The sequence below is a fragment of the Homo sapiens genome, chromosome 15 (assembly GCF_000001405.40).
Source record: "Homo sapiens chromosome 15, GRCh38.p14 Primary Assembly".
NCBI classification, from domain to species: domain Eukaryota; kingdom Metazoa; phylum Chordata; class Mammalia; order Primates; family Hominidae; genus Homo; species Homo sapiens.
Window position 1 is genome coordinate 91,600,840 of NC_000015.10, and position 72,089 is coordinate 91,672,928.

Below are 72,089 nucleotides of genomic sequence, written 5' to 3' on the forward strand. Positions count from 1 at the left end.
AAGACAAACACAAACTTCTCTTGACTCCTCTAACCCCCACCTCACTTTGTAGCTTTGTAGCAAAATTCCTCAGAAACACTCTCTCTTGGATCAACTCCATTAATGGTTTTGCCCTCGTCATTGCAGAGAAACAGCTTTCACAGTAGTCATCAATGAAATCCACGTTGCTGAATCCCATAGTCAATCTTCAGTCCTCCTGTTACCTGACTAACTAGCAACATATCTCAATATCTCCTTCCTCAAACACTTTCTTTCCTTGGCCTCTGAGACATCAATCCCCTGATTTTTCTTCCACCTCACTTTGTTTCCCTTTCAGGCTACTTTGTTGACTCGTTTTCTTATTTTCAGCCTTCAAATGTAGGATCTGACTTATTCCTCTCACGGCTACTCTGATGACTTGTAAATTTCTATCTCTAGCCAACACCTCTCCCCTGAACTCTAGACTTGTGTATCCAACCTTCTATGTAGCATTTCCACTTGGATGTCTAATAGACATCTCCAAATAGAGCCCTTACTTTCTCCCCTGTCCACACTAACCCTCCCCTCTCCCAGTATTTCCCATGCAGTAAATGGTGCTACCATGCACCCAGTTGCTCAAGTCAAAGTGTTTGCAATCAGTTTTGAATACTGTCATCTTGCATTTTAAATGCAAGCTCTTATCAAATTACGTTGGTTCTACCTTCAAAATATATCCATAGTCCAACCACTCCTCAACTCCTACACTGCTCTCAGGCTCCTTCAAACAACCACCATCATGTCTTGCCTTTATTAATAATCTCTCATCTGATCTCCATACTACTACTCCTCTTACAAGGGCATGGTCTCTTGACCCAGTAGTCAGAGGACTTCTTTAAAAATAAAGCCAGGTCATTTTCGTGATCAAAATCTTCTGGTGGCATCTGATCTTACCAGCAACAGAATCTAAATTGCAGTTGTCCCTTATAAGATTCTACATGATCTGGCTCCTGTCTACCTACCACTGATTTCCTCACTCACTGTTCTTCATGCATACTGGCCTACTGTAGTTCTTTGACAAGACCAACAATGCTCACAATTCTAGGCTGTTGCATTGGCCAGGGCTCTTTTCCCCTAGATACTTACAGGGTTTATGCTCTCTTTCATTGAGGGCTTTATTCAAATGTTTCTTTCTAACAGAGACTTTATCTGACCACCATATGTAAATTATTCCAATCCATTCTTTATCCTGCCTTACGTTTTTTCACTGTGCTAACTTATGTTGTGCCCTGTATTTATTTGTTTCTCCCTTTCTCATCTGTCACTAGGCTGTAAGATCCACAAGAGTCTGCTTCTTTTTTCAATTGCTCTATGTTTTTCACATAGCAGACCTTTCATAAATATTTGTCAAATTGGCTAATGAAGGAGTGAATCAGATATTATGTTAGGATCTTCCATTCTCTGGGTATCTCACTTATTGTTGTGATTCCAATCCCATTATGGGGTTACAAGATTCTCAGCCTTATGTTGTGCCAGAAAATGAAGGATCAGGTTGTTGGTGGTCAACATACTGATATGTGATGCCATTGCTGGCATTGCTTCTAACTCCCATCTATCTGCTTCCTGAGCCTCAGAAATATTCTGCACAGAAGGCATGAACCCAAGACTCAACACTTACAAGGACCATCCTTTTTTGATATTGCATTGTAGTTAGGCACTAATCTCTACCACCATGGCCTACCTCCTTCCCATTCCTATAGGCAGATCAAACCTTCTTAGGAGAGGCCATATGCAGCTCACCACTCAAAGAACTTCCATCCCACTTCTCTATGGAATTGTCAAGAAAACCTTCTCACTGAAGCTGGGGAAGTAAGGTTGTCCTTTCCTCCTAGCTGTGGGCATGTCTCACTGATGTCAGAGTTTGAGGGAGGGAGAGAGGACCAGGAGAAGAAATCAGAGATATAGGAGAATGTAGCCAGAGCTTTAGCAGAGAGCTTCCTTGCTTTCCTATAAGAAACGAATATTTTCAGAAATGTATAATGGAGACACTGAGGTTGTTCTGAAGCTCTCAGGAAAACACAAAAATAATAGTACTGTAAAGGAGCTAATTCTAATGAAGGAATTGTTATTTGCCTGAAAAAAGAACATCTTACTGGGTTGTTCTCACTACCCTCAAAGCAGGGGATATTTTATATGGTCATAATCTCTGAGGCTCCAGAGAGTTTATAGATGACACTGAACATCAAAGCAGTGTTATCACTTATTTTTTCATGGCCAAGACATGCATCTCCTAAGCTTGACGGCATTTTGCTGTGGAAGTCATCTGAAAAATTACTGATCTGCCTCCCTAGGACAACTCTTTATCAATTGCTCTTAGAATGCACTTCTAAGAGCTGACTCAGCCCAGTTCTTGGCAAAAGTTGGAATGCAACCCTTAACAATTCATTTGTGATAACAATTGGGAATAGAAGAAAGGAGCTGAGTGGCAGTTGTTTGTTTTCAGGACCATAACATAAACTCTTCCGTGAGTACCAAAAATAGCTTTAATTTCTCCTGTTTCAGGAGAAAAGACATAGTTAGAACATCAAAGATGTTGGAATTAGGAAGACATTGATCCAATTAATTTTGCAGCCACTTGCTATCATGTCTTCTTGGGTAAGTTTCCTGACCCTTCTTAACATCCATGTTCTCATCTATAATATGGAATTAATAATGTAGTCTACATAATGGTGTTAGCAGATTGCAGTGAGATCATTAAAATGCTGATGACAGAGCCTGTCACGTAGCTCATATTCAAAGGCTAGTTATATGCACTATAAGCTATTGCCACAATGATGCTGCATCACAAACCACCCCCAAACTCAGAGGCTTACGATGACTCTCACATATTCTTTTGTTTAAAAGTCTGCAGGTTGATTTTATTATTACACTATGGGCTTAAATGAACAGCTCTGCTCCAACCTGTAGGTCAGCTGGACTTGGCTCCAGCTGCTGGTTGGGTTCAGTTTTGTTCCATGAGTGTTTACTCCAGGGCCAACGTTAAGAAACAATAGCTATCTGAGTCATACTCTTCTCATGGTGGGTCACCAGAGAACAAAGCAAGCCAAAAGACACCGGCACATTTGAGGCTTTAGCTTGCATCATCTCTGCTAATATGTATTGGTCAAAGCAAGTTACATGGCAACCCCAACATCAATGGATGGGTTAAGTCCACCCACAGCAGGATGGGGAAGGAAGTGCACATTTGCTGAACAGTAATGTCAACTACCCCACTATAATAATAATGATGATAATGATTGGCAAGGAGAAAAATAATCATTGATTCTTTCTGCTGATTTTGTTTGGCTGCCAATTAATTCTGTGCCAGTGATTGCCTTAGCTATTTTCCCAAGCAATGTTAAGTTTTCCCCAACCATATGTGACTTTGATGTGTGGTTTTAAAGAATGACTTTAAAGACAATGATCCGAGTCGTGCAAATCCTTTCCGTCAGCTTGGGAATAGACAAATCGAAAACTGAACAAGTCAGCAAATATAACTCATTCCTTAATGTACACTGACTAACTCATTTATGGTGTTGGCACCTCCTTGGACATCTCTGAGCCTTGGTTTACCTTATTTGAAGATGAAAAGATGTTCTCTTAAGTTCCTCCTAATTTATTAAGTATTTTCCACAAATGAGAGAACTTTTTCTTTATACTCGTGAGTATACTTTTGTTTTATACCTGTCTTATGCATTTTAAGTAAAACAGACAAGTATTTAATGCAGTCAATTGACATTCATTTGAGGGGAAGCTAGGATTAAATGCCAAGTTCAGTTCAGCCACAAAATAGCTCATGGACCATGGAAGGGATCCGCAGAATGTATTTCCTTGGCCCTTGCTGTGATGAATAGATGACTTGAAGTGGACAGTTCAACCTAAAACCAGGAAAAACATCTTAGGTATTCCTTTCTAGAATTATAAAAGTAAAGCACATAAGGTGGAGGTAGGGAAGATGGATATAAAATATAAAGGAAAAAAGAAGGCATTTGTCAGATGCTATTTGGCAATATTATCTTCTTGCTGTCTCTCATTTATTTAAGGCTTTTGTGAAGGAAGAGAAGGCCCCTGAACCATCCATGGACGGCAGTTATCAAGTCTACAGAAACATCAAATGAAAGTTATCTTACCAAGTGTTATCATCTCTACTCAAAAACTCTACTGGCAAGTAAATCAGAAGAAATGGGCTAAAATTACAACATGAAAAATATAAGTTAGGCATGCAGGGAAGTTTCCTACCTTAGAGGGTTGGTACATATTGTTAAATATCTTGAGGTTAGTTGACAGCTTTTCCTTCCAAATCTGTCTGTGGGGAGTGATGAGGGAAGGAGAGAAATGACTGACATTTATTGTTAAGAAGGAGCTGGAAGTCTCATGCATGGTATCATATTAACATCACATAAGCCCAGCCAGGGATGTATTAAGAACCTTATATATTCAGAAAAGAATTCAGGATTGTTTGAGTTGGATACATTATCCCCCAAGGTAATACTGTTAGGAAATGGTGGGATTGGCCTTAAACCTAGCCTCTGATGTTCCACATTATCACATTTTGATTTTTAAGATATGCACCTGGATTTGGAAAGTTTTATTGGCTATAGGACAAGCAGGGAGATAGACAAAGTTAATGCTCACAAAGTCCTTTTCAATCCCAGACATCTGTGAGTCTATGATATGTAACAAATTATTTCCTCTGCAGACCCAAACCGTAGGCTACATTGTACATATTTTTTCCTTGTTTTCAGCTGTCAGCTACTTGACTGCCCCTCATGGCCACTTTTCAAGTCTTGATTGCCAAGCATTTATTTTCTTTTTCCAGTTTGTCTGGAAGACAGAATGCCTCAGGAAGGGATTGTTGGGTTTTTCATATAAAGCACGTGAAATATCTGTAATTATGGATTACATTTTTGTACCCAATATATGGCTGAAAGGAGTCCTGTGATAGAAACTTTTAGAAGATAATTGAATGTGTCAGCTGCATCAAGAAATTATGTACTTGCTTCACTTCAACAAACTGTGATAAATAGTCTATTGTCTGGAGAGTTTGCTTGGCATTTTCTTTTGCGTTACAAAATTGTGCTAGTCCTTGTCACTGAATTTTTGGTTAACAACTCATAGAAACCCTTTGAACTAGAATTCATCTGTAGATACCAGTTACTGTGCATAGCTACCTGGAAAACAACTGATTTTAATAATTCAACACTTCATTTCTACCATTACCCCAGACAAAGAATATGTGTCTTTTTTACCAAATTTACTTGGTTAAAAGTAGGAAATGTCTTATGCTGAGTGGCAATTAGCATTTCTCCATCTGAATAATGAAGTGAGAGAAAAAGCATTTATTCTTTATTCTTTATGTTTCCAATTGTGTCTTTGCGTAATTGGCTTGGAACAGAAGTATCTTATTAAAATGTACAATCAATAGCAGAAATAGGATTCCAAGAAGAAGAACAAAACAAAATATAGTTGATAACTTCCTATTAAACCTCAGCCTTATATAGTACGCCCTCACTAAGAAGAATTAAGCTTGTTTAAAAATAAATAAATCATAAAATATTACTAGTAGAAAATGGAAATAAATAGTGGCCAAATCTATACATAAACTGGAGTGATCATTTTTTAAGCTCAAAAGGAGTAGAAGAAATAACAGAGAGGGAGATCAGTAGATTTTTCACATAGGATTTCCCTCAAAATTGCTTAACAGGCAAATAAACCAGAGGGAATACTTGCTTCAAATAGGACAAAGAGTGGTATCCTTAATAGAAAAAGAACTCATGCCAAAAGGTAATAAAAGCATTAAGTTCCCAATAAACAAAGGGGAAAGGAATGAAGACAATGAAATAGAGGCATATTAATGGCTAATAAACATTTGAAAATTTTTCAACCTCACTCATTATCAACAAAATGGAAATTAGAATAACAACGAGATACTATTTTTAACCTAACAGATTAATAGAACTGTAAAAAATGTGAATATTCAATATCGGAGATTGAGTGCAGTGACACAGACACACTCAACACAGCTGGAAGAAATATAAAGTGGCTCCAGCCTTTAGGAAAGGAACGTGGCATACAATTCAAGAGTCTTGAAAATATTCTTACCCTTACCTGGGAAATTCTCTTTCTGGGATTCTATTAATGGAAATGATCTGAAATGAAGAAGGACTTTTTTGCCTAAAGACATTCATTGCAATGCTGTTTATAATATTAATATTTGGAAATAAATGAAGTTTCTAAAAATAAGAGTGATATTAAACAAGTGAGAATAAAAATAATGTAGTCATTCAAAGATCTGTAAAACATTTTGAATAATATCATAAAATGCCTAGATTTCAGTGTTAAATATAAAAAAGTATAAAATTTTATATGTAGAATAAGATCAAAGACGTAAAATACCTATAAAAACGACTGGAGTGGATTATAATAAAATGTTAAGAGTGGTTTTATCTGGTTGGTAGGGTTATGTGGAAGATGGCCATGGAATTTATTTTCCAAGTGGGGACAGTTGGGAGATTAAAAGGGGGCTGGATCAATGGTTATGAACTAAAATGCTCCAGCATATGTGGTCACATTTCTCTCAAACTGACTTCAAATGAATTTTGTCTAAAATTCTACTGATGTAAATGATGAGTAAGTGGAGGAGCTCAGCCATTCATTTGAAGGTGGTCTGGGAGAAGTGCAGTCAGGAAACAGCTATGAGAAATAGATGAGGGAAGTGGAAAGATGGATTGTTGGAGAAACATTCTAGTCCAGAAGTAGGGACTAAGAAACATGATGTTTAAACATTAGCTGAAGTCCTAACCATCAGTAAGGAATTGATAAAGGTTCCAGCTGTGTGTTGGAATACTATGTGGTCATTAAGAAGAATTAGGGAATATACATGTGCTGATCTGGAAAGATAACTACACTACAGTTTACAGGAAGATAAGCAAGTGGCTGATTGATATTTTTAATGGAGATTCCAATCTGGCAGACTGCTGGCTGGACAAGGCCTGAAGAAGTATTTATTGTGGCTGGCACCTTTCTTAACAAATCTGACTTAGTTGCCAACATTTAAAAACCAGGAATTGTCATATAACAATCTTGATTTTCAACTTGTCTTGGAAAATCTGAAGCTTTTGTAAGCCAGCCTGTATTCCCATGGGCAACAATTCCATGAGGTGGGGAAATCTACCCCTTTTGGATATATACCCAAAGAAATATAAATCAGTCTACCATAAAGACACATACATGTATATGTTCATTGCAGCACTATTCACAATAGCAAAGACATGGAGTCAACCTAAGTGCCCATCAATGAATGATAGACTGGATAAAGAAAAAGTGGTACATGTATACCATGGAATAACTATGCAGCCATAAAAAGAATAAGATCATGTTCGTTGCAGGAACATGGATGGAGCTGGAGGCCATTATCCTTAACAAACTAACGCAGGAACAGAAAACCAAATACCGCATGTTCTCCCTTACAAGTGGGCGCTAACTGATGAGAACATGTGGACATATAGAGGGGAACAGCACACACCGGGGTGTTTTGGAGGGTGGAGGGTAGGAGGAGGGAGAGGATCAGGAAAAACAGCTAGTGAGTACTAGGCATAATACCTGGGTAATGAAATAATCTGTGTAACAAGCCCCCATGAACAAGTTGACCAATGTAACAAACTTGCATTTAAACAAGTTAACAAATTTATACATAGAAGAAGGTACAGGCTCCTTCAACATTGCTCCTGTCCCCAGGGTGGGAGCCACAGGGCAGGTTGTGACTGATGGAACCCCTAAGGCCCCCCACCATGGTCAGTTTTACAAAGTTGTGAGTTCTCATCACTGGCATCACTTGAGCAGACGCTGGGTGACCCCAGCAGGGGTGTTCTTAAAGAGAATGGAAGCCTGCCTGAGAGACACCAACTCTGAGATCCGGGGTTCTCTGGAAGCTCAGTTCACACACAAACCTCAGCCCTTGCTTTTTTCTAGAACTGGAGCCCTGCCCTGGGGTCTAACCAGAGAGGACAATAAAGCCCAGGGTAGCGGGGCCCTGTTAGCTTCAGCCACACCTGAGCAGGGCACAGGCAGGCAGGGAGGAGGACGTTGAAACCATATTCAAAACATTTCCTGATATTTGAGTATACTATTTTCAAAGTCATTTCATATACCTATATAATTTTTTACATTTATGATTCTTATTAAAAGCACACTTCCAGAACTCCAAAAGCCCCCCTTGTTCACACTGCTCATCAGAACCTCTTTCTTCTCCCAAAGGAAACCAGTATTCTGACTTGTTATTCATTTGGCCTGCTTTTAAGTTCTTATAAATGGGATCATACAGTCTGTACTCTTTCACATCCCCCTTCCTTCACTCAATATTATGCTTGTGAGATTCACCCATATTGTTACTTTTCAGCATTGAATTCTCACAGAAACAACAAAAGGTAGGTTAAAAAGGGTTCAGCAATTTGCCATGAAGATAAAGAAAGAAACCCAAAAGGATGAAGTGACTTGCCCAAGGTCACACGACCACTAACTGGCCAAGCTGAGTACCTGGATCTCCAGACGTCACGTCTAGCGTTTGTTCCTTGGATGTGTTAGTTCACCCCCACAGAGGTGTGGCCTGCTGGGAACTGTGTGGAAACCGGGGCCATTCATTTCTTGACTCTCCTACTTACCCCTTAAGTGACTTGGCACAAGCCACTTACCTTCTCTGAAACTTGAGTGGTTCATCGGCAAAATGGGCCCCTGTCATCTGTGTTTCATAGGCGGTCAGTGAATATTTGTTATGTGAATGAACACGTTTGTTAGGAGAAAATGAGATCATGTGTGTAGAGTCTGGTATGCTGCTTGCCACCTTTGCAGCAGTTGATAAACAGCCATGATAGCTGGCACTGAAAAGAAAGTCTCATTTCAGGGGAAGGTTTCATGAAAGACTAGATTTTAATGTATCAGTTGGAATGCGTTAGATTAGGGTTCATTAAGCTATCCGATGCTAGACGATGGAAAAGGAAATGAAAAATCTATCATCGGAACTTTTCCAATGTCTGAATACTTGCTGTTGTGTGGATGCCCTGGGTGACCCACTGCTCTCCCTGTGTCACCTGGAAGCATACACCTGGTGACAGCTCCTCTCATTGACCCTCTGAAGGCGCTCAACGTGTTTCTCAGACCCCCGTTTGTCCCTGGCTTTGGCGATATGTTGAAAAATGTCAGCGTTTCAAAGCGAATTTCTGCCTGAGTTTTTGACATGCATACAGCACGAGTGAATTTGCAACAACCTCTGGGACAGCATAGCTTAGCTCAAACAGAATGTAAAAGCCATCCAGCTGGCAGGCTGAGCTGAGAAATCCACGTTCGTCTAAGTCGGTTTGTGCCTAAATGCTCTCTGGGGTTTTACTTATTTTTCAACTGGCTCTGACTGTGCGAGTTCCGTCTTCTCAATGTTAAGTCACTTAGCCATTAAAAGGATGTGATGTGACTGCAGCTAGCAGGCAGCATCAGTTGTTCTGTAATGGTCTGTAGGCATGGCACTACAGACCATGTTGAGAATTTGTGGATGAATTTATAAATATTGTGACATTCTTATCCTTTAATATATAATAGTTATCACTATGATTTGTTGAGCACGTAGTATGTGTCAGACTCTGTGGTAGCTGATCCCTTGGTGTTTCATTTAATTTTTACAATGAAACCCAGGAGGTAGGGTTATTTTCATTCATCATCATTTTATGGAGAAAGAAATTGAGACCCAGAAAGGTTGAATCACTTTCTCAAGGTCAATCAATTCATAAGTGGCTGAGCTGGGATTGGAGCCTAGCACCATCTGATTTCCAAGCTAGTGCCCTTTCCTCTATTCTCTGAGTTGCAGGAGGAATGAGGAAACTTTGATATAAGAGGTCTGGAACATGGGAACCAGGGAAGAGGATGGAATCTGACCTTCCTAATATGTACGAGCTTATAAGAGTGAGCACCATGGCTTCCCAGAACATCCTGATGACTTATTATTAAAGAATACAGCCTGCCATGGCTAGTAAATGTTGCCACACCTGCCTAAAAGAAGGTCAAGTGTACTTGTATTGGCGTCAGCCTATGTCTGTACAACATAGGCTTACTATGGGCACCCTGGAGAAATAGAGGCAGTTTTTTTAGATTTCTTTCAATCAGCAAAATGAGGTGTTACCTGCTGGCATATCACAGTTCTTTATTTAGCATTGCTGTTCTGTTCTGCCAAAATATCCATTCAAATATAATTATTAAAATAATGATAATATCCAGCACTTTGGGAGGCTGAGGCAGGTGGATCTCTTAAGTACAGGAATTCGAGACCAGCCTAGGCAACATGGAGAAACCCTGTCTCTACGAAAAATACAAAAATCAGCCAGGCATGATGGCACTCACCTGTAGTCCCACCTACTTGGGAGGCTGAGGTGGGAGGATCGCTTGAGGCCAGGTGTTCAAGGTTATAGTGAACTATGATTGTGCTACTGCATTCTAGCCTGGGCACCAGAGTGAGACCCTGTCTCAAAAATAAATCAATCAATAAAATAGTGATGATTATATCAGCAAATCAACAAATCCACCCATAAGTAACCTCCAACAGTGAGTCCCAGACGTGGGAGGAGGGGGTGAAATGTAAACAGTGTGCTCCCCTTGGAGGAACAAGGCCAGGCCCACGGCACTTCTGAAGGTAAGAGGTACATCTCTGGGCACTCTCCACCTTGCTCATTCCCTTTTTTGTTTGGAGCCATTTGGGTATTTAAAGTAACCTGTGTGCAAACCAGCCACTTAATCCCTGAATTCAATCCTGTTTTTTATACCCACTCCTCCCATCGTAAGTCTAAGTCACTTTCACCTCTGCCCAGTACTGCTTAAGCCATCACATCGGGCTCCATTTCCATCCTTACCCTTCAATAATTTATTCTCAAAGCAGATAGAGTTTCCTTTCAAACACGTAAATCACATCCTGTCTGGGCAGGTTTTATTTTCTAAAGATGGCCACTTTTCCCACATGCTCTCAGAGGGTGATATGGAGAGGCCGCCATCAATAGCAGGGTCTGTGTTCCCTCCCCTTGACACTGGCACCCTTTTGCAGTGGCCTGCATGAGAAGAACACAGCAGACTTCCAGGGCTGGTTAGAAAAGGCAATACAAGCTACCACGGGCCTCTCTGTCTCCTAGGATGCCTGTTTTGGAAACCCAGCCACCACGTTGTGAGAAAGTCAAGCAGCCCCACAGACGGGCTACGTGCAGTCCTGCTGAGGTCCCAGTTAAAAGCCAGCATCACCCGCTGGACACGTGAGTGAGTGAGGCTTCAGATGACTCCTGACCCCAACCTTTGAGCTGCCTAAGCTGCACCAGTGGAGCAGAGACAAGCTGACTATCAAGCCAAGCCCACATTGCAGATCTGTGAACAAAACAGATGTCACTGAGTTAAGCCACTAACTGTAGGGGGGTTGGGTTATGTGAAGCAGTAGGAACCTGAGACATCATCACTTCCTTGCTTAAAACCCTCCGATGGCTTTCCAATGCCATGTGAGGAATCCAATGTCCTTACCTTGGTTTAAAAAATCGAAAATCGTGCCTAGATCCTTCTAGCCCCTGACTATCCCTCCTATCTCATCTTGCTCCACTCAGCCTTCTTCATTGTACCACAGCCTCATGCTCCTTTCTCTCTGTTGAATCCACTGAGCTTGCTCCAACCTTGGGGCTTCTGTACTTGCTGTTCCTTCTGCCTGAATGCTCTTCCCTGGATCTTGGAGTAACTGGATTCTTCTCATCAGTCTCAGGTTTCAGTTCAAACATCACCTGCTTTACCGGTTGCCAGGACTAGCCTCTGAGTTTATTTCAGTTTAGTGGTTGTACATATAATCTTAGATAAGTTGGGGTAACACCTTTTTTGTGAGCCATGTTCAGGTTCAGAGATGCAGGCATGGAATGATGTTGGATTTAAACAGATTTGGAAACTTATCAGGTGAATATGGTGAAAAGAAAGAGGTGCAGTGGCAGTTTTTCACTTTGCTCATATTCCAGATGTTTCTAATATCATTTTTGCCAGATATATTAGTCAGTATTTGTTGGTTATGCTGCAGTAACAAACCACCCAGAAGCTCAGTGTCTTTTTTTTTTATATGTCAAAAATGTTATTTAACTTTTTTTTTTATTATTATACTTTAAGTTTTAGGGTACATGTGCACAATGTGCAGGTTAGTTACATATGTATACATGTGCCATGCTGGTGTGCTGCACCCATTAACTCGTCATTTAGCATTAGGTATATCTCCTAACGCTATCCCTCCCCCTTCCCCCTACCCCACAACAGTCCCCAGAGTGTGATGTTCCCCTTCCCGTGTCCATGTGTTCTCATTGTTCAATTCCCACCTATGAGTGAGAACATGTGGTGTTTGGTTTTTTGTCCTTGTGATAGTTTACTGAGAATGATGATTTCCATTTTCATCCATGTCCCTACAAAGGACATGAACTCATCATTTTTTATGGCTGCATAGTATTCCATGGTGTATATGTGCCACATTTTCTTAATCTAGTCTATCATTGTTGGACATTTGGGTTGGTTCCAAGTCTTTGCTATTGTGAATAGTGCTGCAATAAACATACATGTGCATGTGTCTTTATAGCAGCATGATTTATAGTCCTTTGGGTATATACCCAGTAATGGGATTGCTGGGTCAAATGGTATTTCTAGTTCTAGATCCCTGAGGAATCGCCACACTGACTTCCACAAGGGTTGAACTAGTTTACAGTCCCACCAACAGTGTAAAAGTGTTCCTATTACTCCACATCCTCTCCAGCACCTCTGATCTTTGACAAACCTGAGAAAAACAAGCAATGGGGAAAGGATTCCCTATTTAATAAATGGTGCTGGGAAAACTGGCTAGCCATATGTAGAAAGCTGAAACTGGATCCCTTCCTTACACCTTATACAAAAATTAATTCAAGATGGATTAAAGACTTAAACGTTAGACCTGAAACCATAAAAACCCTAGAAGAAAACCTAGGCATTACCATTCAGGACATAGGCATGGGCAAGGACTTCATGTCTAAAATACCAAAAGCAATGGCAACAAAAGCCAAAATTGACAAATGGGATCCAATTAAACTAAAGAGCTTCTGCACAGCTAAAGAAACTACCATCAGAGTGAACAGGCAACCTACAAAATGGGAGAAAATTTTCGCAACCTAGTCATCTGACAAAGGGCTAATATCCAGAATCTACAATGAACTCAAACAAATTTACAAGAAAAAAACAAACAACCCCATCAAAAAGTGGGCGAAGGACATAAACAGACACTTCTCAAAAGAAGACATTTATGCAGCCAAAAGACACATGAAAAAATGCTCACCATCACTGGCCATCAGAGAAAGGCAAATCAAAACCACAATGAGATACCATCTCACACCAGTTAGAATAGCTCAGTGTCTTATTACAACCCAGGCTTATTTCTCACTCCTACCACATCTACCCCCAGTTGTCTGTAGGTCTTCTTGAAGTCTTCATTTTGGGATCAGGCTAATGAAGTTGGCCTAAGACACGCTTCTCATGGAAAAGGGGAAAAAGGCAATGAGAACATCATCCAATGGCTTCTCGTGGATGTGGCATCCGTTATTCATCGGCCAGAGCAGGCCACAGGGTCAGGTTGGGAGTCATCGGAGTGGCAATGTACTGCTCCCACAGCGAGGGGCTGCAGAAGGGCAACTTTGTAGGGAAAGGTCTGGAGTTAGGCAGGGAATAATATGAACAAATAATAAATTCTAGCACACCAACTTAGCATGTTCTGCTTCAGTGCACATTCCTCTCGACCCCTTTTAAAGCAACTCTGTGTCAGTAATCACGACTCCCCACTGAGTCTCCATGAGTGCTTTTCACTAAGACAAGATGCTAATATTGAAAGACCCAGTCTCAAAGGTGTGTTTATCAGGGGTTTATTGTTTGTTTGTGTGTTTGACTATTCTTTGGCTCATTTGCAGTCAAAGAAGGAGAGAGAATCTTGGTATGCAAATTCCAGTGCTCTCTCCAATCCATCCTTTTCAATTCTTTATTCCTCCAAATGCATTTATTGAGGGTCCACTGTCATCATGGCAGCTACATTCTATGGGAGGGGCAGATGCTAAACAAACAAAAAATAAATAAAATACGGTGCATCAGAGTGTGATAATATAGAAAGGAAGAGAAGAGGCCTGGATGAAACGTGTCAGTTAGCCCCAAAGGTATCCATAAAAGAGTGTTCCAGGAAAGAACAGCAAGCACAAAGTCCCCGGCTTGTGAGCATGCTTGGCATGTTCGAGAATTAGCAAAAATGTCACTGTGATTGGAGTGTGGTGAGCAAGAGAAAAGGAGAAGGAGGTGAGGTCTCAGAGACACCATGATGAGATCCTGTATAAACTTATGGGCCATGCCAAATATTTTTGCTTGTGCTCTGAGTGAGATGAGAAGCACTGCTTGGTTTCAAACAGAGAACACGGTGTAGCTTACGTTCTGGCTGCTGTGCTAAGGAAAGGCAATGGAAGAACAAAGAAGCATCAGGAAGACAGATTAGGAGACGCATTTCCAATGAGGCAGAATTGAGGCAACAGAAACCTGTATGGAGGAGTTAGAGATTGGGGTAGCTATAAGTGGCCAGATTGTAGGTATATTTTGACATAAAGCCAAGATTTGCTGGTTAATTGGATGTCTGGGGTGAGAAAAATGGTGTCAATGATGACTTTAAGTTTTTATCCTGAACAATTACAAGGATGGAGTCAGCATATATAGCAATGAAAGAGACGGTGGGAGAAGCTGATTTGGGAAGGATAATCAGGACTGTCAAGAATTTTATTTCATACAAGCTATGTTGAAATGCTTCAATGTATATCAGACATCCAAGTCAATATACAACATAGGCAGCTAGGTATATAAGTAGTATATACATTTGGAGGAGAAAACCTGGGCTGGAGATAGAAATCTGGTAGTCCTCACAGTATAAATGGCATTTAAAATCATGAGAATGAAAGCTCTCACTAATAAATAGATATAGACAGAGGAAAGAAATCCAAGAAGTGAGACCTGGAGATTTCCAACATTTAGAGATAGGGGAGAAACAGCAAGGTAACTAGGGAGAATTGGCTGAGGAAGTGGGAAAACAGAGAGTGGCACCTGGAAAACTAAGTAATAAGAATGCGCTTAGAGCAGGAGAGAGCAATCCACTGCCCCAAATGATCATGAATGGTGTAAGATGCATGTTGAAAATTGCTTGTTGGATTTGGAGAGAGGAGATAATTGGTATCCTTGAGAAGAACTATTTCAATGGTGAGGAGAGGATGAAAACCCAAATGACAATGGATTCAGGAGAGGATAAGATAAAAGGAGGCAGTGTCTTTCCTTTAAAAAGAGCATAAGAATGTGTGCAATAGCTGAAGAGGAATGTGGAGCAATAGCTGCAGAGGAATGTGGAGCAAGTGAGGACATTTTTTTTTTTGAGATGGAGTCTTGCTCTGTTGCCCAGGCTGAAGTGCAGTGGTGTGATCTCGGCTCACTGCAAGCTCTGCCTCCCGGGTTCATGCCATTCTCCTGCCTCAGCCTCCTGAGTAACTGGGACTACAGGTACCTGCCACCACGTCTGGCTAATTTTTTGTATTTTTAGTAGAGATGGGGTTTCACCGTGTTAGCCAGGATGGTCTCGATCCCCTGACCTCGCGATCTGCCTGCCTTGGCCTCCCAAAGTGCTAGGATAACAGGATCTTTTTTTTGAATATGAAAAAAGATGACATGTGTGTATGCTAATGAAAAGCAGTGAGGAAAGTTGATGACGCAAGGTAGAGAAGAAACAATAGGTAGATCGCCAAGGGTATACTTGGTCAGAGAAAGGAGAACAGGAAGTTGATCTATGGAAACAGGGAATGGGGTGTCTTTGCATGTGGGCAGAGAGATGTGGTGATGGGAATGTATAGGAGGTGCCTTCTTCATATACACCATGGAATACTATGCAGCCATAAAAAATGATGAGTTCATGTCCTCTGTAGGGACATGGATGAAATTGGAAATCATCATTCTCAGTAAACTATCGCAAGAACAAAAAACCAAACACTGCATATTCTCACACATAGGTGGGAATTGAACAATGAGAACACATGGATACAGGAAGGGGAACATCACACTCTGGGGACTGTTGTGGGGTAGGGGGAGGGGGGAGGGATAGCATTAGGAGATATACCTAATGCTAAATGACGAGTTAATGGGTGCAGCACACCAGCATGGCACATGTATACGTATGTAACTAACCTGAACATTGTGTACATGTACCCTAAAACTTAAAGTATAATAATAATAAAATTAAAAAACAAAAACAATTTAAAAAAAAGAAGGTGTCTTCTTGTATTAGTTCATTCTCACACTGCTATAAAAACTGCTTGAGTTCGTTCTCACACAACCCTGAGACTGGGCTGGGTAATTTATAAAGAAAAGAGGTTAAATCGGCTCACAGTTCTGTGGGCTGTACAGTTTTATGCTTCTGGGGAAGCCTCAGGAAACTTGCAGTCATGGCAGAAGGTAAAGGGGAAGCAGGCAAAGCCTTCACTTGGCTAGCAGGAGAGAGAGAGAGGGAAGGGGGAAGTGCTGCACACTTCCAAAACAACCAGATCTCATGAGAACTCACTCACTATCAAGAGACCAGCAAAGGGAAAATCCACCCCCATGATTCAATCACCTCCCACCGCCTCCCTCCCCCAAAACTAGGGATTACAATTCAACAATGAGATTTGGGTAGGGATGCAGAGCCAAACCATATCATTTCTGATGGTTTCTACTATGTGTAGTGAAATAGGAAGCAATGTGATTGTTTGAGAGTGAAAATGGGAGAAAAGATACTGAGTGGTTGAGAAGAAAGACATAGAAATAGCCAACCAGGCGAGGAGAAAAATAGACTGATTCGTGAAATGCTATGTAATTTGTGACTTCACTAAAAGTGCTTCAGGTTAGTGGTCAAGTATTCAAAGTTTGAGCAGTCGCATAACATACGCTGTGTTCAGCTGCAAACATGAAATAGGCATAATATTGAATTTAAACAAGGTTGAAGTTTTGTCAGGTGCTATGAGCCAAATATTGTCCTCCCCCAAATTCATATGTTTAAATCCTAAGCCCCAATGTGACTGTACTTAGAGATAGGGGTTTTAGGAGATAATTAAGGTTTAATGAGGTAATAAGGTGGGGTTCTAATCTTATAAAATTGGTGGTTTTATAAAAAAAAGAGAAGAAGAGAGAGATGTCTCTTTTTCTTTTCTTGTGCATGCAAGAGGAAAGGCCATGTAAAGATATAGAGATAAAGAGACCATCTGCAAGCCAGGAAGTGATCTCTCATCAGAAACCTACTTGCCCTACACCTGATGTTGGAATTCCCAACCTCCAGAATTATGAGAACCACATTTCTGTTGTTTAAGCCACAACACAACAAATTTCTGTTATTAAGGCAGCCTGGGCTGATGAAGAAAGGCATTGGGTGAGTAGAGTAAAGGAAAAGAGGGCCAAAGAAGTTGAGGGTATGCAAGAGAATAGTTATGACCATGAACCATGATTGGGTGAGAAGGGAAGTGATGACATGATATGGAGTGGAGGGTTGTCTAACTGTTGACTATGGTAAAAATCAGTGAACTATGGATCTAACTTGATTTGAGAGTCCAACACTCAAAGGGATAAAGTGGCAAGACAGGAGGTGATAGTCAGAAAGTGGGATGCTTTCTATTAAGATCATAGAAGTGGTATAGTCATTGATAGCAGCAAAGTCTAGGTTATGACCAAAGAAGTGGAAAGATGCATTATTCAAGAAGCAAAAATTCCAGGGTGTTAGAAAGATTGTCTTCATGAGTGTTGAAATAATCAAAGATTACAGTAACTACTGAATTTACAGCAAGTGTTGAAGTGAGTGGCCATAAGCCCATTGTAAATATCTTCAAAGAATAAGAAGACAAGTACCTGAGTAGAGAGACTTAATTGACTCCAAAAAGGTTAGGTAGTGAGTAGATGAGTCTGAACCCATGAGCTTCAAAGCTGAGGGTAATTAGAGAGAAGGGAGTAACAATGAAATGGCAATGAAGACAAAGGAGAATATATATTCATATACATGTAGGTATTCTTGGTCCACAGAGAATCAAATTTCAGTTGGAGCAAAATAGGAAGGGCACACTGAGAAGAGAGGCCAAAGATAAAGAGACATTGCTAATGGCTGCCCTGAGTTTCAGAAGCACAGATGAAGGGGGCCAGGTGCTAGGGGCAGGCAGTGGGGTCAGATTAGGGCATGTGAAAAGATTCATGGCGTTTGAGTCCAGATAATAGGAAACTACCTGAGAGTTTGGACGTATGAAGGCTGATGTATAATGGGAAAGGACATTATGGAATTCATTGTGATCCACTGGTTCTGTGTTTGACTCTGCTCTGAAGCCTGTTTTCTGCCCTTCTCTGGGTCTTGAGAGACTAGCCTCTTTTCAGGATGCACCATCTAGGCTGCTTTGTTCTCTAGCTTCCAGTTGTTTTTGACCAATGGGAGGCTCTAGCAGGTGATCAGAAGGCAGAAGTAAATGGTGATTTCCTCCCACTTCCTCTCTGCCTCTTGGAAATTCTGGCAATAGCTGAATTCTTCAAAGTTCAGCAATGTGGGCAGCCCCCCTTCACCTGCTCCAGCTCATGCCAGTCAAGGGCGGGAGATTCTTTCTCCCTGTGCTTGTCCCTTGGTAATTACTATCCCTTGTTGGTTCTTGTATCCCTGCTAATACCCAGCCCCTTCATTAACTTTCTCCAGCTGAGTGGCTCTTTTGATTCATGCCTGGACTCCAGTGGTCTTACCTTCTGCTAATAGGGCTACCACATGTGTGGGTGTGCCATGGACAGTTCTGCTTAACATAATTTCTACCAATGTAATTATTAACTGTACCCCCTTTCACTCTCAAAAGTCTTTGTTTTGATGAATTATAACATCCCCTGGTTCCATTTGTTTCTGTCTTAAATGCTTGAATTTGAATCTCTGGTTTACCTTCCCTCTGGCCAGGGTCTTCTTGGTCTCTTACAGTCTTTCCTGTGAAGAGAGAGGCTGGGTGTCTGGAGAGGGGTTGATGCGTTAGCTTGTGAAAGGGCGGAGGGAGTGGAAGAGCTCAACCTGGTCTTCATCTTTATTCTACCAACACAGTAAGCTAAAAGCAAATGAGAAAACAAAATTCTTCATGTTTATGTTTCATGTTTTTCCATGCTTAATCATTTATAATAAAGAGACACTTCCCTAGGGTCACTGGCTCATTAGCTTCTTATCTTCTCTTATTTTAAATACAAGTGAAATCACCCCTAATAGCAGCACAGGCAAAATGAGAAATGTCAAGTGGCTTTTCAAGCACAGGCAAAATGAGAAATGTCAAATGACCTTGGGCAAGTTAAACTAAGCTCTCATGGCCTCAATTTCCTCTTTTGTAAATGGGAGTACTAATTGTACTTGCCTAATAGGAGGGTTAGGATTAAATGAGTTAATATATAAAGATGTGAAATACTGCCTGACACCCATATTAAGCATTATGCAACGTGCTGTGCCACACACACACACACATACAGACACAGACACACATAGAGTGATGAGGAAAGGCAGCAGGCAAAGGCATGGGGGAATAGCTTTTTGTGTAGCAACGAGGAGAAAGTGACTCTGCTCTGAACACAGAACTGTGGCTCTGAGGTAATGTTATGCTATAGATCACTGTAGTTTGTCGAAACAAAGGGCTGTTTCCCGTCTAGAGAGGGTGAGCATTTCCTAGGAGAAGGGAGAAAAGGAAAGCTGTGCTTGCTTTAATTTGAATCTCTGCAGAGCAATCCACTTTTGATCTTCCAGAGACCAGCCACTGGCAAACACAGAACAGCTTCCAGCAGCCTGTATACATTTTTGGTTTTTGTCCATGCCAACAAAATAAATCATATCCGAGTTCATTTTTGTGATCTAACATAAATTATGGGGTGGTAGGGAGTGCAGAGAAGGGTACATCACTCTGTGTCCAACTAGAAGATATCATTACGTAATTTAAACAGAGGAATTGTAATGTAAGTAATCACTGGAGAGTGATGATAAAGATGGAAAGGAAACTGCTCAGTGCAGTGGCTCATGCCTGTAATCGCAGCACTTTGGGATGCCAGGGCTGGAGGACTGCTTGAGCCCAGGTGTTTGTGTCCAGCCTGGGCAACATAGTGAGACCTCGTCTCTACTAAAGTGGTGGCACATGCCTGTAGTTCCAGCTACTGGGGAGGCTGAGGAGGGAGGATCGCTTGAGCCCAGGAGTTCAAGCTTGCAGTGAGCTTACGATTGTGCTACTGCACTCCAGCTTGGGCAACAGTGAGATCCTGCCTCAAAAAAAAAGAGGAGGGCAGGGAGAGGAGAGAAAGAGAAAGAAAAGAAGGAAGGAAGGAAGGAAGACAAAAAGAGAGAGAGAGAGAAAGAAAGAAAGAAAGAACAGAAAGAACTGACTTTAGAGGCACCTGGAGCTGAGAGAGAATACCCCAAGAAGGACAAATCTGGAAGAAGTTCCCATCTTACTGGAGAAGGTGTGGCTGAAGCCAGTGCATAGCGAGGAAACTCAGTGGCTCACTGGAGCCAGAGCTGGTCTACAGTTGCCGGGCATGCAGGAACAGCCTGCCCCTGAGCCTGGTGGGCAGGCAGGCAGAGGGAGTGGGAGCCCTGTATGAGGTGCAGGTCCTAGAGTGCCTAGTGTCCCAAACAAGAGAGAAGGAAAAATACTCCAGAGCACAGGAGGGCTGCTGTTGGCAGTGGGCATGCAGGGGGAATTAAAGGACCCTCTGGTGGTGCATGCAAGACTGGAACACACAGTGCCCGAGTGGATAGCTCTGTGAGAAAAAATTCCCTGGGGCTAGTGGGCAGGCATGTATGCAGAGGGAATCAGTCAATCAGGGCACCACTGCAGACGGGAGCTGGAGAGGCCTCTCTCTCCAAGAATGCAGTGCAATTCCAGGTGGGACTATGGGATCACTTGCAGGTCAACCCTGCAGGTACTAGGAGACAGTTTTTATTCTCCTGTAATATTGTCTATCAGATGAGCTCTCCCGATTTTTTACAGCTGTTCCTTCTATAGCATTGTAATCCTGGTCACTGAAAATTCTCCTTGCCCATTGTCTGGTGCAATATTCCAGATGTAATAACACTAGTTAAAAAAATACCAAAAAAATTAGTTCCTATTCCTGGCACACTCTGGGAGAGTTTCATGAGCTTTTGCTAGCTTTTGTTGCAACTATACAAAGGTTATTTTAAAATTAATGAATTGTGTTCCAAATAATAACGATGGCTATGCAGTATATAATTGGGCTTGCTGATAGTTACTATTGTGGATATGTTCTTTCAATCTACCAGAAAGTATACTTTGCATTTTTATAATCACAATATTAAGGACTTGGCAATGTATTCCAAGGTAGCATTTCTATGAATGACATCCATTTTCTGTCTCATTACCAGGAAGGGTCATTAGGTAATCTTCTGATGGCACTGGGTAAATCTATTTCTTGAAATTATTCTCCTAGGATAAACAGATAAAGTCGTCATTTTGTTCGCTGTGGTGTCTCTAACTCTCAAAATGACTGATGGGCCATAATGATATTCCATGGGGATGGAGAAAACCAGCAGTGGGGTTGGTTTTTGGTTTCCTTAGCAACTCTCTCCTAGGGACACCATGGCAGCCACATTTATTCGAAGTTAGAGTTCTTGAAAAAAAAAAAAAAGACGGTATTACAATTGAGACTGCATATACCTAAATTAACTTTGCTCTAGAGAGATGCATTTTGCATTGCTATCATTTTTTAGTTGGTGTGCTGATTTCTCACTAGAAAAGCAAATTCTGCCCTCAAAAAAGTATTAGCAGGGAGGGGCGACTGCTAGAGTAGAAAAGATTAGCAGGGCTTCATAACTCGAATTCCAAAGAGAAAGTGGTTTTCTCTTAGCATTGTTTTCCAATATAGCCCTGAGGGGAACTAATTTAGAATCTAAGCAAGCCCCTTTGAATACATGGTCTCCTTAGTACCCTGCTATTCGGTCCAAGTAGAAATCACTTAGTCTTTCTCATTGTTTCTACAGAAAAGCTGGTCTCTGTGTGAGACTTATTATCATTTCCTGAACAAGGGTTTCTCAAGCTTGGCACCATTGATATTTTGGACTGGGTAATTCTTGTGGAGGACTGCCTTGTGTATTATAGGATGTTTAGCAGCATCTTTGTCTTCTACCTGCTAGATGCCAATCACGTCCCTTCCTCTACTGGGACGACCGTAAGTCTCCAGGCACTGGGAGACAAAACGGTCCCAGTTGAGATCTGTTGTCTCAAAGAAAGGTGTCATGTGATCCCATGAGTAACTCGCTGCCATTTTTCCTTTATCAGTCCTCATTTGCAGCTTCCTAAAGCAAATAACCCATGCTTCAAACACTTCAGAGTCCATGCCGAGAATGCCTGTTAAAGAGAGCTATATTATATTTACAAATAATATTATAAGTACTCTTATACATAAGGACATAACACTGATGTTCTGGGTAGCAGTGAGAAGAAATGATTTGATCCATCTTTTGGCCTCAATCACTTCTCATCTCTGCCATCACCATTCTCATGTCATCTCTGTCACACCCATATTTCTTTGTTTGTTTTTTGAGACAGAGTCTTGCTCTGTCACCCAGGCTGGAGTGCAGTGGCGTGATCTTTGCTCACCGCAACCTCTGCTTCCCCAGTTCAGGCAATTCTCAGCCTCCCGAGTAGCTGGGACTACAGGCATGCACCACCACACCAGGCTTATTTTTAGTAGACACGGGATTTCTCCGTGTTGGCCAGGCTGGTCTCGAACACCTGGCCTCAAGCAATCTACCCACCTCGGCCTCCCAAAGAGCTGAGATTACAGGCGTGAGCCACTGTGCCCAATCCCCACATTTTTCATAAGAGAACACACATCAGATAGAAGGCACTAGTTACCTTCCAGTCCCAAGACATGAAAACTAAAAAATAATAATAATAATAATGAAATAAAATAAGAGAAGGAGCCATGGGAGAATCTACTATGAATTTCACAGCATATAGTTTTGTAGAATATCTATTGATTCTACTTGTCCCTATAATTAACCACAAAATTAGATACATCTTGGGGGAGATTTATGTAACATTTTTAAGCCTAGAAGATAATTAGTTTTTTTTTCCAAAATCAACGATAGCAAAAATTCTAAATTCACAAAAGAAAATGTGCAGCTCTTTGTACTTCTGTCTGACCAAACTACATTTCTGGGAAGGTGTTAGTCTGTAAATCCTGTATATGGAGACTTTTTTCTGACTTCAAAAAATGATAGTGTTTTCTAGAACCTTTATAGTAAAGTTAAAATTGACTAGTACTGGAATTGAACCAATGCTTGAAAAATATGATGTGAACTAACACCACTGTCAGCCATGAGATACCCGGTTGTTTGCCAGTTGTGTTGGAAATGGTTTTAATTTTGGGATGGAGCTTATATCACAAGGGAGATGGCAAGACCATGGATTTGTATATCAGGCTGACTTGAATTTTGAATCCAACACCAGTACTCATTGTCTGTGTGATTTCAGGCACCTTATCTAACCCTTCTGAGCTTCAGCATCCTCATCTGTAAAGTAAGAGTAAGATACAATCATCCCAAGGTCGCTATAGAGATTACAGCTTGGAGACATTATAATGCACATAATGTCCCGAGCAGACTATCTGGCCTGAGGATGAGCCACTTCACTCTGGGATGGGGAGTCCAGGCTGGCAAGACTTCTGACACCCTCGGCCTTAGGCTAACACATCTAATGCAGTGTTCCAGGTCCTTATGCATGTGGCTGATCAGAATTTACATGTATACCTGAAAACCTAAAAATTACTGTCTACCTCAGAGGTTTCCAAATGATAATGTCAGCCTGTCTGAGTCATATATGCTGATGAGGATTCCTGGTTTATACCCTAGAGGCTGTGATACAGTGGATCTACAGTAGGACTTGGGAATCTGGCTTTAGAAAGCTCCCTGGAGGTGGTAATGGGTTCATTTCACAATCTAATGGGTTCCATGGGTGCATTCACTTTGTGAAAACTCACCAACTGATGCATTTTTCTGTATGCATGTGATATTATACATCAATCTAAGTTTAATTGAAAACAAAATATCTCCCCAAGTGATTCCAAGACACAGCCAGATTTGAGAGCCGCTGGTTTTCTATCTTTCCCAAACCACATTTAAAAGTCAAAAAATGGCCAGGCACACTGGGTCTTACCTATAATGCCAGCACTTTGAGAGACTGAGGCAGGCAAATCCCCATCTCTACAAATAATACAAATATTAGCCAGACGTGGTGGTGCACCTGTAGTCCCAGCTACTTGGGAGGCTGAGGTGGGAGGACAGCTTGAGCCCAGGAGGCAAAGGTTGCAGTGAACCAAGATGGTGCCGCTGCACTCCAGCCTGGGCAATAGAGCCAGACCTTGTCTCAATTTTTTTAGAAAAGTCAAAAATTATAAATATGCTGTTTTTCATCATCAATGAAAGAATTATTGGACCAACATGCTTGGCCAGCTGGAGTAGTCACTTCCCAAAGTTGCAGAAGAATATTTCTTGAAAACATATAGAAGTTATCTAGCCCGAGACTTTCATTTTATAGTTGAAGAAACTAGGATGTGGGAAAGGAAGATGATTCCCTTATGTGACCCAGCAAGGAAATGGCAAAGCAGACAGGTGTCCTGATGGCCCTTCCTGTCCTGCCGGTATAAAATGCGAGTCACTTGTAAAAATGTACCCACATTTCAAACACAGGACTAGATGCACAAGAATGTTGGCCTTGGTGACCTGGAGTCTCCCTGCTGATGGACAGCTTGGCCACAGCTGAATGCCTGAAGGTAAATGAATGATTCATGCCTTTCAGCATCTTACGCTCTGACCCACACCTTTTACTTCTATTAAACTTCAAGGCATAAAAAAGGCTCAAGAATAAAGCACTTTCAAGCCTCTGCTCAAGCGCTGTCCTTCACGGCAATTGTGTTTCTGAAATCAGAATAGCACTCCTCAATTGCTGGGCCTTCCGCTGAACTTTAAAGACAAAGACAATGAAAAGTGGATTGCTAATTGCTCTTGTCTTCATTGCTGCTCAACTAGAAATTAAAAGCCTTAACACTGTGGAGCCAAAGATTATAGATTGTGTACAAAGTGGCACACTTGGAGTTTTCTTCTTTTCAAGAGCAGTTAATTTTCTCCTAGGAACTCTCACGGCTCACTGTTCTCTCCAGCATGGAGTAACTGAAAGCAATTGCACATTTTAAGCTTTGTAAGTGGTATTTATTTGTAATTTTGCTTAAGAGATGAATCAGTTAAGACTTATACAAAACATCAATATGTCTAAACACAGGGTGTCCAGGGCAATTGCTGTGAATTGGACTAGTGGTTTAGTTCCAAATTTGCTAGTTTATTTACTTATTTCAGTTCTGAATAAATAGGGTAAGCTAAGTTCATAACGCTGCTGAGACATTTTTCCCCAGGATGATGGATAAGAAAGCAGATAGAGATACACTATCAATGTCTTAATCAGACATTAAACAGATGAAATATGTTAACCCTCTGGCTTCCTAACCAAAAATACTGGGATTTTTTTCCCCCAACCAATTGAAATGATGGGACAACTAATTCTGTCACTTGGGAAGGACATATTAAGAAAAAGGCTCACAATGGAGATAGATGGATGAACAGCAGTAAAGCTGAGGCTGCCACACTTGAGTCTGAAGTCAGTGGTGTAGAAGTTAAATAACTTCAGTTTGATCCTCATAGTTACCTTCGAGGTTGGAATAATATGCCCACTTTTCAGGTGAGAAAATTAAGGCACAGAAAGGCTGCCTCCATGACTCCCTCAGCTAAGGGGATGAAGAGAGGAGGGGGCCAGGGAAATCTCCAAAGAGCAGTGAGGCTTTTCACTGTTACCATGACTTGGTAAAACATCTGTCACCCTTCACAGAAAATCAGTTGTTTGAAGGCAGGTGTTGTCCATGATTCCTGTTTAAACATTTGGGGCCAGCCAGGTGCCGGAAGCACAGCAGGTTTGGGTCCACAGTCAGGGATGGCACTGGAGCTGCCTGCCTTTCCCCACCCCTGCCCTTGTCTCGGGCCTGTATCTGGCAGGAAGTGTTGACGGCTCTGCAGGTCCATGTGTCCAGTACGTTATACTCCGAGGCCCTGGGGGGTGCTGCTCTCCTCCATGTTGCACTCATTCAGTTAGTCCAGTTGGCCAGAGCAGGCCCCGTGGCCTTAACACTCCTCACCAGCCCTCTCCCTCTCCCTCCTCCTGGGCACACAGGCTAACGCACGCTTCCGTGTGCTGTACATTGAGGCCTATAGCAAGATGATCATCAAATCCCAAATACTTGATTTGGGCTTAGAAAGAGAGAAGGGCCCTTTCACATTGCCCTTGCCCACCTGGTCTTCCCTAGATTCCCAGAGAACTCATCAGCGGTGTTTGGGCCACAATCCCAGCTAACAATCATAACTAAAGGGTACTTTGGTTCTCCGTTTACTACTGTCCCTCGTGTGTTTCAACCCCTCAGAAGCAGAGTTTTGTCCATGAGGCAATCTGGTAACATCATAGCTCTACTGCAAACCACTGCCACTGGCTTCTACGCGATGATTTGTTAAAGAAAACAGAAGTGGCATCTCTGGCATTCATGTGCACAGCTTTAAAAAGCTCCAGTGGCCACACTGCCAAAGCTGAAGGCTCCAGGTGGGGCAGGCCTTTCGCAAGAGCTGATTGTGCTGTTTGCTGGGTGAGAGAAAACAGAGTGGGGTGTCACAGGCCCCGGGCCTGGCAGTGGGGCTCTGCAGGGAAGAACCAGTGAAGAGAAGGGTTGCAGAGATTGGCTATCTTCCCAATCTCTCATTCCTACAGCACCACAGTGATTTTAATTAAATACCCACCCTGACTCAGCAGCAGCTGACAAGGCTATTCGCAGAGCCAGGAGCCTGATAAATAGAGTGTTACTGGAGGTAGTCAAACTTCAAGGCCGCTGCTGGAGCCCGCCAGCCCTACTCTTCTTGCCTGCCAGCACGCAGTGCCAATGACAGCCCCGTCTTCCTCTCCTTCAGTGGGACTCCCCAGGGGCTGCTTGGAGGCAGGCAAGCTGCGCCTTCTCAAAACCTTGTGGAAGAGACATTTTCTAGACTCCATTGGTCTTGGCTGCAAGACCAAGTTTCCTTTAGTGAACCCTTAATGGGAAAGCTGCTTAATTACCCTGTAAAGGTTGCTTCTGGTTTTTGCATAGCTGTGGCTGGAAGCTGAATTCTGAGAGCTCTCTGCAGCCTCTGGAGGAAGACAGAAGAGAACAACTCTCAAAGAGAGGAATCCTGGGTTCACACACCGCAGTGCAGAGCCGTGGAAAGCCTTAGGCTTTGTGCCAGACCCACGTGGGTTCTGACAGGGACTTTTCTGTCCCTTACCAGGGTTCCTAGGCTACTTACTCAACTTCTCCACCCTCAGTCTTCTAATACGCAAAATAGGATTAATAATAATATCTGTTTTATAGGATGTTAGGAGTACTCACTGAGACATAAATGGCACAATCTAACCCTTCAATAAGTGGTGACTATCATTTCAATGCATATTATCCAGGTAGATGATGAATAAAACCAGAGCCTATGGCAGAGCTGCCAAGACAAAGCAGATATTTATAAGCACTTGCAATATTTCAGACATCGAGCTACATGGTTTGCACATCATTCTAGGCAACAGGGGAAAATAGTTTTTCTGTTCCCTCTCTCCAAGGAGAGGATTCAAGGTCTCAGTGAGGCTGCCTCAGGCTCTTCTGCTTCAACATGTAATGCAACTGTCTCGTAGTGTTTGCCGGATTCAACTATTATTCAACACATTTCTACCCCTTTCCTTCTCTACCTTTAGATGAGGAAATTATCTCCTTGCCCCTTAATGTTGAGCTTGGCCCTGTTGTTTTTTTGCCAATAGCATGTGAGCAGAAGTGACAGTGTCTGAGTCCTGAGTTTAGGCCTGAAGGCGCATGGTGAGTTTCTGATCACCATTCTGGAAGTTTCCGACATCTGCCGGAGTCACTGCCTCTCTAACCTGGGCCCCTAAATGGGACACATGGGGAAGATTCGCAGCCTGAAATAGATCTGCTATAACCAGCCTGCAAACCTGTGAGCAAAAATAAATGCCTAGTGCTATATGCCAAATGATTTTTGTAGCTATTTGTTATGCAGCAATAGCTGACTAATTCAGTCTCCTGGGGAACTGAGCAGAAAACAAGACAAAGATATGTCTATTCTGGGGTCTCTAATATATCTGGGGATTCTGCTGTTCCCCTGAACCCAAAATTCTACCAAGAAGAAAAATAACCACTATCTTTTTAGGAATAACTGACTCCCTTCTCTTTTTGCCCACATTAGGCTTAACAAAAGAGAAAATGGTTTAGCAACTATTCTTCTCCAGCTTTCCCATCTTACACCTGAACTTCTACATTTTATGATCTTTGACTCAACTTGGACAATTTCCCAATGAGGCAAAGGTGGCCATTACTAGCAGCCACAGAGAGAAGGGATTAGTACTTCAAACTATTACATAGCTGTGGAAAGGTTCAATGAATTGGGAAGGATAGAATAAGCGCTAAATAAATCCATGATTTCTTTTATTTATTTATTTATGAATGCAACAAATACTTATTGAGAACCTACTCTCAGGGTTACTGATAAAATACAGGATACCAAATTAAGTTTGAATTTCAGATGAACAGCAAATTTTTTAGTATAAATATGTCCCAAAATATTGCATGGGATATACCTTTACTAAAAATTATTTATTGTTTGTCTGAAATTCAAATATAACTGGGTGTCCTGTATTTTTTTTTTTTTTTTTTTTTTTGAGATGGAGTCTCGCCCTTTCGCCCAGGCTGGACTGCAGTGGTGCTATCTTGGCTCACTGCAAGCTCCGCCTCCTGGGTTCACGCCATTCTCCTGCCTCAGCCTCCCAAGTAGCTGGGACTACAGGTACCCGCCACCACTCCCGGCTAATTTTTTTTGTATTTTTAGTAGAGACGGGGTTTCACCATGTTAGCCAAGATGGTCTCGATCTCCTGACCTCGTGATCCGCCCACCTCGGCCTCCCAAAGTGCTGGAGGGTGTCCTGTATTTTTATTTGTGAAGTGTAACATCTCTACTACTACAATCCAGGTACTGTATTAGATACCGAAGACAGAGTAGTTAAGAATGGTGGGAAAGGTCTCAGCCCTCAAAATGCTTGAAATATCTTAGATAAGATATGCAATGCATACAAGATTTATGTATGTATAGGCAATATATAAAACATGAACGTAGACATGGATACAAATTACATTAAATCCTTTAATATGGGAAGCTGGGTGCTATGGGCTGCATAGGAGGAGAAGGTATTAGCACATGGACTGCCCCGCCTCAGCCCACACCTGTGTCTTCACAGATTGCTCCATATTCCGAGTGACGAAGGAGGAAAAAAATTCAAACCTGTTTTTTGGATGGCTCTACATGACGTTTTGGCAATTGCCAAAATTAGCTGATGCAATGTTAGCGCTTACTCAGGGTGGCCTTGAAAGAAAATATATGTATTAGTCTGTTTTCATACTCCTATAAAGACCTGCTCAACACTGGGTGATTTCTAAAGGAAAGAGGTTTAATTGACTCACAGTTCAGCATGGCTGGGGAGGCCTCGGGAAACTTAAAATCATGGCTGAGGGTGAAGACGAAGCAAGTACCTCCTTCACAAGGTGGTAGGAAGGAGAACAGCCAGCAAGGGAAATGCCAGATGCTTATAAAACCATCGGATCTCTTAAAAACTCACTATCATGAGAACAGCATGGGGGACACCACCCCCATGATATAATTACCTTCACCTGGTCTCTCCCTTGACACCTGGGGATTGTGAGGATTATAGGGATTACAACTCAAGATGAGATTTGGGTGGAAACACAAAGCCTAACCGTATCAACATAGAAGGCAAATTGGCTCAGCAAATAAATATAGCCACCCATCTACTTGGCCATTTTATTTAGGAGAGAGACTGTGATTAACGGACAATGGCTATAGTTTGGTCAGATTGTCAGAGACTCAGAAGAGGCAGTGCTGCAGCATTGCTGACAAGGACTTTTGGAGAAGTGTGTGTGGCTTTTGAAATGACCCTAGGATATAAAAATATCTGTATCTTATATGTGGGCCCAACAAAGCACTTCCACCACAGAGTGATTTCTTAATAATCAGGAGGGAAAACTGACCCAGTCTGGGAATATCTGTCAGTTTCCTTCCCTGGGCCTCCCAGGGCCAGCCCAGAGGGTGGGTGGATGGTGGCCGGAATGAAAACCATACAAATGCCCAACAACCTGGATTTAGGTTTGCCAAATCTTTTTGTTTGTTTGTTTGTTTGTCTGTGAGACAAGGTCTTGCTCTGTCTCCCAGGCTGGAGTGCAGTGGCATGATCTCGGATCACTGTAGCCTTGACCTCCCAGGCTCAGGTGATCCTCCCACCTCAGCTACCCTTCCAAAGTAGCTGAACTATAGGAACATGCCACCATGCCTGGCTAATTTTTCCATTTTTTGTAGAGATGGGGTTTCACCATGTTGCCCAGGCTGATCTCAAACTCCTGGACTCAGGTGATCTGCCTGCCTTGGCCTCCGAAAATGTGGAGATTACAGGCATGAGCCTCCATACCCAGCCTCTCTGTTTGCCAAATCTTATCTGTCTACTCTATTGCTGAGTAGCCGACTCTCTGACAGCAGCAACTAACTACAAGTCATTAGCATAGTATCTTGGAGAGCTACCTAGGTACTTAGTAGCTGGTTGATTTCCTCTGCCCTCTTCCATTGTAGAGAGATATCAGTGAAAGAGATACATTCTGAATTTGAATCTGCTCTCCTTGCCAGTCACATTTCTGCTAGTTACCTGTATATGTCATATTATATATTATAGAGTCTGTGTGTGTGTGTGTGTGTGTGTGTGTGTGTGTGTGTGTGTGTGTGTGTATTGAAAAACTCGACCTTTAGCCCAAGTGAACAATACCTTTTTTGGAAAGGAGGCAGACTTGCAGAATAAAGGATATGCTCAGAACCAGTTTCCAGTATATCATTTAGCAAATCTCATAGTCACATTACAATGATCCGTGACAAGGGCTGGAATTGGGATGCATATCACATAATTAGATCTAATGACTCCCTAGCAAAATTATTTTCTCCTGGATTTATAGACTCTGTTAGGCTAAAAGTTTTAGTACTCAGTTACAGAAGGCTTCCACCCATGAATAAAATGATTTCATGGAATTGGATGCTAAGAATGCCATGTGGCCATTTTGAACTCCTCATGCTATTCAATCAACCAGCAAAGAAAGGGTACTACATGGTTGGCTGGGGCATTTAATCCTGCCAAGGAGACACGGTGTTGTATTAAGCGGTGGGTGTGAAGAATTATGAATGAAGCACAGGTGTTCCCCTGGACACTTCTTAGCTCAACCATGCTAAACATGAGATGCTAATGGGCAGGGCCATCAAGGGCTCATCTCTTCAGGAAGGAAGGCTTGAATGACCTCACTAGGCAAGCATCCCAGATCACCCTGTGTGCTGCTGAAGGCCTAGGGAACAGAGACAGTATAGGGGACTGGATCTATATGATTCATTATAGCCTTTAGACCAGTTGCAGTACAAGGGTTATGGCCTCCCTGATATTTATTTTTATATAGGTTGTATTGTTTCAAAAGTTTCAAAATATTGAGACAGAATCAAGAGAAAACCAAGGCAGAAATAGATGTTATCCATAAAACCTGGACCCAGAACTAGGTGCATTTGCTGAGGTTTGGTTGGGGTTCAGGTGGAGTGGGGTATACATGAGTTTTCAGCATACAAGGTTGTGCTGCAGTAGCTAGGTGAGAACTTTATTTTGAAAGATGATTATAAGAAGAGGTGAGGATGAGGATGCGGGCTTGCCAAGCAGGTGTAGTATATGGACCTCGGTCAATTTTGGCTTCCCAGAATCCAATACCTTCCTCATATAGAGTCATCCCAGAAGTGAGGGACACATTCCCACTCACAATGGAGAAGCTGAAATGGGGGAGATATTTCTCTTCCCAGATCGCTAGAGGTAGAAGGAGTGCACACGTGAACTGTGTTCAGCCAGTCATCAACTATCACCCAAGGTTCTCAATCTTGAGAGGGCGTGACCAAGAAGGAACAGTTAGTGACCATTGGCAGTAGGTGTAATGGTACAGCTGAATGCACACTGGTGTGGTCACGGGCACTGAGGCCCGGCAGCACTAGCTGCAGGCAGTGTTCTGTGGTTTGGGTTCCAGAATGCGTGATCAGGCCACGTTCTCTTTCAGCAGTTCAGACCGTCTTGGCCCCTGGCTGTGTTCTGACTCAGCGTTCTGGATTTCCCTGTCATTCTGCACACTAGTGAGGACCCTTGCAGTGAATCCTACATCTAATTTAGTAGGCCACACTTGATGTCTGTTGTTCACGATTAATGTTCCTACCTTCAACAAGTGGTTTTACACAATAAGAAGGTCGGGCACAGCCCTGGAGTGGGTGGGGAAGTGTGGGGAAGATATATTATCATTGGAGAGCAGATGATCAAGGACAGGTCCAGAGTGTTGGATGTGTTATGTGCAAAAAGCTGATGTCATACGTGATGATGGCAGAATATGGCAGAAGAGAAATATGGTAAACCAGATGCCAAATTCTTCAGAAAAGGAGGGGAAGCAATCCACTGGCCACACTGAAATGAATGAAGAGGGACTGTAGAGTAGTTTAGCCAAATCGATCATGTTATCAGAGAAGCAGAGATGTTTTACATGAGGTAGACAAAACAGGATATACAGCAGGCGCCTGAGAGCAAAGAAAAATCAGACCTGGCCAGGCACAGTGGCTCAAGCCTGTAATCCCAGCACTTTGGGAGGCCAAGGAGGGTGGATCACAAGGTCAAGAGTTCAAGACCAGCCTGGCCAATATGGTGAAACCCCATCTCTACTAAAAATACACACACACACACACACATACACACACACACATAAAAATAGCCGCGCATGGTGTCACACACCTATAGCCCCAGCTACTTGGGAGGCTGAGGCAGGAGAATCTCTTGAACCCCATAGGCAGAGGTTGCAGTGAGCTGAGATTGCACCACTGCACTCCAGCCTGGACAACAGAGTAAGACTCCATCAAAAAAAGAAAGAGAGAGAGAGAGAGAGAGAGAGAGAGAGAAGCAAGAAAGCAAGAAAGAAAATTCAGAGCCAAGTCCTGCCCCTGAGTCTGGGGTGTGGGAGACATGCAGGGTAGGGTGTCCCCTAGGCAGAGCTAGGTGCTAGGTTTTAGTTAAGGCAAAGAGGCAGAGCAATGTTTAGAAGGAGGTGAAAGTGTAGGAGAGTTTGTCTACCATGTGACAGATGTTCCATGGAGCATGATGAAGTCTTGCAGGGGAGAGCACAGGGCTGTCCCATCTAGGAGGCAGCACATCCTAGAATGGAGATTGTTGATGTCAGAGAGGACAGGTGACCATCCAGGGCAGATGTGAGGCACACCGTGTTTACATAGCACGAAGGTGTCCAAAGGTTAATCCAATATTCACATGTGCCTACACAAGATGCGCTACAGGGGTTCCTAAGTAGACTCCTGAGATAGTGACAGGCTTTGAGCTGCAAAGACCTGGCTCCTAGTCCTGAGTCTGTCACTTAGTAGCTGTATGATTTTAAGCCTTTCATTTTTGTTTACCCATCTATATAATGGGACTAACAAGGCCCATAATGCTTGGTGGTTGTGAGTGTCAGAAAGATGATACATAAAAGTACTTGAGGAAAAAGTTTCATTTGACAATAATTTTAAATGTACAAGTTGCAAGAATAAAAATGGTACAAAGAATACACATATACCTTTTGCCCAGATTCACCTATTGTTAATATAATAGTGTATATATATATATATATATATATATATATATATATATACACTGTTATTTTATATATACTGCTATTCTAACAGTATATATTATATATAGTTATATATATGCTGCTATTACACTGTTATACATATGGCAGGTTATAATATATATAACAGTGTATATGTATATGTTATATATACTGTTATTATAACCTACTGTTAGAACATTTTACCACATTTGCTTCATCATTTATCAGTTACATCCTCTCCATATTTATATATCTTTAAAATATTTAAAATATGTATGTGCATATAAAATGTCTGTGTATATCTGCATAAAATATTTTTGAACCACTTGAGGGTAAGTTTCATATATCATGGTCCTTAATACCTGAACACCTCAGTCTGTATTTCCTAAGAATAAGATAATCTCCTACACAACTGCAGTGTAGTCATCAACTTCAGAAACTTAACAGGATATGATAGTTTAGTCTACCATTCATATTCCAATTTTGTCACTTGACCCACTTCTGACCTCCTGGCATCTCCCCTGCTGTACAGATTCCGCCTAGGGCTGGGCTGTGCACTTAGTTGCAAGTCCCTCACCTCCTTTCTTCCTTTAATCGGAAACATTTCTACAGCCTTTCTTTGTCTGATAAACATGTCTTTAAAAAGTTACACTACAGCAACACAAGTTTAAGGCTAAAAACTAAAAAACATAGAAAACCAGCAAGGAAAAAAATCACCGATAAGCTCAGACCTCAGGTCAGGGAAGTCAACATGGTCCCACTTTCCTGCTCTCCTGGGGAGCACCCGAAACGTCAATCCCACTTGTCTTTTGTTTTATTTTCTACTCTGTGCTTTTCCCCCAAAGACAACTTTACACTGCTCCTTTCCACAATGATGTGTGTGTGTGTGTGAAAATCTGTGAATGTGCTTCTGCAACCACAAAGTCCTATACAAGTTTAAAGTACTCTTAGCTACACAATACAGCTAGAAAATGGGACTGTGTGAAATATACATTTCCTGCTGCCATGGTGCTCATTTCTCTGACTGCCTCTCTTCTTACTCCTTCCTCTTTATTCTCTCAGATCAGAGACTATTTTCTCTGTGTCCCCAGAGCACTGTAACTGTGCCTTATTGAATCACACTGCTATTATCTGTTTATAGGTCTGAATCTCTCACCAGATTGAGATGCTATCGATGCTGGGACTATGTCATATATCTCTTTTTATCCTTGGTTCCAAGTAAGTCCTTGCTACATAGTAGTCAATTAATAAGGAGATATGGGAGGAATTAATTTGCATCTATTTAAGCACGTTTCTGGGGGATGCAATGTTATATCAGAAATGACTCAGTGTTGGTCTGCAGGTGAACTATTGAGTCTCAGCATCTGTATAACTTGAAAGAACATTGGCTGATGGACGACGTCACACTTGTTCAATTATCTACAAATTATTAAATCCACTTAGGACCATGGTCGACACAATGGTATCTAAGTAAAAACAGAGTAATTAATGGAACAAAATCACATGTAGGAAGAAAATTCAGTCTTGTTTAAATTAAAACAGATGAAAAAAACCGGTGGAAATTGGAGCACCAGATGGTATCAATAAATTACACTAATTTTCTTTTCACGTATTCAATTATAGTTTAAATAAAAACTAATATGGCTAATTTATCTCATGGAGTTTGTATACACCATCTGATTTTACATTCCCACAATGTCCAACTTACCCACCGATCTCACGCTGCACGATGTTTAGCCAAGCAGGGCGTGATCTGCAGGGCATTCTGGGGTGGGGTTCATGAGGGTGCTGGCTCCTATGGGCACCAGGAGCGAGGTATCACAGGGCTGGAAGTCAGTACTGAGTTCTGCTTCCCCAAGAGTGTGGTTGCCAGATACAGTGCAGGATGCCCAGCTGAATTTAAATTTCAGGTGAACAAAGAATAATTTTCTAGTACAAATATGTCCCAAATATTGCATGAGACTCATACTAAAAAACTATCCACACAGTTTACCTATTACTTTCCCGTGCATTTCTTTACTCTTTGCAACAGATCCACGAACCAGGGCCTCAGATTCAGTGGGAATGAAGTGGAGGCCCAGAAAGAATCATGTCCAGGTGAAGCTCTACCATTCCCAGCAGTATTTGAGGACTGGTCGGTGTTCAGCAGCAGCCCCAGCCAGGACCTCCCAGGGGACCCAAGACGGGATAGGATGGAGAAGTGGAACCAGGCCCTCTGACCCTATCCCAGCACTGGAAACTGGCGAGAGCAGGCTATCCTTCCAGGCCAGGCCTAGGGACAGATTAACATCAAGAATGGGCAGAAACCTCTGTTCCCCGCAGCCCTGAGACACTATGCAAAATAAATCTTTGCTCCTGCTTTGTGGTGTCAGAAACTACTTTAAAATGGAAGGAGGGAAGGCATATGTGAAAAAATTCAAATTCTTAAGAGACAGCTAGCTTCAAAATCCAAATGAAAATAGAATAATTTTCAAAGACAAAACTTGGTACAAGTTTAAGTGACCTAAATCAGATGCCATCCTGGTGTGGTGCGCGTGGTGGTGATGGAATCAGAAGCAGAAGATACGGGATTACTCACAATGGGGCAAGATGCTATTGAAAGCCAGGAAAGAGCACAGACCACAAAGACATCTCCCCTTATGAAATGCAACATTTTTTTCCTTCTAAGTAAACTTTCTTTTTCTTTTTATTTACTTATTTTTTTGAGGCGGAGTCTCGCTGTGTCGCCTAGGCTGGACTGCAATGGCGCCATCTTGGCTCACTGCAACCTCTGCCTCCCAGGTTAAAGCACTTCTCCTGCCTCAGCCTCCCAAGTAGCTGGGAGTACAGGTGTGCGCCACCACACCTGGATAATTTTTGTATTTTTAGTGGAGACGGGGTTTCACCATATTGGCCAAGCTGGTGTCGAACTGCTGACCTCAGATGATCCACCTGCCTCGGCCTCCCAAAGTGCTGGGATTACAGGCATGAGCCAAGACACCCGCCCTACTTTAAGTTCAGGGGTACATGTGCAGGTTTGTTATAGAGGTAAACCCATGCATGTCATGGGGGTGGTTGTACAGATTGTCACCCAGGTAGTAAGCCTAGTACCCATTAGTTTGTTTGTTTCTTTATCCTCTCCCTCCTCCTACCCTCCACCCTCCGATAGGCCCCAGTATATGGTTATCCCCTTTTATATGTCTATGTCTTCTCATCATTTAGCTCCCAATTTTAAGTGAAAACATGTGGTACTGGGTTTTCTGTTCCTGCATTAGTTTGTTAAGGATAACGGCCTCCAGCTCTATCCATGTTGCCACAAAGGACGTGATCTTGTTCTTTTTTATGACTGCATAGTATTCCATCATGTGTATGTACCACATTTTCTTTATCCAGTCTACCACTGATAGGCATTTAGGTTGATTCCATCTCTTTGGTATTGTGAATAATGCTGCACTGGACATACACGTGCATGTGTCTTTATGAGAGAACAATTTCTATTCCTCTGGGTATAGAGGTGATGGGATTGCTGGGTCCAGTGGTTGTTCTATTTTTAGGTCTTTGAGGAATCACCACACTGTTTTCCACAAAGGTTGAACTAATTTACCATTAGGTTGAACCAGCACCTGTTATGTTTCGACTTCTTAATAATGGTCATTCTGACTGATGTGAGATGGTATCTCATTGTGGTTTTGATTAAAATGCAGCATTTTCTAAAAGGAGGCCACAGGATTAAGAAGGAAGAACATGGGCTTCCAAGTTAAGCAAACCTGGATTCACATTTTGTCTCTACCGTTTAATATCTGTGTATCTCAATGAGGAACATATGGTGGCTGAACATCCTCTTTGGTGAAACTAGGCTATAGAATCATCTTTGGGAGTGTGCTCATGTCTCAGTTTACCTGAAATGCATCCCACAAACAAGATGGACCAATACATGGACAGAGGGATAGACAGATTGATCAATATGTGATCACACAAGATGTCAATGGTATAATAAATCTAAATGGTCGGTATATAGGGTTGGCTGTAAAATTCATTTGACTTTTCTGTATATTCCAAAATAATCAAAATACCTGTCTGAGTTGATGTGAGAATTAAATATGATGGTATACAGGTGCTTGAAACCTGGTATCTCCAACTTCTGTATTTTTTCAGTGGCACACAGAAGTGTCTCATGTCACTTATGGAAGCGGTCTGATAACATTTTGTAGGAGTGATGGGACCCAGATCCTTTCATAGTCCCTGCTCCCCACCTTATTCCAGCCTGTATGTTTGTTCTGCATCACAGAAAAAAGTAGAGATGCTTACTGGATGGCAGGATAGAGGTTAGAGTAAGAGGAGAGAAGCTTATCTCACTTTGGGCAAATCTTCCCTTTGTAAGTGTTATTAAACTGGAAAAAAATGAGGTGCCTTAGAATTAGCCCAAGAAGTGGTAACTCTAAAAGCAAGGCCGTGTAGATAAATCCCACTGGACAAAAAGTTGTACTTAGCTAGCCGAGGTCTCTGCTCATTCTTCATTCCACAGCATCTATCTTCCTTAAGGAAATTATGACAAAGAAGTGTTTCCTGTATCTAGTTTGCACTGTGGAGAAAACAAAATATGAATATGAAATGTAATGATTAGTTTCAGCAAAATGTCTATTTTTCCTATTATCAAAATTTTCTCCAATTCTTGCAAAATAATATAATCAGTAAGATGTTTAATTCCTTAAAGTTTAGCAACACATAGCTTATTTTTAATAAAATGCAGAGCTCCTTGGGGAAACAGCTGATTCCAGGGCAAAAATAATAGAAAATGAGAATCTAGTTAAAAGGCCACAGCAGCTACATTGGAGGGGCTTCCACTAATCAAACGTGGAACAATTTGAGCAACAAAATAAATAAGTAGAGTAACCCATAGAATAAAATAATAACCCATGAGTCCTCATTGAGATAAATGTGTAAGTAAACTAATGTTGCAGAAATAAAATGCTTTCTCATGGAAGTATTCCAACTAAATGCAGAAGAAATGATGGAATTAGAATATTCCCATTTGGCAACCACTATAGTAATAAGTATTTTAGACAATCATCAAGGATGCTAAAACTTGTGGACAAAAGTATGATGAGAAAGGGCACAGGTACCTCGTCTCTAAGTGTCTCCTCACAAGATACCTGATAATTACAAGCAAAACAACAACTTTCAGGTGGAGAATCCTGCAAGATGTTACCTTAAACTATTGATCAAAGTTAGTAGCACTAATTGTCTTTGTTCAGGATGCTTAACAGAACAGCATAGACTGAATGGCTTATAAACAAAAGAAATGTATATCTTGCAGTTCTGGAGGCTGGGAAGTCCAAGATTAAGGCACCAGCAGATTTGGTGTCTGGTGAGTGCCCACTTCCTGCTTCATAGTTGGCACCTTCTTGTTGTGTCCTCACATGGTGGAAGGGTGAGGGAGCTTCCTGGAGTCTCTTTTATGAGGGTACTAATCCCATTCATGAGGCCTCCATCTTCATGACCTAATCAATTCCCAGAAGACCTACCTCCTAATACCATCACCTTGGAGTTAGGATTTCAACATGTGAATTTGAGGGTGGGTACAAATATTCAGTCTATAGCACCAATAATGAGAGAAATCATCATCATGTGCCTCCTGATATCATGCACTAGGAAGGACACAGACCACTTCCATGATAGTCCTGACAAAAGGGCATATGGTGAATCTAAACACAAGGAAGCGTTAGACAAAGCCAGATTGAGGGAAATTCCGCAAAATACTTGTATATTGTTCAAAATTGTCAATCATGAAAGATAAAGACTAGAGACCATTTTGGATTAAAGAAGCATAAAGAGATACCATATGTAAATGTAGCGTATGATTCTGAACTGGATCCTCAACCAGAAAAGCTTTTATTTTGCTATATAGGACATTAGTGGGACAATAGCGAAAGTTTTAATATTTGTAGATTAGCTAATGTGGACTCTATCAAAGTTAAGTTTCTGATTTTGATAATCATGTTAGAGAATATTGTTGTTTTTAGGAAATACACACTGAGGTACCTAGAGGTATAGAGTATAATTCTGCTTTTTCTCAAACTTCCCAGAAAAAAAAAATTGAGTAGATACTAAGACATACACACACAGACACACACACATAGACACAGTGAGAATCAAGCAAAGGTGTTAAGATGTTAATACTTGAGGAACCAAGGTAAGGATTATATAGAAATTCTAAGCACTATTTTTGCAACTTTTCTCAAAGTCTGAAATTATGTCAAAATTTTAAAATAGAAAACAATCTTTTTCACAAAAAGTATATATTTGTAAGTTCTTAGTCAACCTTTAAAAGCACATTATATATTTGGTTGGTGCAAAAGTAATTGCAGTTTTTGCCATTACTTTTAATACGTTTTAAATTTCCCCAAATTTCTAATTGTTTGCCTCCAAACAGGCAAAAAAAAAAATCTGAATTTCTCATGATTTCTGAGTTTTTGAGAATTTTACTTTTCTTGCCTTAAAAAACGTTCTTCTAGAGCATTGATTTCCTCTGATGGATGACCAAAATTCAAAGTCAAATTAAAACTCCCACAGAGCTCAAGGTGAGCCCCGTTGTGACATTATGCAACTCACCTGGTGCTGTTGTGAAAGGATTTCACTGCACCTCAGCACTGAAGTTCTAAGCTCCCTCAATACATCTGTATGCCCTTCTAAAGATTGTGATCTTGTGTTGTGGTTGTTTCACAGACCTTCACTTCATTCCCTACCCCACTCCCACTACTTGAGGACTTGGAACTTGGGTTTTCATATTGTTTCCACCGAGTCTAGCACAGTGTTTAAAATTTGGAATGCTAAAAATGACATTTGTTATGATCTCACATTTTTTAGGCGTCTCTTCAAAAAAAATCCCCTTAAATGTCTACATGTCGTGTTTACTCACAGAGCTATTCCCTGAAGAAAGGGCACTTTGATTTACTGAATGCCCACGATGCCATCTAGTTCAGTCCTTAATATTACCACCTAGTTCAAATTTGCCGTCTATTTCAGTCCTTAATATTACCATATGACTGTAGGTATTGATATTCTCACTTGGCAGATGAGAAAATTGAAGTACAAAAGGTTTTAAAATTGCTGAAGCTTACACGGTAAATAAGTTGCAGAGCTAGAATTTTAACTCAGACTAGCTTAATGCCAAGCCCATGAGAGTTCCCATAAGTAACTCTTGATTTCTTTTTTTTTTTTTGTCCAGGTTTTTACATTTATTCTTAATACAAAATTTTCCATATTATACTTTTACAATTGTTATTATAATTAAAATTCAAGTTATGTCTTTAATTTTATTTTTCATTTTTGTTTTGTTTCTCTTTTTCTTGATTTATATTTTATTTATGTCATTTAGTAATTAAATAAATTATTTTTCTTTTTTCTATTTAAATAATTTTAGCTCTTTGTTATCTCATTCTGATTTTTTTTTCTGGTTATATATTATATAGTTTTTAAATTATACTTTAAGTTCTAGGGTACTTGTGCACAACGTGCAGCTTTGTTACCTATGTAAACATGTGCCATGTTGGTGTGCTGCACCCATTAACTCGTCATTTACATTAGGTATATCTCCTAATGCTATCCCTCCCCCTGCCCCCCACCCCACAACAGGCCCTGGTGTGTGACGTTCCCCTTCCTGTGTCCAAGTGTTCTCATTGTTCAATTCCCACCTATGAGTGAGAACATGCGGTGTTCGGTTTTCTGTCCTTGTGATAATTTGCTGAGAATGATGGTTTCTAGCTTCATCCATGTCCCTACAAAGGACATGAACTCATCATTTTTTATGGCTGCATAGTATTCCATGGTGTATATGTGCCACATTTTCTTAATCCAGTCTATCATTGTTGGACATTTGGGTTGGTTCCAAGTCTTTGCTATCGTGAATAGTGCTGCAATAAACATATGTGTGCACGTGTCTTTGTAGCAGCATGATTTATAATCCTTTGGGTATATACCCAATAATGGGATGGCTGGGTCAAATGGTATTTCTAGTTCTAGATCCTTGAGGAATCGCCACACTGCCTTCCACAATGGTTGAACTAGTTTACAGTCCCACCAACAGTGTAAAAGTGTTCCTATTTCTCCACATCCTCTCCAGCACCTGTTGTTTCCTGACTTTTTAATGATCACCATTCTAACTGGTGTGAGATGGTATCTCATTGTGGTTTTGATTTGCTTTTCTCTGATGGCCAGTGGTGATGAGCATTTTTTCATGTGTCTGTTGGCTGCATAAATGTCTTCTTTTGAGAAATGTCTGTTCATATACTTTGCCCACTTGTTGATGGGGTTGTTTGTTTTTTTCTTGTAAATTTGTTTGAGTTCTTTGTAGATTCTGGATATTAGCCCTTTGTCAGATGAGCAGATTGCAAAAATTTTCTCCCATTCTGTAGGTTGCCTGTTCACTCTGATGGTAGTTTCCTTTGCTGTGCAGAAGCTCTTTAGTTTAATTAGATCTCATTTGTCAATTTTGGCTTTTGTTGCCATTGCTTTTGGTGTTTTAGACAAATCCTTAGCCAAAAGTAACTCTCGATTTCAATCAATTATTCTATTTCACAGTTTAGACAAGCAATCCCATTGAACAGGCACCCATTTGTACAGCTGGTCCTTACAGATGCTTCCTTTGGTTCCCCTGCAGATTTGGGGGAGAGGAGATGGAAAATAAAAACACGGTTATGGAAGAGTAAATTGAAAATGAAGCTCATAGCCACTTGGAATTAAGGAATAAAGTGGTTGCTTATTGACATGCTTTGTATAATATCTGCATTGGAAAATAATTTATAGGGCTATGTTCTCTCACATTTTATCATTGGAAAGAAGTGAGAGAAAAACTCCAAGAAGGACTGAGAGGCACCTGGGCCCGGATTCATGCTAGATATCATTCATCAGAACAGCTGGTTTGTCCAAAAATAATGATAGCCCAGGCTTCTGTTTTCCCTCAGCACTTGATATCCCTTCTTTTCTTTACTGTTTAGCAGAAGATAGAAGCTATGATGTTGGGAACTGCACACCTCAGAGCTGCTAGCATGAATGGTAGGGCTCCAGCTCACTCAGTCCCAAGCCCTAATGCTCCTTGCTTCCTTCTGACATGGCCACATACCAGGAAAGGCAAATGCTTCAGGGAGAGTTGGGCCATTCATCCACCAAGAATGAGAGAAGCCACACGGGGAAGGGTGGGAAAATAATAATAAAAGCGAACAGCTAATAACTAATAGATGTTGACCTGAGAAGCAAGGAAGAACTTGATGCAAGACCTTGGAGGATATTGAAGACAAGGAAAATGCTCCTTGATACCCTGTCATCACGTATTCCATGACATAGCCTAGGAAGGTCATTGGCAAACATCTTTGGAGAGCAATCTGGAATTCTCCAAATGAACCACCCACCTTGGAAGAGATTCTCTGTAGCTAAATAGGGGTTACCTAGTTTGAAGTCTAGGGAGATGAAAGGCTCCTTCTTTGGCCAAATAATAGCTAGTGATTACAGGCATCACCATATGAAGGAAATGAACCACCAAACTGAGCCCTGTCCAAATTCATGAGTCACAAAATTGTATAATATACAGCTGACCCTTACAACATGGGTTGTAATTGCTCAGGTCTACACTTACATGGATTTTCTTGTGCCTCTGACACCCCTGCGACAGCAAGACCAACTCTTCTACTTCCTCCCCCTCCTCAGCCTACTCAATGTGAAGACATTGAGGATGAAGACTTTTATAATGATCACTTCCACTTAATAGTAAATATATTTTCTCTTCCTTATGATTTTCTTAAGAACATTTTCTTTTCTCTAGATTATTTTATTGTAATAATGTGGTATATAATACATATAACATACAGAATATATGTATTCATCGACTATGTTATCGGTAAGGCTTCTGGTCAACAGTGTGATATTAGTGGTTAAATTTTGAGGGAGTCAAAAGTATTTGTGGATTTATAACTGAGATGGAGGTTGGTGCCACTCACCGTCTTGTTGTTCAAGGGTCAAGTGTAACAAAACATTTCTTTGTACGCAAAGCTTCAATTGTTGCTGTCTTAAGCATTTGAATTCGATGATAGTTTGTTACAGTAATAGATGACAGGAACACTGGGCCTCAGTATCCCCATCTGTAAAATAAAAGGATTGGCCTTCACGCACTCCAAGAGTCCTTACAATCCTAAAGAATCCCTTGATATGCACTTTTTGTTTCTCTTACCTGAGTAATGCATCAATTTTTGCTAAAGTGACTCTGTGTTATTCCTGCTAGCATACAAACTGCTGTGAGAACTACATTTTTGAGCTACTGCGTTGGCCCCGAGTGTTTACTATAGAATTGAAATGTTTCACCAGATGGGAGCCTCAGCATACACCATGAAAGTGGGGTCCACTCTTCCAGTATGCAGGGCACCCTTGCTTATGGTGTTAGACTCTCATTCAGAACTCTGCTAGCTACAACAGTAAAACCAGGAGGCCAAGAGCATCCCCCTCTCTCGCTAAGAAACTGGTAGGAGGCAAAGAAGAGCCATTCCAAAAATGTTGAAATGAGAAAATGTACAAACTAGAAAAAAATTCCATAAATAGGATAGAAGTATATTTCTCCTACATTCAATTTTCCTTAATAAGATCTTTAAGGACTGTCATTTACAAATTTATCTCAGCCATCTTTGAACCTATTTACATTTTCACCATCTTGAGAGAACGAGCTCCATATCATCTTTATATTTATTTGTCCTAAATTTACCTCCTTTAAGCTAGTTTTAGTAATCTACCACCTCTTTCTCTCTGTATGACTAGGTTGAGAAGATCCAAAAGTCTGAGTTGTGAAACAAAATATACTGAAAATTAGCCATGTCAAATCCTCTGTAAACTGAATTATAATATAAAAATACATAAAAATTGAATAGGTAGAGTTTTCCCATCCAACAGATACCCATGAAAACCTCTCAGGAAAATATCACACAAAAGATGAAAGAAGCAAACTTGTTTCTAGCATAAAGGGTCACCTGGTTATGACCTTAGGTTGTACGGTAGAAAGGACTTACAGACAAGAAAATCTGGGAGGGAGCTATGTTTCATCCCTTACTCTATATAGCTCTTTGAAAAGTTCCCTGACCACCCCACCACCCTAAGACAACATGATTGCTTATGTAAAAGGAGGGCACCCTCCTGGTTAGGACTATGGCCCAGGGAGCCAGCTTACTTGGACTACATTCTACTCCCCCATGGACAGCTGTGTGACTGTGGAAAAGGCGCTTAACTTCTCTGGGCTTCAGTTTTTTGTGTGCAAAATGTGGAACTAATATTACCTACTGCATGGTGTTTTCATAAGGTTTAAATACGTAAAGCTCTTGGAACATGTCTTGGACTTGATGAGCACCATGAAAGTATTAGCTGCTATGATGACAGTCAGATACTAAATAGATATTCTTTCTTTTTTTTTCCTTCTTCTGCAAGTTTTGCAATACAAATGAAGCTCTATTCCATTCTGGTTCCAAAGAGGCTATGTTTGTACCATGCAAATAAAAATTGCTACACGTACATAGAGGCTAGTTTGATTGTTGATAACGTAAATAGCAATAGATGACTTAAAAGTATAAAAGACTTTGAACAAAAGGAAGAGCTTCCAGACTGCTAAGCTCACTAAGACAAGGGAATCTGATGCATTATTTCCTGGGAGTCTTTTAAGAAGACAGTGCATAATTAGGTGTCCTGGTTGCTATTTAGGAAGTTACCTAACAAGCATATGGTAGTATGTATTTGGAGAAAGAATGGCATCGAATGGCAGCTGGACAAGGTGTTTTCTAGGCTGTCCTTCCAACTCATGAATTCTTATAAGGTCCTAAAAATGTAAAGCACATGGCATATTTCATTTCTTTGTATGTAAAGCTTTATTTCCTTTAGGGTCTCCTTGGCTGGTTTCACTGACTATAACACATTATTGGAGGGCTAACAGCCACTCACTTGGCAATGCAGGGCCAGTGGCATGCAAAACACTAGGAGGATCTGAGCACTCTTGCCCAGGGCTGTGCCCAGGGGCTTAGGACCCAAGCCTAGTTAGAGGCCTATGGACCACACAGCAAGCAGATGTCAGCCAGTTTTACTCACAGCCCTCAGCAAATGCCATCATGACCAGCCTGTATCTCCAAGACCCACCCTGGAATTTGCCTGCTGAAGTTTCCTCAGCTTCCTGTGTCTGTGCTTCAGGGTGTTCTCTGGCTGCCAAGTGTGCTCAGCCTATGCTAGGGTCTGGGGTGAACTTCACTTAACCAGGGAAAGATGTGATGAAAAACTACCCCAACTTCCTTGCCACTGTGTTAATGGACTGAATGTTTGTGTCCCTCTCAAATTTATATGCTGGCTCTCAAATCCGCAGTGTGGCTGTATTTGGAGATGGACCCTGTAAGGAAGTAATTAAGGTCAAATGAAGTCATGGGGTGAAAACTTGATCCAAAAGATTAGTCTTCTTATAAGAAGAAAGCTAGAGCTGGGTGAAGTGGCTCATGCCTATAATCCCAGCACTTCGGGAGGTTGGAGGATTGCTTGGGAGGTTGGGGGATCACTTGAGGACAGGAGTTCGAGACCAGCCTGGCCAAAAAGCATGACCCCTATCTCTATAAAAAAAAATTAAAAAATTAGCCAGGCATGGTGGGTCATGCCTGTAGTCTAAGCTACTTGGGAGGCTGATGGGGAGAATCCCTCTAGCCAGGAGTGGGAGTCTACAGTAAGCTATGATCCTATGATCACACCAGTGCACTCCAGTTTGGGCAACAGAGTGAGACTCTATCTCTTAAAAAAGAAGAAGAGAGCTACAGAGTTCTTGCTCTTTCTCCATGGGCAGGGACCAGGGAAAGGCCAGGTGACAACACAGTGAGAAGGCAGCTGTCAGCAAGCCAAGACAAGAACCCTCACCAGAAACTGAATTTGCCAGCACCTTGGTCGTGGACTTGGCTCCACAACTGTGAAAATACATTCCTGTTTTTAGGAGAAACGTCTACAGTTTAGGCTTTAGGAGGCCTTGAACATTATGGAGTATCATTGAAGGCATTATGTGAAGGGTCAAGTGTGTTTGTGGAAAGGAGAAGGGGAAGACCTTTGCTAGGGCTCCTGGGATGAAGGCCCACAGGTGTGCCTCAGATTTTCTTTACCAGACATGATATACCACCTTCTTTCACTCTCTGACCTCCTTTGGGTGAGAATGAATTAAATGGAACCAAATTTCTCCCACATAGAAACAGCCCAAACCCCGGGTACAGAGTAATTCACTGTATACCAGGGAAGTAAGTACTCTTGAAGGTCTTTCCAACTCAGAGGTTCTAGGATTTTATCATAAGACTACCCTTCATTTACATATGACATCGTAACTCCCTGAAGGGAAGCCTCATGGGCTTACTGAGGGTTAGTTTCTGAAGGTGACACTTCCAACATGAAATGGTGGTTGGAGTCCCAAGTAGAAGGGCTTGTCAGTTGGCATCTATGGAAGGTGGACTTGGCTGCCTCAAGCTTGGCAGTTGGTCCCAGTGCCCTGTTGTCATGGCTCTAGATTTACTGTTTTGAGCATGCGAACGTAACTTTGTAGTAAAGTCAGTGGGTCTACATTATTTAACAGCGTGTGTGATGTACTAACTGTTTGTGAGGGAAATGTGAAATCCTGTAACAAGTACCTTCCTCAAGAAAATGGGTGATTTTGATCTCCATCACACGAGGAGCCTGGGCTAATTTCCCTGCCAAGCATATTTTTCCAGAGCATTAATCTGGTGTAAATCACTTAAGTCAATCTCCAGAACAACTTTGGTCCTCATAATTTTTATTTGCATAATTCATCAATTAAAAATATTGGAGGAGAAATAAATTTGTTACTGCAGAACACATTCTTTGGACTTTCCATAAAATTATATCCTATAAACTTTAGGCTTACCTGGGCTCAGAATGAATTTGCTGGTCCCCTAGATATGCTACAAAGAGGAATCCTCATTTTTCAGGCAGCCCGTTTCTGTAGATACTTTGTAGACTAACAGACCTAGGTTTGCATACTCATTTCATGTATAACCTTGAAACGTTATTTCAACTCTCTAAACATTAATTCTCTTATCTAAATATTGGTCACACACACACACTGAGACTTAATTAATATAATAATATTTACTATTACTAGGGGTTGTTGTAAAAATTAATAAGAAAATGTATGTAAAGTGTCTAACAAAAATTATCACAGAATTGGCACTTTTAGTACGTATCTGTCATTCTTTGTCCATGAAGCATCCATATTCCATTCCTATATTTAAGTAATTCCCTACCTTTTTCATCTTGGTGGGAAATAGAAACTGACAACTCCAGATAACAACTTTCCCAGGATCTCTTAAAGTGAGGCCTAGGCACCTGACACAAGGTTAGCCAATCAGATACACATAACCTAGGTTTGACCAATCAGATGCATCTGCTCAGACTTGACCCGGAGGACTGTACTGCAAATAAGAAGGACACTGGAAAATCCTTCCACAGGGCTAAACTGGTAGCAGAAACACCTGGCTTATTGCGGCACCAGGGACAGAAATGTCAGCTGTAGTATCTGGTGACCAGTGCTCAGTGTAAGCAGTGATGTTCTCATTGGAATAGTTCTAAGCCATTATTTGGGCTGTGGTCCTGGTAACATGACTTTCTGCCCACTTTTCAAACCCAGTTCTCCAATCTTCCTGGTAAGACTATACGTTAAGTCTATCCCTGTTACTTTTAACTGCCTACACAGATATGTTTGGTCTACTTGATTCAGGTGCCTTTCTGTAAACAGACCTAAAAGCATAGCTTTAGCCCTTGAGTTTGATAAAGAAAACCAAAATGTGGGTTGAGAATGATGAACCCTTCACCATGAAAATGTTTTTCAAGCAGAAAATTACAAAGGATAAATGACAGACATGATCATTGGTAGTTGAATATCAATCTTTTTTACTAAGGAATCAATGAATTTATGGTCATGGTAGTTGAAATGATATTTAATCTTGACTTGATCTTGGTTTTCTCCACCATTCATAACCTTTTACTTCCCTCTCTGCTGATCTGCTTCAGCATCCATCACCAGCCCACACTCCAATTGATCTGTTTTGTGTGGGGCTGCGCTGAGGCTTAGTTGTTCCTTGTAGTAGGTAGAGCTGATTCATTAATTGCAAGGCATTCTCAAGGGCCGTTGACAATTGCTCTAAATTCAGTAACTTACACCTGGTCAATTATATTTCTTTTGCTGTAACTTTGTGTATACCTATTCACCTTTGCCCAAACCCATAAAATGTTGAAATGCTGAAGTTTATCATCTATGAAGTGCAAAAGCACCCTGGTAAAGATTGCTGCAAAACATCAGCTTAAGCCTGGCAGGCTCGGCCAGGTATCATATCTCTGGTGGCCCATAAAAGTAAGTGAGTCTTATTTCAATGAGTTTGAGGAAACAGATCAGAAGCCCCTGCACAGTCCAACTGAACGCAGATTTTATTTGCCTTTTATGTTTCCAGCTTTAATGTCTTGGCTCCATGACCTAAACTTTATTTTTATTTGCAGGATGTGATACAGTGAATTTATGAACACCCATGCACATGTGTGCACACACACATATACACACACTGTCTTATAGATTTTATCAAATCTCTTCCACTTAAAAAAAAACAGTGAATTATAAATTATTTCTAACATACGAAGAGGTACAAAGAGTTATACTGTAAACATCTACATGCCTTACTTTCCTTTTTGCCTTTTCCATGTGATTGTGGATTTAGCCAAACCTTCCCTGGCATTTAAAGCAGGCATTTCACTTAGGAACTTCAGATTAGCTTGCTCTATTATTTCTAGCAGGGATTTTATACCATAGCTTAAAAGATCCACTGAAACCTTTGTTGCCTTTCCTAGATAGGGAGACATATTTGAGAAATTCAGAATACTGATTTAAAACTTAAAGTGAACTTGGAGGTCAATGAATAAACTGGGCTATCTCCATACTTAGTATATATTCATCTATCCAGTGGGTCTATTAATGCCTCTACTCTGGTTTGAATTCCAAAACATACAATCATAAAACAACCATTTTATTATGATCAGGGCACAATGGGGACAGTTTATCTCTGTTCTATGAGATCTGGGACCTTAGCTGAAAAGATGCAATGGCAGTTGGTGACTCAAATGCTGGGCACCGGAATTACTTCAAGATGAACTCACTCACGTGTTCAGTGATTGATGCCACCCGGGGCTACTGACCAGAGCTCTTATATGTGGCTTCTCCATGTGGTGTGGGCTCCCTCCCAGCATGGCTGTTCCTGGGAAGTCAAGTTTCCTACAGGGTAGTTTAGGGTTCTAGAGCTAATGATTTAGTAAACAAGGTAGAAGCTGTACCCCCTGTCCTATTCTAACCTAGCCTTAAAACTCATCTCTGCCACATTGGATTAGTTACAAGTGACTCACAAGGTACGAGAAGGAGTGGCAAAGAATTCACAGCATTCTGATTTTTTATTTTGAGACAGAGTCTCACTCTGTCACGCAGGCTGGAGTGCAGTGGCGTGATCACAGTTCATTGCAACCTTGACCTCCCCACCTCAGCCTCCCGAGTAGCTGGGACAACAGGTGCATGCCACCACACCTGGTTATTTTATTTTATTTTTTTTAATTTAATTTAATTTTATTTTATTTTAGTTTTTTTATTTATTTTTATTTATTTTATTTGATTTTATTTATTTTATTTTATTATTTTATTTTAGTTTAGTTTAGTTTAGTTTTTAAATTTATTTTTGTTTATTTTTATTTTTTATTTTATTTTATTTTATTTTTTTATTTATTTTTATTTTTATTTTATTTTATGTATCCCCCTATGTTGCCCAGACTGGTCTTGAAGTCCTGAGCACAAGAAATCCTCCTGCCTCAGCCTCCCAAAGTGCTGAGATTACAGGCAGGAGCCACCACACCCAGCCACAGCATTTTTTTTTTTTTTTTAAATAACAACAATCCTAAATGGTCTCTCTCCAACTTCTCCTTTAAACAACTCCCAGCATACCCACACGAGCCACCAAAGGACAGAGAAAGCAGCACTTCTAGACACTTACCCTTAAGAATGGCACACTTTAGTCTCCCTTGCCCAATATTGTCCTTTGAATTTTCCCCATTGCTAACTTGCATCTTATTTGGCTGTGCACATTGGCTAGTCCATTTGGATTGTTGACCCCAAGTCTAAACTCTGTGACCTGATTCTGCTCCTGAAAACAGCCTCTCTGATGAGGTCTGCCCTCATTGGTTCTCCCAATTCTAGTGCATCTCTAGCCCTTAAGGTCAAGGGCATGAGGATTGGGTATAGTGCTTTGGAAATGTTCAGGCCTTGCAAACACTTCTGAAAGCCTTATTCACATAGATTTAAGGTATGCTTCTTCTCATTAAAAGCCATGCAAAGTCTCTAGATTGTATCTGGCCAAATGTTTCCATTGTAATAACAAACATTAAGTATGAAATCAGTGAAAACCATGAAAGAGAGACAACTCAGGGGTTACATGAGGCAACCAACTCCATCAAATTTGTAAATTGAAAAACTGTTCTTTCAAATGATTATTTTCTGAGTTCACTTGAAATCAGTCTATAGAGCACCCAATCATTTCTAAATAACAGGTTTGGGGCTTTTAAAGGAGTCAGGACATTGTGTTTCTGATTTATCATTTGTGGTGTGTTTGTTTTTCAGAGGAATAAATCAGCCTAGAATCAAATGTTTATATTTATTCTTCAGATATGTCCTGGCCGAAATATCACCAATATCTGCACTGTAGTGTGGAATTAAACATTTTCTGTTTATCTTGTCTCTTTACACATAAAATTTTTATTCTTTTCAGGGGACTGACATTAACAAGGGTACTGGTCTTGGGATAAGAAATGAGAATCTACCCAGATCCTCTCCGGAAAATCTGTTTTATAATTCCCTAAAGCTACAATTACATGCAAACTGGATTCTTGAAATAAAACACAATTGAATTTAAATGACATCTACATGAAACCCAATAACTCGATTACATTGTTTTAATGTTCTTAATGTGGTCAAAGGCAGCCCATGGCTTTATCATCAATTAGGTAAGCTTTTGAGGGAAATTCTGAAAAATGGCAAGTCCTCACGTGTGGACTGACAACTGAGCAATTTGCCTGCTGTGCTTCAGAAAGAGAGGCCAGCTCTGTGAGGTGCTGTCGAAATGACTGAAAACCACCCACTGCGGATTTCTACTTCCCTCTATGAAAACCAGCCTTCTCAGGGATTATCACCGCCAATAAGAGGGGAAAATTGCCTGCACAGTTGGTGATTGTGGTTAACTGGTCAGGGAGGCTTCACGTACTGGCTCTTGGAAAATTCATAGGCATACAAAGATGCCAAGTGACAGGAGGAGGCTGGGGCAACCTGTGACAAAGGAGAACACAGCCACTTCTTCTACAGCAAGTCTGTGTAGAGCACCTATTATGCTTGAAACGCCCTTTCAAAAAAGCACATTTCAGTCAAAAGAATAATGCTCTGACTTCTAAAAGCACCAAATGTTAATTTTCAAGGAACCATGCCTCTTTTCCTTTGATTAGATCAGAAAAAAATTGTACGTATCTGTAAAATTTAAGAATGTCTGACCAAATAAAAAAATCTATAATTATTTTTGGTTTTTAATATTTCCTCATTTTTGTTTATGTGACTAAATATTGATATAAAGGTTACAATCAGAATGGATATAATAATTTGTAATTCTTGGCTTAACAATATAGTTAGGATATTTTCTCTGCTTTTTTAATGTTGTCATTATTAATGAATGTGTAACAGCTTGTCTATTTGAGGTACCTGATATAGAAATTTATAAAACTTTTGGTTATTTCTAATTGTGGATACTAAAATCTAAAATATGGTCACTGTTCGTAATTGTTTACCATCATGGATAATAGTTAATGCAGTTTTTTTCTTCTACATAATTCTCAAGATAAAATTCTGGGATGGGAATTACTGAGGTATAAGGCATGAACCTTGTCTGTTGGATCCTCAAACAACTTCTCGCAGACTGTGCACAGCACAAGTCCAAGGGATACTATTCACAAAGCTCCTTTCACCCAAAACTGTATGTTGTGGACAGCACCCTCGGCTTGACCCGCCACGACCTGACCGTGCATAGCCACCCAGCAACCCATCTTGAAATATCAGCCTACTGTTAAGTTGCTTTTTCAAAGATTAGCCCAAAGAATTTCAAGGAAAAAAGAGAAAATCCCAGTCTCCTGCTTAAGTTATTGTTTAAGGAGTTAATTAGGGATACAAGGACAGAATATTTAATAGCAATAAATTAAAATAGGGCATTTCACTATAAAAACCAGGGGTAGTTAACAGTATAATACTTAAGATGCATTTCTTCAGGAAAATTAGGCACTTGTGAATTCAGTTAGAATTTTCAAATAATAAAAAAGTCAAGAAAAATTAAAAGAAATAAAAATAAAAGAAGAAACAAATTTAGACAAAGACACAGAAACAGTCGAAATGATAAATATCAGCCGGCCACAGTGACTCATACCTGTAATCCCAGCACTTTGGGAGGCCAAGGCAGTCAGATCACCTGAGGTCAGGAGTTCGAGACCAGCATGGCCAACGTGGCAAAACCCCATCTCTACTAAAAACACAAAAATAGCTGGGTGTAATGGCAGGCACCTGTGATCCCAGCTACTTGGGAGGCTGAGGCAGGAGAAACCCTTGAACCCAGGAGGCAGAGGTTGCAGTGAGCCAAGATCACACCACTGCACTCCAACCTGGGGGATAGACCAAGACTGTATCTCCAAAAATAAATAAATACAAAAAGATGAATGTCATGACAACATCCCTAAAAATCCTAACAAAGTAGACTGATTGTTGATAAATCTAATAAGCAAATACAGAAAAATATCAAATGAGCCATATAAACTGAGAAAGGGTAAAAAAAGAATATATTACTTTTAATGCCATTACTTTTAATGGCAAAATACTGCAATTTCTTTTGCACCAACCTAATAAAAATGATTATGAATACCATGTTAATAAATGATATTAAATTTGAAAATGGCAATGAATAATATGTCCAATTATAGACCCATAAATTCAAATATTCATGAAGGAAGTAAAGAGTCTAAGCAGACATATGACCAAAAATAAATGCATACAATGACAAAGATATTGGAGTTTACCAGTTTAGAAAAAACAGAATCTCATTCTTAAATCATTTCAGACATCCAATGAATAAATAAACCACTTGTTACATAGATAAATTGATGGCAAAAATAAGATCCGATGATAAAACTCTTCTTATAAGGCATATTTTACTGATTCCTAAAGTTGGAACAGATGCTATAAACATTTAAACCTGTAATAACCACAAACTGCTCATTTTATATTAATTATATTATAATATAATATGATTTCAACCATGTTAGGAAACCAGCACTGCATGTTACAAACAATGAAACTGGGAAGAAAAAAATGTCAGAATATTCAGAGTGGTTCACTCTGGATTTAAGTGAGTGATTTCATTTCTGCTTATTCTTTGAAGGTTTCCCTATTGCCTCTGAATTGGTGGGGGAAGGCGGGCTCTCAGAAGGTGAATTGTGTCCCCCACAAAAATTCATATGTTGAAGTTTTAACTCCCAGTACCTCAGAGTGTGACTATTTTTGGAGACAGAGTTTTTAAACAGGAAATTAAGGTAAAATGAGGTCATTAGTGTGAGCCCTAATCCAATATGACTGGTGTCCTTTTGAGAAAATGTGGGAAGGAGATGTGAAGAAACAGGGAGAAGACAGCCACGTACTAGCCAAGGAGAAAAGCCTGGAATAGATCCTCCTGAGAGGTGAAGGCAGCTGGACTTCTGGGTCGGGTGGGGACTTGAAGAATTTTTCTGTCTTACAAGAGGTTTGTAAAATGCACCAATCAGTGCTTTGTAAAAACGCACCAATCAGCGCTCTGTGGCTAGCTAGAGGTTTGTAAAATGCGCCAATCAGTACTCTGTAAAAATGCACCAATCAGTGCTCTGTGGCTAGCTAGAGGTTTGTAAAATTGACCAATCAGCACTCTGTAAAATGGGCCGATCAGCACCCTGTAAAATGGACCAATCAGCACTCTGTAAAATGGACCAATGAGCAGGACATGGACGGGGACAAATAAGGGAATAAAAACTGGCCACCCCAGCCGGCATCAGCAACCAGCTCGGGTGCCCTACCACAGTGGGGAAGCTTTGTTTTTTCACGTTTCAGGATAAATCTTGCTGCTGCTCACTCTTTGGGTCTGTGCCACCTTTAAGAGCTGTAACACTCACCATGAAGGTCTGTGGCTTCATTCTTGATGTCAGTGAGACCACGAACCCACCGGCAGGAACAAACTCTGGACGCACTTCCTTCACAGCTCTCAGAAGGAACCAAACTGGCTGACACACTTTGATCTTGAACTTTAAGCCTCCAGAACCATAAAAAAATACATATATATGTATACATTTATATAAAATATATATAAATTTTGGTGGTGGTGTTTAAGCCTCCCAGTTTGTAATACTTTTTTAAGGCAGTCTTCGTAAATGAACGCAGGGTCCTCCCTTTCTTCCTTCCTTCCTTCCTTCCTTCATTCCTTCCTTTCCTCCCTCCCTCCCTCCCCCGCTTCCCTGCCTCCCTCCCTTCCTTCCCTCCCTCTCCCCCTCCCCATCCTTCCCTTTGTCCCTTTCTCCCTTCCCTTCCCTCCTCTCCCCTCTCTCCATCCCTCCCTTCCTCCTTCCTTCCTTCCTTAGTAATTTCATTGGAGAACTTGAAAACAATTTAAAAAGCATGTATTACTTCTACATACAAATTTTCATTATGCTACTTGTCAATACCCGTGGGGGCAGTGATTTGAATTACTGGGAGCTATATTAGCAATGTTATACTCGGTATTTGGAACAAACAACCCCAGCTAAGGGAAAGCCACTGGACTAGGTAGCTATAAGTCAATTCTGTTTTAGTGGCTTTGAGCTTTTTTCATCAAGTAATAAAGATGAAAAGAATGGATGGGCATCTTTGTGCCAAGAATAGTGTCAGTGGGAATAGAAAAGGAAAGGTCATTACCTCTGCATATAAGTTCCATCTGATCAAAGCTGAATTACTCAGTGATGTCAGGTTTTTATAGCTGTTCTTTTATAGCTATAAAAATATCTCTACTGTTGATATTCCTGAAGGGAAAATAATGCAGTTATTGCCAGGCTGAAACCCTGAAGCACAAAGCATCTTTATCCCCGTTGAATCAATTGCCTTTATAATTCAAGTCTTGGTAACGCAAGTATTTTAAAAAAATACTATAATGGAAAGAAAATTTGGTTATGCATTGAAAGAGAGAACCCTACAAGGATCGAGTAGGCGATTCATACCCTGCAGCATTTCCAGTCCCATCAGGGGACCAAGGCAGGTGACTTTCATAGTAGATGTACTGATGTAAACTTCACTTCCACAAAGAAATATGCTCTCTGCCATCATCCCTTCAAGTCTACCTTTTTATTTTCCCATTTTTCATAAGGGCATAATTGCAGAGAACTATTTCTCTACTATAAAGAAAAATGCCACCGTGAGCAGCTGGCAAGTGGCACTGACCCTAATCTTCATTGAGTAGAGGGTGGCTGAGACTTCAGGGACCTGGCAAGCATGTGCTCCCTCCAAAGGGGCATAGCTACCCGGCCAAAGCTGACTCTGCAGAATATTCATCAATAGCTAATAAATGAAAGAACATTTTTGATGGCTATGTGAATTCTCCAAGTTTTATAAATGTTGGCTCAAAAATTTTTAAAGTACCTTATTTACCAAATCAATTACTCTTGCGAGTGGGATGCAACCACTGCTAGTGGAATAAACAAAGTTCTGCTCTAGAAGTCAGAAAAATGAAATCCTGGCTCTGTGTGTTACTGTTGTGTGGCCTGGGGCATTACTGGACTGCTTGGCTCTCAGTTTCAGCACTTGCAACATTTATGGGTTTTTTTGTTTTTCTTGTTTTTTGTTTTGTTTTTGTTTTTGTCTTTGTTTTTTGATAAATAAAGCTTCCAGCAGAGGGTCTTGTATATACCAGGTCTTTAATAAATGTTAGGTGATTAAAAATGCACCTACAAAAATCTATTATCATAAGATGATGTATCAATTAGACAATGCAGATAAAGCAATGGGCAAAATTCAGTACCCATTCTGAACAAAACTTATGTTAAATACAGAGACTCTTTCATGATAGGGTTACTACTTACACCCAAAGTAATTTAAACCTCATGAAAGATGCTTTCTTGAAATTGCATTTAATATTTTCCACTGTAACCTATATCTTATTCTTAGTTAACCTAGCTAAGATCTAAGACAGAAAAGGCTTGAGAAGATTTCCACTCCCCAGGCAGGCAATCAAAGCCTACATGATTTCCCTAAGATCCCACAGTGAGTCACGGGATGCAGGCAGCATTAGATGTCAGTATTAGTCCACAAGATAAGTGAGCAAAGATATTTCCAACACAACATTTTAAAATGTCTTCCTTGGGTGCTTGGTTACTTCAATTATTCCAGGATGATCTGGTGATATCTGGTGACTTTGTTTGGATTCCAAAATGCCATACTAAACTCAACAGGTGGACGTCCTTTATCTTTGGATTCAAGGAAGAAATGAAATACCCAAGAAGCAAAGGGGACTTGAGATGCGGAAGAGTTCAAGAAGGTAGCGGAGTAGTATTTGCCAGTTTTCAGTGTGTAAATACTCCTTCCACGGCCAGTTTCAGGCTACCACTGTGATGTCAACCAGCTTGCCAATTTTTTGAAAATTTAGTAATCAGCTCTTTCATGCCACTTGAAGTAGACTCCAGCACAACACCAGCTCTGCCTGTCTTCATTTCTGTGAATTACCACCTGAAAACATGGCTTTGATGATCACATACTTGGAATAATACTCTTGTTTTTGTTGTTGCTTTTTCAATTTATTTTTAATTGCCCCAAATTATTTTTTTCTGGTACCACTCATATGTAAAATGCAAGTAATTTGCTTTTTGGCTGTGGCATGGGTATAAATCCTGCCATATGAAAGAAGAGAACATCTTATGGCTATACCCTTTCAAGCATCTCTCCTCCAGCTCTTTCTGGCGTAATGCCTGATGGAAGGGAACAGCTCATAAGTAGAGACTGAGAAATATGGTAATATTTTGACTTATAAATGTTTCTGAACATTTCTCTCTGTCAGGATTGAACCAATCTTGTCCTAAGATTCTTCTAGCCAAGAAGCTGTTGTACTGCTTTAGGGTACAAAAGAAGCTCCAAACACCATGATGACTAAAATAAGGGAAGTAGAGGAGAGAGGGAAACCCCGGTGATCCTAACAATAAGAACAAAACCAATATATCATATTTTTGTGGCCTTTTAGATTACAAAGCACGTATACACACATTCTCGGAGTTCTGGATATTGCATTTTAAGAGGACATTGATAAATGGGAGAACATCCAGAGGAGACCATTGACAATAAAAAATACACTGCAGGATTGTTTACAATGGGCCATGGACTCTACCAGTGGTTTCACCTGTTCAATCTTATTTAATTCTTTCAACTCTCCTATGATCTTATAGAGGAGGAAAACAATAATCAGAGATTATGATTAGCAATTTGTCTTCTCTCATGTATTTGGTGAATGATGAAGCTGATATTTAAAACCAAGGAGTCTGATTCCAAAAGTTGTTCTCTTAATAGATAGTATTCAAACCATGTTTTGCCTGAAGTAGAGATTAACCACTGACATACTAAATGTTTCAAGTTCTCAAAAGCCCCTCATCTAGATTGAGGAATTACATCTATGAGTGTCCCCAGAAGAAGGCACTAAGACCAGAATGTAGAAAATGCTAAAAGCTGACATGGAGACAAAATAGGCTCATCTTTCTTTAGCAGAAGCCTGAAATGGAAGGAACCATCTTGGGCAATCATGATTTTCTCATCATTAACTGATGCCCAAAGACTGGATTATAGGTTTGGGGTACTTCTAGGAAGAATATGGACTAAGAAGTGTAGTTTCAATTAGATAACCTCCCTGTGCTGTCCAGTGCAGTAGCCACTATCCACGTGTGGCTATTTAAATTTAATTAATACTGAGCATAAATTAAAATTCAGCTCCTCAGTCATACTAGTCAAGCGTCATGTGCTCAATAGCCATCTATGACTAGTGACTATCGAGTTGGTGGACATGTTGGGTGTGCAGATGTATAGAACATTTCCAATATTGCAGAAAGTCCTACTGGATGGTGTGGTTCTGAACTATAAAATCTGCCTTTTAGAATTCTCTGTGATTTTGAGAAAAGCAGGATGAGTAATAATTCTGATTTCGTGAATGAGAAAATTGAGGATAGAAACTTTTTTCCTAGCCTAAGTGCTAACACTTCATGATCCTCGGATGCCTACACACACCTTGCTCCCCATCACCAAACACCTGTTTCCACCACTGCAGCTGCAGCTGCTGGGCTGTGGGTGTGCAGGCAGACTCCCTTAATTATTTCCAGTGCTTCGTTTTTGTGGCCATAGGAGAACCTGGTAATGTGCTGTTTGGTGTGTAGATAATTATCAGTTATTCGTGACTCCCCTTTCATTTGCCCACAGAGCATTTCCTGAGATCTTTGAAAGCAACTGGGCCACAACGCTTTGTGGGCAAAGAGAGGAATTATAGTAGCTGTGAGGAAAATAAATTGTGATGTCAGCTTGATTACAGTGTTGGTTACTGCTCAGTCAAAACTTTGTGATAAAGAGCCTTTCCACAGGAAATTCATTTACAGATACCATCTACCATCTAGCACAGCACCTCCTGCTGACCACCTCGGCAGCAAAGGGAGTGCTACAGGAGTACCCGTGGTCAGCTTGGTATTGACATTAGGGCGGATCCCTGTGGAAGGTGCAAGCCTTGCAGTACTTCCTCAATCCAATAGAATTGAAATTTATTCATCTCAACATTCAGGCAACTGATTTAAGAGGAAAAGCATTCAAGACCTGAGGTGCCTACTCAACAAATCCACACTAATCTATTATTGACTGGCTGACTTTCTAGTGGGTTCTGACCTTTATTTATAGTGTCTTAACAATACATAAATCAGAAATAGTCACCATGGGGTGGTGCATGCTTTAATTTTGGATAACATTCAAGAATAAACACTTGTGGAGCCTTCTCTGTGCCAAATAGTAAGCTAGGTATTTCTACAATACCTTATCCCACTTAATTTGCATATCATCAACACAAGATAGGTATTATCATCATCCTGATTTTATAAATGAGGAGACTGTGGTGTAATGAGCAGTAGATCTGGAAGTTAACCTCAAGTCTTCAGATTCGAACTCTAGTGCTTTTTCTACTAATACATAGCTACCGCTTAGAAGAAAGGCGGCATAAGATTTTGATTTGAATATCCTATTCCTGGACTCCCAGGATATCTCACTGTATCTCATCAATGCCTCACTAACTTATTGCCTCCCTTTGCCCCCAGATAATGTCAACAGTAACAATATTACTCAAATGCTACCAATATGTAAGTTGGTCATTCTTTCTTTTTGTTTGCATATAACACTTCCCCTACCTAAAAATGTGTCCTCCCTTCCCCCATAACTCTGTATTAATCCCTGACTTTCAAGATCATTTTAGTAATCTTATCACTTCAAGACAGCCATCTGGGGCCAGGCCGGGTGGCTCATGCCTGTAATCCCAGCACTTTGAGAGGCCGAGGTGGGCAGATCACTTGAGGTCAGGAATTTGAGACCAGCCTGGCTAACAGGTGAAACCCCATCTCTGCAAAAATACAAAAATTAGCTGGGTGTGGTGGCGCATGCCTGTAATCCCAGCTACTTGGGAGGCTGAGGCAGGAGAATGGCTTGAACCCAGGAGGTGGAGGTTGCAGTGAGCCGAGATTGTGCCACTGCACTGCAGCCTGGGCGACAGGGTGAGACTCCATCTCAAAAAAAAAAAAAAAAAAAAAAAAAGGAAGAAAGAAAAGAACAAGAACAAGGAAAAAAAATAAAAAAGAAAGCCACCTGGAGAATGCCAACAATCATGAGTTATGCAGGACCCCCGAATAGACCAACTTTTCCTTTAAAACTCATTTATAATGCTACTATATCATTAATTAGTTTTCATGGCACAGGTGTTTTAGTGTGTCCATCTTGCATACTTTTAATTGTGTATCTCTTTTGAGGAAGAAAGCTATCTTTCATTGCTGGTGCTCCTTTCCTTTAGTATGCCCACATTTTTTATCAACAGAACATCTAGTATTCAAATTTAGAAGCAGAGATCAAGTTGTCTAAATGGGTTGGTTCCTTTTTTGATTTGAACTCTAAGGCTTTTTTATCCTGCTGGTTTTTTTTTTTTAAGCCACCTGCCTAGTTTAGTCCTCTTACACAGTGATGAATTAGAATTCATACTGCTTGTTATATTAGATATTTCTTTCTTTAATACCCATAATGATTCTTGGCCACTAAGAGACACATCAAGTCAACAACTTGATGTATATATCATATCAACTACACTTTGTTCCTGTCATCTGAATTATTATCAGAGGCAAAGAGTAATTGGGGAAGCCCTGAAAGGCAATAATCACCACAAGCCATTATCATAGTTTACTGAATTTGATGAATAATATTATTTTGACCTCATATCACATTTGTCTTTCAAGGAGTTGTTGTACCTCATAGTAATTACTAAATACCTAGAATCTACTGTCACTCATTGTATGGAGACCATGGAGGCGTCAAGGAATGACTTGAACCTGGACATAATTAGTTCTGGACATAATTAATAGTAACACCTGAGATATCCAGAAGAGTAAGGGATAATCCACTTTGAATGAGAGGAACTTAAGAAGAAATTGAAGATTATCCTTCTAAGTCATGAGGACTTTTTTATTTTAATTCATTTCTAAAATAACCTTTCTATTTTCTGCCTAAGAAAATAGGGTGGCTTGTAAGAAAATTTAAAATTTATCCTTGTCTCCTGAGTGAGGGTAATTGTTAGGAACGTTAAGGAAGGCCCACACAGGTAAGATATGTATAGTTCCAAAGGGCCTGGGCTTTGGAGTCAAGCAGACCTGGATTTAAATCCTCGTTTTGTTATTTAGGATGCTTTGGGGTGCAAGTGATATAAAATCCCCAACTCAAATGTCTTACACAGCAAAGAAATTTTTATTTCACAGCAAGAGGTTGGGAGTAGCGTGGTTTCAGAGTCAGTCCATTTTTCACATCAGGAAGTCATCACAGACCCAGATTCTTTCTTGTTTCTTTGCCACCCTTAGTGCTTTGAATTTGTCCTCGGGCTATGGTTGGACAGTATAGCAATGGCGTGTATCATAGCCAGCTACAGCAACATCCAGTAAAAGGAGGGACCGTCTCTTCTTTGGGTCTCTTTTGGAGAGGGACACAACCTTTCCCAGAAACTTCAGAGCAGCCATCTGTTCATATCCCCTCGTTTAGAATTGGGTCACACGCATACCCCTGAGCCAATCACCGGCAGGGGGCCGGGGGCATCAGGATTGCTTTAGGGCAATTAGGATTCATCCGCTGGGACTGAGACGCATAGCCCCACAGAGGAGGGCGGGCAAGAAGGGACTGTAGGGAGAGGAAGGAAGGGACTGGTAAGCAAGGAAACATAGCTCACTAGCTGCGAGACTTTGGGCGCATTCATTAACATCTTTAAATCTTAATTTCTAAATCAGGAACATGGAAATAATACCTACACTATACCTCATAGAAGTGTGAGAATTAGATCAAGTGACCTTTTCGCAGTGCCTGACATGCGGGAAGGTTGATAGATCGTTTTGTTTCAGGGAACTCCAGACTTTGCTTCCCTGTTAATGCTGCTTCTGTCTGGTCTTTTGTGAAGAAACATACCGTTCCCAGTCGTGTGTGTGTGTGTGTGTATGTGTGTGTGTGTTTAGAATATATCCATGGTTCATATGGGAGAGAATTTCTTCTACTTAGCAAGCACCTTCAGAATCTGGAGGAACCTGCACTTATTTGAAGGCAATCAAAAAATTTTCTCTTTAGATGTCTGTGTAATTATGTATTTAATACTACATTTGAAATCAGAATTGGTTGATTGAGATAAATGGAGATAAGCAGAAGCAACATTCAACAAAGATTTCATGTTCAAGTCGTTGTGCAAATTACTGGGACAAAGGTGAGGCACAGCAAAAGCAAAAGAAATGTGGAAGAATGGTGAGTTTGTATAAAGAAATAGAATAGTGAGCAATAAGATAGAAAATGCCATGTGACAACACAATTGGCGAGCTTTGAGTGCTACGCCAGAAAGTCGGGACTTTATATTCTTAGCATGGGGCAGGGGACAGCAGGACCATGAAATATTTTCATTAGAGATTAAACATGAAGAAAACATTCTTATAGAACCTAACCTGGTAGTGGTATAAAAGAACAATTGGAAAGTGTGTAAAGTACTTCCATCAAGCCAGTTAGGAGAATTTAAGTCAGGTTAGTTACTCTGAAAAGACAAACAACCTTCAAACTCTCATGACATAAACAAGCAAATGTTTATTTCTCACCCATCTGATCTGTTTGTTTCCAGGAAGCAAGGAAATCTGTTCTTTATGTTCACACAGATATCCAGCCTGGTGGATAGTGCCACCACCGTAAATGGTGACGATTGCCATGACAAAGGGAAAGAAAGCTCTAAGGGGTATCACACCAGCAATTAAATGCCTTGGCATGAAGCAACACACAGTGGTGTGGTGGGGCCAGCTTATGCCAGCTCACAAAAGCCAATTGTGTGCGCCTCTTCCCAAATCCACAGCAAAATCTGTCGTGTTGATAGTTCTAAATCAGCCAGGCTAGGAATGTTTACACGACAGAAACTGGCAAGCAGTACAAATCATGGTTCCCTCTTCCTCCCACTCCTCCCCACCAAAAAAAGATACCTAGTAGTTAAACTTTTACCAACACGCCTCCAGATTCACTTCACTTTCACTCAGGACTCATTGGCCAGAACTAGGCATGTAGCTCAACCCTGATACAAGGGGATCAAGAAGTTCAATCCTGCTATTGCCTCAAAGGGAGAGAGCCACAAATATTTAGTGAACACTAATGACAACCACAGGTTAATGCCAGAGCCCAGGTGTTTATTCATTTATAAATTCATTCAACAATAACATCTACAACACGTTAGACTTTAACCTGGGAGCAGTAAAAAGGAGAAGCAGAAGAGTTTTAAGCATGGATGGGATGCCAGTTATCAACTTCTTGCCTCTCAACTCCTAATCTACCCTCCACTGGCCGGCTTGAGATACTGGAGATGGATCCTGTAAACATTTTCTTTTGCTAGTAGAGGCTGCAGGACGGACACTGAAGAAGGAAAGGGCTTGTTCCTGGTTGCAGTGAGATTTCTCTGTTTCTTGATCCTATAGTACTCCTCTGGTATGAGAGATGCTAGTATCAGTGGCGCTCATGTCCAGAAAGTTTCAGAGGCAACCTGAAGGGTAACTTCTTAGCAAGTTCCATGGATGCCTCAGTCAGTTTCCCAGCATGTACAGCAGCAGCACCCCCCCACCGCCTTCCAGGTGGCTTCCTGGTGGCTCTTCAGTGAGTCCTACTGATGCTGCAGTTTCTCAATGTGTTCAAAAGCATGCCCCATGGGCAGCTTCCCCACAAGTTTTTCTAGCACGTGAATATAGATGGTTTCCTGTCTGCCAGTCTCAACCTGGCAGTATCAGAACAGGAGACTTCCAGCTTGCCAGCCTCACCCCATAGCTCTCTGCCTGCTAACCTCCACCTCCCAACTGTGGAATAGCTCTGGTTAAAGCTACTTTATGACCACGAGGGATGTGGCACACGAGAGAATAAATCACCACCATGGAGATGAATGGAGAGCAGATAAACGATGGCTTCATAGGTTCGCTGGAAGGTGAAGGAAATGTCTAGAGAAATTGAAAGTGAGGTGACATCATTGGCAATGGAGTAACAGCCAGGATTCAACAGGATCAGGATGAGGGTGAGCCCACCAAGACCAAGTCATGCTACTGCAGGTCGGATCCTGTCTTTATTTAAAATGTAGATATTTTGCTCATTTTGATGTATTTTACATTAATTTTCATTTTTTAAAACATAGTACATTAAAATAGTATTTATCTTGATTACCGAATTTTTTTTTTTGGCACCTACTTAAATTGTGCATGCTTCCCTCACCCTTGTCCTGGCTCTGGCAGCAGTTTCAGAGGGTCTGAGAGAGTTTGGGAAACAAGGGGAGTGGGAGGCAGGCAGAGTGGGCTGCCAGATCCCAGGCTAGAAAATGCAGAACACGGTGAAGACAGCAAGAACCTTAACTAATAGGTCTGAGGCTAAGTAGTGATGGCAGTCAGAATGCTTTTAAATAAAGATGTTAAGGACATAGCAAGAGAAAATGGATAGAACAGAGTGCATATGGAGACTTTTTATATTGGTGATAGAACTAGTAAGCAGGTAATTAAAGATGATCCTCTTCATGAGGAAGACATGATAATATATGCAGTAGGAAAACAAAAGACTTAAAAGGAATGACAAGGACTAACTAATAGGACCTGGCAATTATTTTGGTGAAGATGTGCAGTGGTAGAGGGCAAATGACAGGGAGGGTCCAGAAATGACTGCATGGATGAACCTGGAGGACGTTATGCTAATTGAAATAAGCCAGACTGATAAAGACAAACATTGCATGATCTCACTTATATGTGGAACCTAAAAAAGTCAAACTCATAGAAGCAGAGAGTAGAATGGTGGTTACTAGATGCTTGGGGGAGGGGGAAACGGAGAGGTAATGGTTAAAGGGTACAAAATTTTAGTTGTGTGAGGTAAATTCTGGAGATCTACTATATATACAGCATAGCATCTATAGCTGGCAATTCTATACTACATACTTAAGATTGATAAGAGGTTAGATCTTATGCTAAATGTTCTTACTAAAAAACAAGAACAACAACAATAATAATAAAGGGAGTGGGAGAAAACTTTGGGAAGTGATGGATGTATTTACAGCCATGTTGGTAGCATAGTCATCCCAAACTCATTGAGATGTATATATTAAATATGTGCAGCTTTTTGTATGTCAATCGTATTTCAATATGGGGGTTTAAATAAATAAATAAATGGATTTTTAAATAACAAATTTAAAAATGACTTCAATTATGGACTAGGACATTAGGAGACTGGTTGTCCCTTTAATAGAAATAAGGGTGTTAGTAAGAGAGGATCTGTCATGCTGAGTTTGGGGGAAGTGGCCATATCAAGATGGCTTTTCAGTCTGGGCTTGGTTCTTGTCGGGGTTGAGGCTGGAGATGTGGGTGGTATCCAGGTGGTGCTAGTGATGGCAGAGGTCTCTGAGGGCCTGTCTGTGAGATGGCAGAGGTCTCTGAGGGCCAGTCTCTGAGATGGCAGAGGTCTCTGAGGGTGAGTCTGTGAGATGGCAGAGGTCTTTGCAGACCAATGCAGAGCAGGTGAGGGAATGCTCAGTGGGAAACAATCACTTTTGAAGACCCGTACTCGGCTCCCCACCCTCCCAAGAGTTGATCCAGGCTCCATAAACACCAATCTGGCCTCAAAAGACACCCCGATTCCTCCTTGGACCTGGACCCAGTATAATAACTCCCCTTTCCTTCATAGTTTGATCAGAAGAATTTAGTTTCCCAAAAGCAACTTTTACTGGAGAAAACTAATAACAATCACAAAAATTCCAAAAGCCTAACAATAAGTTGTTTTCAGACTATGCTCTGCTCATTGAAACTGAAATGTAACTAGACTGTATAGAAATCAGGTCACCTGCAGTCCTGCCCCACCGAGCTCAGATTCCTCTTCCTTGACATATGCACACCTATTTCTCTAGCCTGCTTGTTTCATCTTAATCTTGTTCATTAACAGATTGGTAAGGCTGTTTATACCAGTTGGAGAAGTGATGGTTCCTCACCAATTGTTCTAAAATAGCATTTAAGGTCTCCGTGGGGGCACACACAGAGATATACCATGAGAAGAAAATTAATGATGCCCCAACCAATGCACAAAAAACCTTGGTTGAAATATTTCAGAAATCTACAAAAGAAAATATTTTTCCCTAGCATATATTTTTGTGTGTTTTCCATAATGAGGGTGTATTACATTTTCCATAGGTAAAAAATGAATTGCACTTAAAAGTAATTAGAAAACCACAGTGCTTAGAGATTTATCTAATACAAAACAGAATAGTCAAGTTATCATGTTTAGAAAATAGCATTTTTGCTTCTGCAGAGGAGTTGGGCATTTTCTATAGGTAGTCCAGGGTACATTTGAGAGAAGTCTATTATTTCTTGTATTATTTGGTACATACACCATTAGAGAGACTTGAAGAAGGCTTTTACTGATTAAATATTTACCAGTAAATGCTTGACAGCAACCTAACCACCTCTTAAGCATTCAAATAAGTGGTGAAAGTGTCCCAGAGGAAAGAAACACAGGGAAATTATATAAGACAGAATTTCTAGCAACTCCTTTAATGCATGCTTTATGACCTCTGGAAAGCTAAGAGAATATCTGGTTTGTAATATATTTCACACCTTTATCTTTCAAAGGCTCTACTTAGAAAATCCTCCACATTCATTGGTATTGCATAACTAATTTCGTAGTTTTGGAAAACCAAAGAGTTGCCTCAAATGAAGAAAAAAAGCCAGAAATTCCAAGATGACCTGACAAGGAAGCTCTTGGCATGCCTTGATCTTTTTTCCACCCATCCAACATGCATGCATTCAGATGCATATACTCTGGTAAGCAACATACTTACTGCCATGGAGGCTGTGAAAATGACTGAGTCACCCTGAAAGTGACTTGCATTTTAGTAGGAAAGATAAGATAGGCACACAAAGAACTAGAGCAACACCAGGGAGCCTGTGACAGGTGGCCCAGATCTTCAAAGATGGTGCTGTGAGTAGGGAATAATCATGTTTTACTGGGAAAGCCAGAAAAAGTTTCGATTCAGAATTAGTTGAAGCATCTGAATTTGGGGAAAGTATTTCCTTCAGCAGCCTTGTATGGCAGGCAGGGAGGGACATCCAGGCAGGAGAAAGAAGATAAACAAGAATCAAATTCAGGTTTTGGAAGGACCTGGAGCTTATATAATTATCACAGCATTCTTTGAGAAAAGTAATATCAGAGTATTTTTTAAATTGATAGGGCCCTTCCACATCCATGAGTGACCCTAAAGCTTAAGTTTCCTGAGCCTCATGGGTCCTCCACTCTTGAGACCAAGCTGCAGAATCAAGCAGACTGAGTCCAAGTTGGTTTCTGTCACTTGCTATGAGCATTCATTTCTTCAAATAATATCTACTTCAAATAATACCTACTTATAAAGTTAAATATAGCAACCTGATATTTCTGCTAAGGAACTATTCCTCCCTTACTCTCAGACAAATTGCCTGAGCCCAACTCTAACTTCATGGGTGGGTTATACGGCTTGGCTCGTGAAATAAGTGTAATCCACTGGGCATGTGACCCGAACCAGGCCCAACTGAATCGATCCCCCAAGATATTGCTGTAGCCAACAATACTTCCTTTTCCACTGGGGTGCTAAAGGAGTCGAATGTAAGCCTAGAGCAGCTGGTGGAATTCGAAGCCAACAGAGAGAACTGCAGAGTCTAAGGACAGAGATAGTAGTTTAATGGCACTTCTGAGCTGTGCTTGCACCAGTTCAAGAGGGTTTCTGCTGTTTCCTGTCACTAGGGCCCTAATACACTACAATGATGGCAATCCTATAACGTTGGATTACCCAGCAAATATCTAACCATTTGTTGATCACCTGCTATGTGCAAGGCAGGGCCTCCTGTGCTGGTCTCTGCTAGGAACACAGAGTTGAGGTCCTGCTTTCATAGAACATTTGGGTGCTACTTGACCACATGGAATGACTGGCTTTAACTCTGTCCAGCCAACTTTCCCCTGTTTTATCACAGCACTCTTTGAGAAAAGCAATAGCAAAGTGTTTTTAAAATTGATAGGTCCCTTCCACATACATGAGTGGCCCTAAAGCTACTCACATATATGTCAGCTATCCCCTTCACATACATGACAGTTATGCCTGAAAGACAAACTGATCCACATTTTGCTGAAAAAACTGACTTTATTGATAACATTGGTCAAACAGCAGATGTGATTGGTGCTTTCATATGTAAATTTAGGATTGTGTAGATTATCTTTTGTGACTTATGAACAATTTCCAGCCATAACTCTACCTCTAACTTTCATCAATTGCTGGAATTTAAGTGAGCAAGTGACACGATTTTTGGCATAGCTTTAAGTACACCATAATTTATTTATCTGAAGTCAGTTGTTGGCAAACTTTTATGCTATAGCTATGATTTGTAACATATTCCTTGTGGCAAAAACTAGCAACTGATCAATCTCGCCAATGTTCTTGAGCACCAGCACTGAGAACCATCAATGTGTAGATGACACCAAATTCCAGATCATACTGTGTATCTGATTCCTGCCCCAGAGAGGGAGCTGAACACGGGACCTTTTGTCCAGCACAGTACCCTTATCACCTAGCAGAGTGTTTGACACAGAAAGCTCAGTGAAGGTTTATTGAACTTAACTGAACTCCACCTCCTATAACAGTTGTAACTGCACTCTCTGCTTTATCAAAGCAAACAGCATAGCAGTTCTAAGCTAAATCCTTCCTGTTATTTCTTCTGCTCAGAAAACTCATGTGGAGCAAATCATATCCTTACCACTGTCAAAAAATACTTACAGCTCACAGCCAAGATGGTACATTTTTGGCCTAGTAGTTCTGAAACTTAACTGCACACTGGAATCACCCGAAGAGCTTTTACAAATCCTAATGCCCAAGTTGCATCCTGGACCAATTGACTGAGAATTGCTGCATGAGACCCTGGTGTCAGTATGTTGTTAAAGCCTCCCAGGTGATTCAGATGATTCCAATATGCTGCCAAGGTTGAGAACAAGTATAGTAGAGCAACACTTATACAGTTTCAGCACTATTTCTGTAATTATCTCACCTTATTATTTGTCATCTATGTTGTCTTAGTCCAGACCAGCCCTGAAATATAATGGTTTTATAATGCCAGTAACAAAATATTAGCTATCTGATACCATCTTCATTGTGGAATGGTTAAAATCTCAGCTGCCTCTCTTAAGATCCAAGAGGGAAGAATAATAGGCAACTTCTGGGGTTTCTTCCCTTCCCAACTTTCTTCTTTGAGAACTCTCTGAACTTTACCCACTCATGGAAATGGGCTACTGAAGCCATGCCTATACTCTATGGCCTGCTCCCCATACTCCTACAACCAACATACCCTGTCATCTTACCATTGCTTAGAGGATCTTAAACCTGAGGATGCATTGGAGTCATCTGGAGGGCTTCTGATAACAGATTCCTTGGTTCCACCTCCAGAGTCTCTGTTTCAATAAGACTAAAATAGGGCTGAGAATTTGCATTTCTGGCAATTTGCAGGAGTTGCTGGTGCTGCTGTTCTGGAAACCACCCTTGAAGAAATATTGCCATTGCCTATATAGACCTAACCCAGACTGGGTTGATGACATTGTCTTATTCCCGACTCAGATGAAAACTCTGCAGATTGGTACAGTCATTTCCCAGGGCTATCATAACAAAGGACTACAAACTGAGTGGTTTAAAACAGAGATTTATCCTATCACACTTGCAAAAGCCAGAAATTCAAAATCAGTATGTCAGCAAGGTCTTGCTCTCTCTGGAAGCTGAAGGAGAAGTTCGTTTCTTGCCTCTTTTAGCTTCTGGCTTTTGCTGGCAATCCTTAGCGTTCCCTGGCTTGTAAGAGCATCACTCCCTCTCCACCTCTATCACCACATGGCCTGGAGGTCAGAGTCTCTTCTCTTACAATGGATGAAGGGTGCACCCTATTTCAGCATGACCTCATCTTACATAATTACATCTGCGACAAACTTATTTCTAAAAAAGGTCACATCTGAGACATTTGGGGTTAGGGCTTCAACATATATTTTTGGGTTGACACAATTCAACCCATAAAAACAGGTATATCAAAAATTTCTGGGGCTCCTAAATTCCATCATATGCCCACAGGAGTGGAGGATCCTGTCTGCAGAAAGAGAAGGTTGTTCCACAAGTGCAGAGAGGAAGCAGAGAGCTGGAGCTTGTCATGCTGGAGAAGGACAATGGACAGAGCAACTTTCTTGATTCCAAATGTGTTCCTGCCCCTGCTCACAAGACCTGCTGCAGTTCACACCCTCAGTTTCCATGAGCTATACAGCATTCCTTTGATTCGAAAAGTCTCCCTTTTTGAGTTAATCCATTCTTATTGAGCTTCTATTACTTGCAATCAAAAGAGTAGATCTAAGAGAAGGTATGTCTCCCCTGTACTCTAACAGGCCATGACTGACTTCTTCCACTCCTGGCATTTGCTATTTCTCCTGTTATTGCAGATGCTTGACTTGCTATTTCTGTTCTTGTTGCATTTTCCTGAAATGGAGAAATAGCCTTCCTTTGGCCATTATAGACTCCGGGGAGTCTACAGAGTGCTTGGCATCTCGCTCTGGCATCTTTTGAAAGATGTTTAATGACATTTTTCTTGCCTTCAACTGGCTTTTTGAAATTCCAGCCTCTTTCCATGGTGTAGCCTCCCTGGAGCAGGGTGGCTGGGACATGAGAGAACACACTGGGCTGCTTTGTAAGTGTTCTCTCTGTTATGTCTACCATACAGTGCTTGGAGACTATGTGGACTCAACTTTCTCTCCACTCAAACACCTTCAGTATTCAAGATCCTTCCTGGAGGGTGAAGGAGTCGCATTGTCTCTGACTTTGGGAGACTCTTAGTTCTGGCTGTTGGAAAGGACTTGTGCTGGGTATTTTGTACTTGCCTCTCAGGTCTACTGTCTACACTTCTTCGTGCTGCACTGGGCTTTAGGAGGCCGATCCACATGGACTGCATGCATGGGCTCCCTTCCCCTCTGGCTCCTGAGTAGGCCTGACCAAGAGGGCACACTGACAGGAGATTGGATGAAGGGAGGGAGGAGAGAGAGACTAGGGTGTTCACTTCCCCTGCTCACTTCCTAGGGTTGTCATTGGCTGACTGCTTCCCTCAGGTGAAGGTGACAGCTCTGAGAGGCGGCCCTTTCCATGGAGTCCTCTCTGTCACAGTAACTGCTCTCCCCCTTACCTTTCCAAGTCTAGGGATGGTAACAAGAC

The 72,089-nt window shown here is 41.0% G+C and overlaps 1 long non-coding RNA gene across 1 annotated transcript, besides 1 other annotated feature; it reads right to left on the reverse strand.

Moving 5' to 3' along the window:
* Nucleotides 26,481-26,981: an enhancer, noted in NCBI's record as "H3K4me1 hESC enhancer chr15:92170550-92171050 (GRCh37/hg19 assembly coordinates)". NCBI's record gives its function as "activates a minimal SCP1, AML or CMV promoter by ChIP-STARR-seq in naive H9 embryonic stem cells {active_cell/tissue: H9 hESC(naive)}" and the evidence as "EXISTENCE:reporter gene assay evidence [ECO:0000049][PMID:30033119]".
* LOC105370973 (uncharacterized) lies at nt 37,679-48,282 on the reverse strand. Its single transcript, NR_188299.1, has 4 exons — nt 48,207-48,282; nt 43,899-44,039; nt 41,601-42,559; nt 37,679-38,488 (listed from the first exon to the last, which is right to left on the reverse strand). It is a non-coding gene; the product is annotated as an uncharacterized LOC105370973 (long non-coding RNA).
* Nucleotides 48,283-72,089: the final 23,807 nt, after the last annotated feature.